This window comes from Mesoplodon mirus (genome assembly GCF_964341445.2).
Source record: "Mesoplodon mirus genome assembly, chromosome: 8".
NCBI lineage: Eukaryota > Metazoa > Chordata > Mammalia > Artiodactyla > Ziphiidae > Mesoplodon > Mesoplodon mirus.
In genome coordinates, this window is record NC_138984.1 from 19164208 (window position 1) to 19233693 (window position 69486).

Below are 69486 nucleotides of genomic sequence, written 5' to 3' on the forward strand. Positions count from 1 at the left end.
TGGCACAATGTGGCCTCCCAGGACCCAGCTCTGGCACTAAGACCTCCTGGTGTCCATTCTCATAGGTCAGTACCCATAACTTACAAATTTTTAAGTATTTTGAATGCCACCCCTGTTTGCCCCCATTTTACAGGTGGGGAAAGTGAGGCTCTGGAATGTTTAATGATTTACCTCAAATTGCTCAGCTCTGGGTTTTTCTGGTGGTGCAGTGGTTGAGAGTCCGCCTGTCGATGCAGGGGACATGGGTTCGTGCCCTGGTCCGGGAAGATCCCACATGCCACGGAGCGGCTGGGCCCGTGAGCCATGGCCGCTGAGCCTGCGCGTCCGGAGCCTGTGCTCCGCAATGGGAGAGGCCACAACAGTGAGAGGCCCGCGTAACGAAAAAAAAAATTGCTCAGCTCTTTTTCTTTTTTAACCTTTTTTTTTTTTTTTTTTGGCCGCACCACGCAGCATGCAGGATCCCTGACCAGGGATCGAACCCATGCCCCCTGCAGTGGAAGCACAGAGTCTTAACCACTGGACCACCAGGGAAGTCCCAGCTCAGCTCTTAAATGGTAGAATCAGGACTTGAACTCGGTCTTCTGGGATTGAGCCTTACGTCATTTTCCATCCACCCCCCTACTGTTGGCCTGTGTGCCCATTCACCATTTGATGGGGACACTGAGTAGAGGAAGCAATTTGAAGAGGGGCTTTGGGTTGACACAAGAGAGTTAGAAAAACCTATAGGGGTCTCAGGCAGAATGGAACTCTTTCTTTTGAATTACCTTGCCATATGGCAGTCTTCCCCCAGCCCCTGCCAAATTTGTGCCCTGGCAGCCCTTTCAGGCTGGAGGTGCCATCAGTCTCCTGACACACCCTCTCCACACCAAGCAACCCAGGGGACCATGGCAGTCTAATGCAGAGAGTGCTCCATGCCTGCTCCTAGATCCAGCCTTGAACAACCCCAGTGGCCCTCTTAGCTATAGTCTCCTCTTCATCTATCAGGCTGGGCTTAGAAGATTTACCCTACTAATTTCGGAGGTCAGGAGCTTCTGTGGGAGTACCCACCTCCTCATTTCCCTCCCCTAACTTAAGTACATCTTCGATGCTGACCTGATTTCAGAAGCAACACTGGAAACTGAGTCAGAGTTTCAGGGGAAGGAAAGTGGGAGAGGGCTTTGCAAGTCCTGGAGCTGGGTGACTTGCCAACTGGACAGCAGATCACCCTGGCATCTCTTTTTGTCTTTCTCCACGCTGGAGCAGCAAGGCAGCCTCCTTCTTGGAGAAACAAAAGAGGAGGTTGTGGAGAGGAGAAAAACTTTCCACTTCTCCAGTGTGCAGCAGAGACGCTAGGAGGTGGTAGGAGGTGAGGGTGAACAGAGAGCCGAGAGGCAAAATTCTAGGGCCTCCCACATAGTGAGTGACCCTCCTCTGTGTGTATGTGTGTGTGTGTCTGTGTGTAACTTTGTTGATTATCTACCATGTGTCAAATACTTTACATAACTGATCACTCAGTCCCTACATAGGCCTTTTGATAATTATCCCCAGGTAAAAGATGAGGCTCAGAGAGGTCATGGGACTTGCCCAAGGTCATACAGCCAGTAAGTGGCAGTCAGGATCAATCTCAGGTCTGCCTGATTTCCCAGCCCAGAGTCTTCTCTATTTCATGGGTCGGGGGGATGGCTATGGGAAAAAGGCTTAGAAAAGATATTTTTGTGTGTGCTGAAGCCCAGATCATGGAGTGTGCTTTATCTTTATTATCTTCCAGCCAGGAGGATCAGAGTCCTCCTACTCATCCTCTTTCCCCCCTTTCTTTCACATCCTGGTCTTCATCAGTATACTGAATCATCACCCACACTTGTTCATAGCCTTGAACAAAATAGCACCACCCTGTTGTCTTCCTTGGGTCCATGGAGGAGACGGTCACCAGGACCCAGCACCCATTATTTCCCACACGTTCCGGGATCCTGAAAGGAGGGACTTCTGTGGCAAACCCAACTTCCTCTCCCTTCCTCGGGTTCAACCCCTTGCCACACCCCTTTCCATGCTGTTTGCTTCCTGGGGCAAAGTCCAGCTTGGGCCTCTCCCTGGGAGTCCACCATACCAGTCAAGGTCACTCACCAGCAGAACTCCCAGGAGGCAGCTAGAAACTTGCAGAAGTAGAGCCCACAGAGGACCAAGTACGAATCCCTTCTCACCGTCCCAAGCCCAGAATCCACCAAGGTTTGAGCAGGCCAGCTCTGGAGGGACACTCCTTCAGTGAAGAGGCACAAGGATGTGTGGCTCCTAGAATAAGCTTTTTTTCTTTAAAATCTTTATTTATTTGGTTGCACTAGGTCCTATTTGTGCCACTCAGGATCTTCGTTGTGGCATGCAGAATCTTTAGTTGCAGCATGCAAGCTCTTAGTTACAGCATGTGGGATCTAGTTCCTTGACCAGGGATCGAACCTGGGCCCCCTGCATTGGGAGCATGGAGTCTTAACTACTGGACCACCAGGGAAATCCCTAGAATAAGCTTTTCTAACCCTAACCCCCTTAGGGTTTTCTCGCTGGGATTCCTGAGGCTACCACCAAGCCTTGCCCCCAGAGTCACTGCTCCCTATTTGGCCTAAGAATGGACAAACAGGTCCCTTACCCTGTTCCTAAGGTCCAGCTGAGTCAGGCTGACCATTTCAAAAAGAGCTTAGAGGAAAACAAAAAAGAAATCATTATAGAAGCCACAAACAACATAAAAGTGGTAACGTCCAAAGTACAGGTTTCCTATTCTGAGAATAACGTTAAAACCAGTGAAAAGCTCACTGAGTTCCACATTCCTCGATCCCAAGAAAACTCCAGACCTAACTGTGCTGGCATAACTTAATGGGCCCCCTGGTCTGACCCTTCCCTCCAATCCAGCTGGCCTCTGGCCATGTGATCTCCCAGGCCAACTCAGGCAACACTGTCATCTTAGTCTATCTTTCACCTTTCACGTATATACTCCAACTTTCCCAAAATGAGAGTTTGTTTTCTGGGTTTACTCCTAGAGTCTCTAAGTTCTCTCCCCCAACACCCACCTCCATCACTGTCCTGGGTAGTGAAACCTCTTTAATTGCCCATGAATGAACTCTGAGATTTTCAGCTTCACCCACCTAAGGAGTCTTCACCAAATGAGACTCTTCCTCCCAAAGGACATACAAACAAATGAACCAATGGGCTTCCAAAAATCCATATTATGTGTAATAATGTCTTCTTCATACATTCACCTTCAGATCCCTTCAAAAGAGTTAGCTTTGTGCTGGGCAGGAGGAAATGCTAGGAGAAAATGCCTAGAACACATTCTCTTCCACCTGCAAAAGGAATTAATTTGCAAAGCAATATGCAAATAAGAAATAACTACCGGCTGCTTTTAAGTTAACAATTGCAATCACAGAATAAAGTTCCAGTTGAGATTCTGACCCTATGTCACCGAGGGGTATCGGAAAAGAACAGAAACAACTCCCACTGGTGTGACAAGTCCTTGTAGTAGCCTCCTTTGAATTTGGCCTTCCACTAAAGACAGGATTGCGGGGACGTCACGACAACTGTGTTGCGACTGGTAGAAGACAGTTACTGCTAGCAGGGAAAGTCGGAGAATAAAAAATGGTGGTGGGCTTCCCTGGTGGCGCAGTGGTTGAGAGTCCGCCTGCCGATGAAGGGGACACGGGTTCGTGCCCCGGTCCGGGAAGATCCCACATGCCGCGGAGCTGCTAAGCCCGTGAGCCACGGCCGCTGAGCAAAAAAGGTGGTGAGCGTTAAAGTTGGGCGGAGCTTTCGCCTTCTCTGATCCTTGACTCCTTCGGGTAGCCGTCGTTGCCCTGGGATACCAGGAGACGCCGTGTGCTGTGCGTCCTGTATCTATAGAGACGACAACATGGCGGCGGTGTGAGTTCTGAGCGTTGGTCCAAGCGACCAGGGGGAGCTGCGCGAGTGGCCAGGGAAGGTATCTGTCTTGGGAGACTGTCTCCTTTGGGAAGTCGTGACCAGGGGTCCCCTCAGTGTCCTTCAGAGAGCCCGGAGGGACTGAGACTTGGGCGAGATCAGCCTGGGGATCTCTTAGACGATGGTGGAACAGCTCTAAGTATAGTTTATTCCTTCTTTTTACCTCTTTCTTCCTCCCTCTACTCGGCGACCCGCCACTTTTTACACTGGTCATCTTAGGAATTTTTAGGTTGGAAATTAGGCAAATAAAGGAAGCTGATGATATTTTTTTAAGATCCTCAAGATTAGAAAAAGAGATTTAAAACAACACGTCCCTTGCCCAGTGTCCTCACAATGATTGCAGATGTGTGAATCTTTTGGAAGAGTAGCACGTGCTAGTGTGGAAGTTGTAATTGTTCATTATAGTAACATAGGTTTGTCTAGGGCTTTTTCACATCCCTATTTCTTTCAAGCTTCACATCAATTTTGTGAAATACGATAACCCTCATTTTACAGGTAAGGAGGCTGAGGCTTGAGGAGATGGAGAAACTTGCCCACCTTAAACGAATCTGAGCAGATACTGGAACCCAGCTTTTCTTGCTCCAGGACCAGTGCTCACTTCTAAGCCCTAAGACCTGGTCTGGACCAGCTTTCTATCCCATTGTCTCTCATTTTTCCTACAAGTGTTGATTGGAAATTTTTTCAGAGCCTTGAGGCAGGGGCTGTCTGTAGAATCCCCTAAGGTAACAGGCATTAATGAGCCGGGGAAGTACTACAAAGCCATCCAATAGCAGAGGAGTAATGGGACCTTCCTCCCTATCTCCTCAGCTTGCAATTCTTTGATTCCATCTGAACGTTCGCTTCACAACTGAAGGTAGGAGCCTTGCCTGTCCTGTCCCGTGCCTAACACTAGTACATAGCAGGCACTCAGTAAATGCCTTGTGAATGAATGAATGAGTGAATGTAAGATAGTCCCCTCCAGAGGGTTTGGACATATTGCCAATTAGGAAAAAGTGCATCAACAGAATCTTTTGTTCTGAATGGGTGGTGGGGAGGGGACGGGAGAGTGTCTGATGGAAACGTGGAACTTTCTAAAGGGCGACCATGAAATTGTTTACTAAAGCATAATATGTTGTAAAAGGGAGCTGAACCCCAGACTTGAAAAGAGATAATTTTAGGCCAAATAAAAGACAATTCCATCTAATCATAAATTGTTGTAAGAATTAAAATATATGTGAAGGACTTACAACACTGCTTGGCACATGATAAGTTCTTAGTAAATGTTCTTAGAAGTTGTTATTATTTTTGAGATTGCTATTCAAAGAGGTGGGCTAGGATCCTGAGTAGTCTTAAAAATGTATACATGTTCAAAAAAGGATTACATTGATGCTGTCCAATATAGTAGCCATACCTGGGTGTATGTGCTGAAGGAAGCCTGCTAAAGGAAGGGGGATTTGAGAGGGAGCCAGAGCCAGTTTGGGACACTTCTGTGTCCCCTAGAGCAGGGCCAAGCACCCTTTTGAGCATTTGGTGAAAGCTGTGGACACTCTCCCTGGAAAAGAGCACATGCCCAAACCCATGACATTTTGCATATAATTTGTCTATAACGTTTGCATGTATTTGCATATAACTTCCAGCCGCAGTCTATCAGTGGATCCCTCTGTTTTAGAGGTTGATTCATTTATCTTTGGACTGAGTCATTATTTTAGTGGATGCTTCCTTTAAACCTGGACTACATGTTGTGTACTGATAGAGGAAACCCAGAAGCCCAAGAATCCTCCAGTCTCATTTGCTTCTTCTTTGACTCTTACTCCTTTTCCCACAGGAGGTAAGCCACGTTCAGAGGAAACAAGTAGAGAGTAAAAGCCAAGTAAAGGTAATGCATATGCTTCAGTAACACTCACTGGGGGCTTGCTGAGAAATGCCAAGTGTGGCCATGGAGAGCAGGGCTGCCTGGGCCTCATCCCCAGTTCCCTTTTCCAAATGGCCTTTCCTGAATGGTGAGTCCCTAGGCTCCCAGGCAAAGCCCTGGATCTTGCATTCAGTCTTGTTCCTCACGGTGCTACTTCACACCTGTTGCCAGAGCAGGAAGCAGACTCCTCCATGAAAATGATGGCCGTGGTGAGTCTTCTTCATTGACCTCTCTTTTTCATGCCCCTCCTGCCTCCCCTCCGGTCTCTTCCCAGCTCCCAGCTGGCAAGAACTCCTGTCTTAGCCAGAGAGCTTCCCTTGGACTTGTGTTCCAGGCACCGGATGCTCATCAGGGCAGCCCTAGGCCTCCTCATGAGGACTAGGGACAGCGGGGACTACACCATGAACTCCAGATCATGCCTGAGTGCCAGCACAGTGGCCTTTCCCGCCATCACTGGCAGCAGTGTGGCCATGAGTGCCTAGAGCAGCGGCAATGCTAGTGTCTGTGTGAGGACACGTGTGGGGCGGGTGGAGTGGGTGGAGCAGGGCCGAGCAGGGTAGAAGGGCAGCAGGGCAGCGGGGGAAGGAATCTGAGATGACCCCACTCTCCTGTCTAAACTCCAGTACTAGACCCTACATACACTGAGCCCTATGCTAACTGGAGTGGTGGCAGCTGTGAGCGTGATGGTGGAGGGGGAGAACGCTGGGGAGATGCGAGTTGGGGGCTGATAGAGTAGCCAGTAGTTCTCTCTTCCTTCAAAAAGCTCTTCTGGTCTTGACCCCTAGGGCTTTGTGTTTGTCCAGTGGATGGATGTTCTCGCAGCTCTCGGGGGTCTCTCTCTGTGATAGCGCAGGACCAGGGTAGGGGGTACTTGTCTAGGGATGTAACTATGGGGTCTGACTGCATTTGTGCAGCATGTGTCTGTGTCGTTTGTGAATTCTCGTGTCTCCTTAGATGTGATGATGGTTGCATCTGCCTCTCTGTGGACCAGGGGTCATCTCACCCCTCCATCTGTGCCATTCTGGCCCAGTTTGCTCACAGATTCACTCACTGCCCTTTCCCACTCTGCTCTGAGCTGGCAGGAGATTGGAAGTTGGGAAGAAGGGAGAAGCCAGGCTATTTCTCTTCTTCCCTCTCTGCTTTTGACAGTGTCTCCCATCAGCAGCTGCATCTCCCTGTGACTCCAGTCCCCACCAGATGGGCCTCTGGGCTCTGAGAACCCCACCACTTCCCCTATAACCTATGTGTGGTGGTGGCAGCTTCTTGATGTCGTTAACTTTGGGGTTACTTCACTATCCCCTGGTTGTGCATTAAATTCCTTATTTTAAACACCCGGAGTGGCTTCCGTTTTCCTGGTTGGACCCTAACTGATGCACCAATTGATATTTATAATAAATGATCCTTGCTCACCCAAGTCACCTTTCCTCCACGGGCAGATCAGTCCATCCGATACTCTCTATAAATGTTGAAACTGAGATATAGTTCCAAGAAAGAAGGGATTTGCCAGTCCTGTTCGCTATTATAGTCCTGGCACCTAGTACAATGTCCAGTGCATCATAGGTAGTCAACAAATATCTGTCGAATAGATAAATATATCCTTATGTTATGTAATGACATAAAAACAATACTTGGTCGAAGATAAAGTTAAGTGGCAGTGAATTTACGTTTAGAGCAATGACTGGTAGGAAGAGGCACCTGTTTCATCCTCCTGCCATCTTGCTACCCCAGGGATTTTTCCATCTCCCTCCCTCCTCAGATAGATAGGGGCTAGGGATTCACCCATGAAAGGATTTCCATTACAGACAAGAAGCGTTGGCATAGCGAACCTCTAGGAGAGGTGCTTGGGGTGGTCTCGAAGTCAAGGCACGGGATGCGGGTTGGTCGCAGGCAAATTGGCTCTTCTGCTCTACCAGCTAGGCGAGGGATGGAAGAGGGTGTATCCCTGTGCTCTGGAAAAGTGCCGGGGATAGACCGCTCCAACTAAGAGAGGCTTCTGTAGCGAAGGGGTGGGATGGCAGGAAGAGGAGAGGAGGCAGCATCTGAACAGACCGGGCTCTGCGGGCACACTGAGGAGCACAACAGGCAAGCTAAGGCTGCTGAGTGTGCCAGGCGGAATGGCCGATGCGGTGGCCAGGGAAGGCTTCAGGGGCAGGGTCTCTGGGAATCTAGGTGGAAAACCATTCCAGTGACCTCAGAAGAGGTAATATCTGACTCGCCTGCCCGCCCCTCACCTTCTCTCTCCAGACCATCCCCCAGGGGTGAAGAGTGGTGTGATTCGTTACTTTCTGGAGGTGGGGAGATCTTTGCCCATTCTCTGGGTCTTTGAATCCTATCCCACTTGCTTCTCCCCTTTCTCCCTGCCGGCCAGACAGCCTGCCAGTTCCATGGATACTCAGAAGTGCTTCCCAAAGAAGCAGGACAAAGTGAAGAAGAGGGTCATCTGGGGCATTGAGGTGGCTGAGGAGCTTCAGTGGAAAGGCTGGGAGTTGGGGAAGGAGATCACCAAGAACCTGGTTCTGAAAAATCTATCCTTGAAAATCCAGAAGATAAAGTACAGGTACCAGTATGAGGGATCAGAGAATAAGTCCCTGAGCCTTCAAGCCCCCAAAGCAGCCACTTTAAAAAACACACTTTTAAAATGTCATATAAAACCAGAAGAGTATATAAAACATGTACAGCTTGAATAATTGTTGAGACTACAATTTGAATGATTGTTGAATAATTGTGACCAGATTAAATAATGGAATACTAACAGTGTCTGAAGCTCACCTTCTCCCACTATGTGTCCCCTGCATTGGAACACCTTCCCTACCCATAAAGGTAACCACTACCTTGTCTTTCATGATAATGATTTTCTTGTTTATCTCAAAAGGTTTTACCACTTATGTTTGTATCCCTAAATGTTATAGTTTAATTTTTCCTTCTTATGAACTTTATATAAGCGGGATAACATGATATATATATATATATATATATATATATATATATATATATATTTTTTTTTTTTTTTTTTTTTTGCCGTATACGGGCCTCTCACTGCTGTGGCCTCTCCCGTTGTGGAGGACAGGCTCCGGACGCACAGGCTCAGCGGCCGTGGCTCATGGGCCTAGAGCGGCATGTGGGATCTTCCTGGACTGGGGCACGAGCCCATGTCCCCTGCATCGGCAGGCGGACTCTCAACCACTGAGCCACCAGGGAAGCCCCCATTACACTTTTATTTTGCTCAGTTATGTTTGTAAGACTCATCCACATGCAGATATAGTTCATCCTTTTTCATCACAGTATAATAGTCCAATGTATGCTTATACGTATTCACCCATTCTTCTGTTAAGGGACGTTTGGGTTGTTTCCAGTTTGGGACTGTATACACCTCCTATTGCACAAGTTCAAGAGTTTTTCTAGGGTAGATACATAGGAGTACAGTTGCTGTGACTTAGAACATGTACATGTTTGCTTTTTTAGATTTTTGTACATGTTTGCCAAACTCTTTCCCAAAGGACTTGTATCCATTTATATTCACACGAGCCACATATGAGCATTCCCATTCCTCTGTGTCTTTATCAACAACTGATAATGTCAAGATTTAAATTTTTTGCCAATAATGGTAATTTGTTGTGGGTTTAATTTGCATTTCTCTGATTACTAATACAGTTGAGTGTCTTTTCAAATGTTATTGGCCATTTCATTTGTGAAATACGTGTTTAAGTCTGTGCACATTTTTCTAATAGATTATCCTTTTTCATTTTTTTAAAATATTGAAATATAGCTGATTTATAATATTATATTAGTTTAGATGTGTAGCATGGTGATTCAGTATTTTTATAGATTGTACTCCATTAAAAGCTATTACAAGATATATGGTTGCCAGGGGATGGGTGGGAGGTATAAATTGGGAGATTGGTATTGACATATACACACTACTATATATAAAATAGATACCTAAGCAGGACCTACTGTATAGCACAGGGAACTCTACTAAGTTCTTTGTAATGACCTATATGGGAAAAGAATCTTAAAAAGAACGGATATATGTGTATGTACAACTGATTCTCTTTCCTGTACAGCAGAAACTAACACAACATTGTAAATCAACTATACTCCAATAAAAATTAAAAGAAAAAAAGACAATCTACAAAGAAGACATACAGATAGCTAACAGGCACGTGAAAAGATGCTCAACATCACTAATTATTAGAGAAATGCAAATCAAAACGACAATGAGATAACACCTCACACCTGTCAGAATGGCTATCATCAAAAAGTCTACAAATAACAAATGTTGGTGAGGACGTGGAGAAAAGGGAACCTTAGTACACTGTTGGTGAGAATGTAAATTGGTCAGTCGTCATGGAAAACAGTGTGGAGGTTCCTCAAAAAACTAAAAAAAAAACCACCATATGATTCAGCAATTCCACTCCTGGGTATATGTCCAGAAAAAAACAAAAACACTAATTGGAAAAGATACATGCATCCCAATGTTCATAGCAATAGCCAGTCCAAGCATCCATCAGCAGACAAATGAGTATATATCAATATATACCACAATGGGATATTACTCAGCCAGAAAAAAAGAATGAAATTCTGCCATTTGCAGCAACATGGATGGACCTAGAGAATATTATGCTTAGCGAAATAAGTCAGACAGAGAAAGACAAATACTGTATGATATCACTTATATGTGCAATCTAAAAAATAAAACAAATGAATGTATATAGCAAAACAGAAACAAACTCACAGATATAGAAAACAAACCAGTGGTTACCAGTGGGGAGAGGGAAGTGGGGAGGGGCAAGATAGGGACATGGGATTAAGAAAAGGAAACTACTAAGTTTAAAGTAGATAAGCAACAAAGATATATTGCAGAGTACAGGGAATTATAGGCATTATCTTGTTAATAACTTTGTTTTAAATTTAAGTTCCCAGTAGGTCCTGCTTAGGTAACTATTTTATATATAGTAGTGTGTATATGTCAATCCCATTCTCCCATTTTATCCCTACCCCTTCCCTCCATGTTTGTTTTTTGCACCTGTGACTCTATTTCTATTTTGTAAGTAAGTTCATTTGTACCATTTTTTTAGATTCCACATATAAGCACTATCATGATATTTGTCTTTTTCTTTCTGACTTACTTCACTCGTATGACAATCTCTAGGTCCATTCATGTTGCTGCAAATGGCGTTATTTCATTCTTTTTTATGGCTGAGTAATATTCCATTGTATATATGTGTACCACATCTTCTTTATCCATTTCTCCGTCAATGGACATTTTAGGTTGCTTCCATGTCCTGGCTATTGTAAATAGTGCTGCAATGAACATTGGGGTGTATGTATCTTTTCACATTATGGTTTTCTCCGGATATATGCCCAGGAGTGGGATTGCTGGATCATACGGCAGCTCTATTTTTAGTTTTTTAAGGAACCTCCATACTGTTCTCCATAATGGTTGTACCAATTTACATTCCCACCAACAGTATAGGAAGGTTCCCCTTTCTCCACACCCTCCCCAGCATTTATTGTTTGCAGATTTTTTTTTTTTTTTTTTTTGCGGTACGCAGGCCTCTCACTGTTGTGGCCTCTCCTGTTGTGGAGCACAGGCTCCAGACATGCAGGCTCAGCGGCCATGGCTTACAGGCCCAGCCTCTCTGTGGCATGTGGGATCTTCCCGGACCGAGGCATGAACCCGTGTCCCCTGCATCGGCAGGTGGACTCCCAACCACTGCACCACCAGGGAAGACCCTGTTTGCAGATTTTTTGATGATGGCCATTCTGAATGGTGTGAGGTGATACTTCATTGTAGTTTTGATTTGCATTTCTCTAATAATTAGTGATGTTGAGCATCTTTTCATGTGCCTCTTGGCCATCTGTATGTCTTCTTTGGAGAAATGTCTTTTTTAGATCTTCCACCCATTTTTTGATTGGGTGTTTGCTTTTTCAATATTGAGCTGCATGAGCCTTTTGTATATTTGGGAGATTAATCCCTTGTCGGTCAGTTCATTTGCAAATATTTCCTCCCATTCTGAGGGTTGTCTTTTCGTCTTGTTTATGATTTCCTTGCTGTGCAAAAGCTTTGAAGTTTCATTAGGTCCCATTTGTTTATTTTTGTTTTTATTTCCATTACTCTAGGAGGTGGATCAAAAAAGATCTTGCTGTGATTTATGTCAAAGAGTGTTCTTCCTTTGTTTTCCTCTAAGAGTTTTATAGTGTCCAGTCTTACATTTAGGTCTCTAATCCATTTTGAGTATATTTTTGTGTATGGTGTTAGGGAGTGTTCTAATTTCATTCTTTTACATGTAGCTAGCTGTCCAGTTTTACCAGCACCACTTATTGAAGAGGCTGTCTTTTTCCATTGTATATCCTTGCCTCCTTTGTCATAAATTAGTTGACCATAGGTGCGTGGGTTTATCTCTGGGCTTTCTATCTTGTTCCTTTGATCTATGTTTTTGTTTTTGTTCCAGTACCATATTGTCTTGATTACTGTAGCTTTGTAGTATAGTCTGAAGTCAGGGAGTCTAATTCCTCCAGCTCCGTTTTTTTCCCTCAAGACTGCTTTGGCTATTCGGGGTCTTTTGTGTCTCCATACAAATTTTAAGATTTTTTGTTCTAGTTCTGTAAAAAATGCCATTGGTAATTTGATAGGGATTGCATTGAATCTGTAGATTGCTTTGGGTAGTATAGTCATTTTCACAATATTGATTCTTCCAGTCCAAGAACATGGTATATCTCTCTAACTGTTGGTATCGTCTTTAATTTTTTCATCAGTGTCTTATACTTTTCTGCATACAGGTCTTTTGTCTCCTTAGGTAGGTTTATTCCTAGGTATTTTATTCTTTTTGTTGCAGTAATAAATGGGAGTGTTTCCTTAGTTTATCTTTCAGGTTTTTCATCATTAGTATATAAGAATGCAAGATATTTCTGTGCATTAATTTTGTATCCTGCAACTTTACCATATTCATTGATTAGCTCTAGTAGTTTTCTGGTGGCATCTTTAGGATTCTCTATGTATAATATCATGTCATCTGCAAACAGTGACAGTTTTACTTCATCTTTTCCAATTTGTATTCATTTTATTTCTTTTTTTTCTCTGACTGCTGCAGCTAGGACTTCCAAGACTATGTTGAATAAGAGTGGTGAGAGTGGACATCCTTGTCTTTTTCCTGATCTTAGAGGAAGTGCTTTCAGTTTTTCCCCATTGAGAATGATGTTTGCTGTGGGTTTGTCATATATGACCTTTATTATGTTGAGGTAGATTCCCTCTATGCCCATGTTCTGGAGCGTTTTTATCATAAATGGGTGTTGAATTTTGTCAAAAGCTTTTCCTGCATCTATTGAGACGATCATATGGTTTTTCTTCTTCAATTTGTTAATATGGTGTATTGCATTGATTGATTTGCATATATTGAAGAATGCTTGCATCCCTGGGATAAATCCCACTTGATCATGGTGTATGATCCTTTTAAAGTGTTGTTAGATTCTGTTTGCTAGTATTTTGTTGAGGATTTTTGCATCTATATTCATCAGTGATATTGGTCTGTAATTTTCCTTTTTGGTAGTATCTTTGTCTGCTTTTGGTATCAGGGTGATGGTGACCTCATAGAATGTGTTTGGGAGTGTTCCTTCCCCTGCAATTTGTTGGAAGAGTTTGAGAAGGATGGGTGTTAGCTCTTCTCTAAATGTTTGATAGAATTCACCTGTGAAGCCATCTGGTCCTGGACTTTAGTTCGTTGAAAGATTTTTAATCACAGTTTCAATTTAATTACTTGTGATTGGTCTGTTCATATTTTCTATTTCTTCCTGGTTCAGTCTTGGAAGGTTATACATTTCTAAGAATTTGTCCATTTCTTCCAGGTTGTCCATTTTATTGGCATAGAGTTGCTTTTTGTAGTCTCTTAGGATGCTTTGTATTTCTGCGGTGTGTGTTGTAACTTCTCCTTTTTCATTTTTAATTTTATTGATTTGAGTCCTCTTTTTCTTAATGAGTCTGGCTAATGTTTTATCAACTTTGTTTATCTTCTCAAAGAACCAGCTTTTAGTTTTATTGATCTTGGCTATTGTTTTCTTTGTTTCTATTTCATTTATTTCTGCTCCGATCTTTATGATTTCTTTCTTCTGCTAACTTTGGGTTTTGTTTGTTCTTCTTTCTCTAGTTCCTTTAGGTGTAAGGTTAGATTGTTTATTTGAGGTTTTTCTTGTTTCTTGAGGTAGGCTTGTATAGCTATAAACTTCCCTCTTAGAACTGCTTTTGCTGCATCCCATAGGTCGTCATGTTTTCATTGTCATTTGTCTCTAGGTATTTTTTGATTTCCTCTTTGATTTCTTCAGTGATCTCTTGGTTACTTAGTAATGTGTTGTTTAGCCTCCATGTGTTTGTGTTTTTTACACTTTTTTCCCTGTAATTGATTTCTAATCTCATAGCGTTGTGGTCAGAAAAGATACTTGATACGATTTCAATTTTCTTAAATTTACTGAGGCTGATTTGTGACCCAAGATGTGATTTATCCTGGAGAATGTTCCGTGCCCACTTGAGAAGAAAGTGTAATTTGCTGTTTTTGGATGGAATGTCCTATAAATATCAGTTAAATCTATCTGGTCTATTGTGTCATTTAAAGCTTCTGTTTCCTTATTTATTTTCATTTTGGATGATCTGTCCATTGGTGTAAGTGAGGTGTTAAAGTCCCCCACTATTATTGTGTTCCTGTCAATTTCCTCTTTTATAGCTGTTAGCAGTTGCCTTATGTATTGAGATGCTCCTATGTTGGGTGCATATATATTTATAATTGTTATATCTTCTTCTTGGATTGATCCCTTAATCATTATGCAGTGTCCTTCCTTGTCTCTTGAAACATTCTTTATTTTAAAGTCTATTTTATCTGATATGAGTATTGCTACTCCAGCTTTCTTTTGATTTCCATTTGCACAGAATATCTTTCTCTCCATACCCTCACTTTCAGTGTGTATGTGTCCCTAGGTCTGAAGTGGGTCTCTTGTAGACAGCATATATATATGGGTCTGGTTTTTGTATCCATTCAGCAAGCCTGTGTCTTTTGGTTGGAGCAGTTAATCCATTCACGTTTAAGGTAATTATAGATATGTATGTTCCTGTGACCATTTTCTTAATTGTTTTGGGTTTTTTTAAAGTTCTTTTCTTCTCTTGTGTTTCCCACTTAGAGAAGTTCCTTTAGCATTTTTTGTAGAGCTCCTTTGGTGGTGCTGAATTCTCTTAGCTTTTGCTTGTCTGTAAAGCTTTTGATTTCTCCATCGAATCTGGATGAGATCCTTGCCGGGTAGAGTAATCTTGGTTGTATGTTCTTCCCTTTCATCACTTTAGGTATATCATGCCACTCCCTTCTGGCTTGCAGAGTTTCTGCTGAGAAATCAACTGTTAACCTTATGGGAGTTCCCTTGTATGTTATTTGTCGTTTTCCCCTTGCTGCTTTCAATACTTTTTCTTTGTCTTTAGTTTTTGCCAGTTTGATTACTATGTGTCTCAGAGTGTTTCTCCTTGGGTTTATCCCTTATGGGACTCTCTGCGCTTCCTGGACTTGGGTGGCTATTTCCTTTCCCATGTTAGGAAAGTTTTCGACTATAATCTCTTCAAATATTTTCTCAGGTCCTTTTTTTTTCTCTTCTCCTTCTGGGACCCCTATAATGTAAATGTTGTTGCGTTTAATGTTGTCCCAGAGGTCTCAGGCTGTCTTCATTTCTTTTCATTCTTTTTTCTTTATTCCGTTCCGCAGCAGTGAATTCCACCATTCTGTCTTCCAGGTCACTTATCCGTTCTTCTGCCTCAATTATTCTACTATTGATTCCTTCTAGTGTAGTTTTCATTTCAGTTATTGTATTGTTCATCTCTGTTTGTTTGTTCTTTAAATCTTCTAGGTCTTTGTTAAACATTTCTTGCATCTTCTTGATCTTTGCCTCCATTCTTTTTCCGAGGTCCTGGATCATCTTCACTATCATTATTCTGAATTCTTTTTCTGGAAGGTTGCCTATCTCCACTTCATTTAGTTGTTTTTCTGGGGTTTTATCTTGTTCCTTCATCTGGTACATAGCCCTCTGCCTTCTCATCTTGTCTATCTTTCTGTGAATGTGGTTTTTGTTCCACAGGCTGCAGGATTGTAGTTCTTCTTGCTTCTGCTGTCTGCCCTTATAATGTCTTTTTTAAATAGAAATTCTTATTGAGGATACTAATCCTTTGTCAGTTATGTGTTGTGAATATCTTCTCCCACTTTGTGACTTGTCTTTTACTCTATCATGTCTTTTGAAGAAAAGAAGTTCTTAATTTCAAAGGAATCAAATGTACCAATATTTTTCTTTTATGGTTGAGGCTTTTTTGTATCTTGTTTAAGAAGTTCTTCTCTACCCTTACCTAGGTCATGAAGATATTCTCTTTTAGTATCTTCTAAAGACTTTATAATTTTGCCTTTAATATTTGTCTTTTATTTATATGGAATTGATTTTTGTGAATGGTTTGAAGTAGGGATCCAATGACATTTTTTTCTCTCAACCAAATGTCCAATTGTCCCAACACCACTTATTGAAAAGTTCATACCTTCCCTGATGATCTCCCCCACCACTGATGTATATCAAGTGTCCATATATGTATGGATCCATTTCTGAACTCTGTTTTGTTCCCTTGCTCTACTTGTCTTTCCCTGGGCCAATAAATATCATCCTGAATTAATTATTAGAGCTTATAATAAATCTTGAATATCTTGTAGTGTAAGTCTTACAACTTCATTCTTATTCAGGATTGTCTTGGCTATCCTTGGGCCGTTGAAGTTTCATATGTCTTCAAATCAGCTTATCACACATACAGGTAAACTACTTTTTGAGATTTTCATTGGGATTTAGTTGAAACTATAGATTAATTTGGGGAGACTTGATGTCATTACAAACTGAGTCTTTCATGGCAATTTTTATCTTTCATGACTCATGGTTTATCTTTATATTTCTTTAGGTCTCTTTCATGTCTCTCAATAAAATGTAAATTTTTCTCTGTAGATGTCTTACACATCTTTAGTTAGATTTATCCCTAACTGTTATATATATATATATATATATATATATTTTAATTTGCCTTGTTCTGAATTCTTTTGGCCATTACCTACACCAGGACATTTTTTTTTTTAAGAAGACGTTGGGGGTAGGAGTTTATTAATTAATTTATTTATTTTTGCTGTGTTGGTTCTTCATTTCTGTGTGAGGGCTTTCTCTAGTTGTGGCAAGTGGGGGCCACTCTTCATTGCGGTGCACGGGCTTCTCACTGTCGCGGCCTCTCTTGCTGCGGAGCACAGGCTCCAGACGCGCAGGCTTAGTAGTTGTGGGTCACGGGCCCAGTCGCTCCACGGCATGTGGGATCCTCCCAGACCAGGGCTCGAACCCGTGTCCCCTGCATTAGCAGGCAGATTCTCAACCACTGTGCCACCAGGGAAGCCCCCTAAGTGTTTTATATTTTTGATGATGCTGAGTATGATATCTTTTAAAGTTGTTTCATTTTCTGCTTGTTGCTGGCTTTATAGAAAGTCTTTTTTTTTAAAGGGCTTCAAATGCTTGGCTTTTTATTTATTTATTTTTGGCTGTGTTGGGTCTTCATTTCTGTGTGAGGGCTTTCTCTAGTTGTGGCAAGCAGGGGCCACTCTTCATCGTGGTGCATGGGCCTCTCACTATCGCGGCCTCTCTTGTTGCGGAGCACAGGCTCCAGAAGTGCAGGCTCAGTAGTTGTGGCTCACGGGCCCAGTTGCTCTGCGGCATGTGGGATCTTCCCAGCCCAGGGCTCGAACCCGTGTCCCCTGCATTAGCAGGCAGATTCTCAACCACTGCGCCACCAGGAAAGCCCTAGAAAGTCATTTTTTTAAAATATGGATGTTTTGTCCACAATCTTGTGCCCAGAAACCTTGGTAAGTTCTCTCATTAATTCTAATAATGTATTTGTTAATTCTTTTTTCCACATACACATTCATATCTTATATGAAAATGGCATTTTTCCTTCCTTTCCAACCCTATCTCCTTTCTTTCTTTGTCTTTCCTTACTGCACTGTTGAAAAGGAAAGTGCTGAACAGAAGCTGTTATAGCAGGCATCATTGTTTTGTTCATGATCTCAGCATGAAAGATTCCAGTGTTTCACCATTAATTTGGATGGTTCCTGTAGTTTTTTTCTTCTTTCTTTCTTTCTTTTTTTTTTTTTTTTAGACTTTATCAGGTTAAGGAAGTCCCCTTCTATTTCTAGGTTGCTGAGAGTTTTTGTCATAAACATATGTTGAAGTTTAATATTTTTCTTTATTGAGATGATCATTGATTTTTTTCTTTCTTTATTTGTTAATACGGTGAATTAACATTAACTGATTTTTGTAATGTTACACCAACTGTGTATTCGTAGAATAAGCCCAACTTGGTCATGATTGAGTATTCTTTTTATACAGATTGCTAAATTCTTTTTGCCAATATTTTGTTTATGGGTGATATTAGCCTGTAATTTTCCTTTCTTCTCATAACTGTCAGGTTTTGATAACAACGTTGTGATGGATTCATAGAATATGGTGGGGAGGGTTTCCTTGTTTTCTGCTGTTGGAAAGAGAAGACAAGGATTATCAGATGCTTGGTACTACTTGCTGGGAAGCCATCTGGCCTGGTGTTTTCTTTGTGGGAAGATTTTTGACTATTTCTTTAATTTTTTGGATACTTTTAGAAAGGGTGGCCATAAAATGTATAATTCTTGAGTCAGTTTTGGTCAATTATACATTCCTAGGAATATGTTTATTTTATCTGAACTTATTGCTATAGTTTTTTGATAATATTGGCCTCTTATTAATATATTTTTTAAAATAAATAAATTTATTTATTTATTTATTTATTTATTTATTTATTTATTTATTTTTGTCTGCATTAGGTCTTCGTTGCTGCACGTGGGCTTTCTCTAGTTGGGGCGATCGGGGGCTACTCTTGGTTGCGGTGCGCGTGCTTTTCATGGCTTCTCTTGTTGCAGAGCACAGGCTGTAGGCGTGTGGGCTTCAGTAGTTGTGGCACGTGGGCTTAGTAGCTGTGGCACACAGGCTCAGTAGTTGTGGCTTATGAGCTCTAGAGTGCAGGCACGTAGTTGTGGCACACGGGCTTAGTTGCTCCACGGCATGTAGGATCTTCCCAGACCAGCCTCATACCCATGTCCCCTGCATTGGCAGGCAGATTCTTAACCACTGCGCCACCAGGGAAGTCCCCTATTAGTATTTTTGAAGTCTGCAGAATCTATAGTTTTGACCCACTCTGGAACTCTACAGCTGTGCTGAGATCTCTGCTTGGAAATGCATCCCTGGCGCCTCTGTTCTCAGCTTTGGTTTCCCCCAGCTAAGTGCTCAGGGATTTTGTTGAATCAGGGCAGCCTTCCCCATCCCAGACCCCACTGACCACCATGTGCATCTGAGGTACAAGTGCAGCTCCCTTGGCCCTGTATCTTTTCATTTAGTGCTCTGACATCCTAGAGTGAAGGTCTGCAAGAGAAGTGGTAGGATGAGGGAGACAGTTCCTCCTATGCTAGAACACCTGTGTTTCTCCTTCCATGGTCCCACAGACTCAAGTCTGCTTGGCTTTCCAGAATCTTCCCTAATCTTTCTGCCTCTCCTAGTTTTCTGATCCTGAAGTGCTTATCCTCTGGCTCCTTCCCACAGGCCCCCCAAGACCAAATTCTTCTTCACGGTCATCCCCCAGCCCATCTTCCTGAGCCCAGGCATGACCCTCTCACTCCCAATCATCTTCCGGCCCCTGGAGGAGGTAAGGACTGCCATGGTGAGCGGAGGGCAGGGAGGGACACAGGCACAGTGACCTCAGAGCAGGATGTAGGGCAGAGCAACGAGGAGCTCTCCCACCACACCCACATCCCACCAGCTGGAGCCAAAACTCATTAGATAGAGGGGGCTTCCCAGTTGGATGTTGTTGGGGGAAAAGGCTGTGCTACTGTGTTGGCCATCAGAAAGCCCTATATTCCTTGGGCTCTTCCTGCTCTCAAAATGTTTCCCCAAATACTTTGTTCCTCACAAAAGAAGCCCTACATCTCTGAGACCAAGATGGTGCTAGAACACAAGTAACTGACCCTCTCTTCAGAGACTGAGATGGAGGGCCATGGTTTAGCCCAGCCCTCGGCAGTTGTGTTGAGGGGATGGCCAAGGGCTGGGGTCGGGTGAGTGGTCCTTGAGTACCACCCGGGTACCACTGATCAGCCAGGACCTCTGCCTCCCTGCCTCCACACTGCAGAAGGAGTGCGTGGACCAGCTGTGGTTTGAGAAAGCAGAGGGGATGTTCTGTGTGGACCTGAGAGCCACCCTGCCCTGCCACAATCTGATCTGCCCACCGTCCCTGCAATTGCCCATGTGCGCCATGGGGGACATGGCCGAGGCCTGGTTCTGCCTGGACAATGCGGGGTGAGGGCCGCGGCTGAGGCTCAGAGGTGGGAAGAGAGAACTGTGAGGAGGGTTCCTGGGAGCAGGAGAGACTCGCCTGTGTGATGGTGGAAGGGGATAAGGGGAGTAAAGGGGGCATCCCGGCCTTTCTAAAGCAGGGGCAGTGGTCAGTGAGCCCAGTGGCTCTAACCTGCCCACCCCCTCCAGGGACCTGCCCACCTTCTTCACCTGGGAGTCCCCCAGCCCATTCCAGATGTTGCCGACCACGGGGCTGCTGGAGCCAGGCCAGGCCTGCCGGATCAATGTGACCTTTCAACCCCTTATGGCTATCATCTACGACGTTCAGGCCACGTGCTGGTACGGGGAGGGAAGCAAGCAGAAGAGCAGCATCCAGCTGCAGGCTGTGGGTGAGGCCCGACCTCTCACCTGTCACCAGAGCCCCCTGCTGCACCTCTCTGGGGATCGAAGCCACAGTGTGCGCCCTTCCCCCCTCCCCCCACCCCGCCCTGGCCTGGCCTCCACCGGACCTCCTCCAGCCTCCTGCCCTCCCCTGAGCCCTGCAGGCTTTGCCTTTTCTTTGTCTTCCTTGGTGTCGCAGACCAGTGTTTCCCTGGGGACCCCCGTCTTCTTTGAAGGGCTGTTCAGCTGGGGCCACAGAGGCCCTGGTGGGTTTCTCCCCAAGGCTCTCCCCTCTCTGCCCAGCCAAATGTGCCCAGCTGCTGGTGAGCATAAAGCAGAAGCGCCCGGAGGACCAGGATGCCGAGGGCATCCAGAAAGTGTTGCACTTTGGCTCTGTTGCTGTGGGCTGCACCGCTGAGAGGCAGATCAAGCTGTATAACCCATCGGTGGTATGTGTCCTGTGCACATAGGGGGAGTGGGGGCAGGACTCAGGAACCACAGGGCCAGGTGCTCCTAATACTCAGCCCCTGTACAGAATGTTGCAACCTCACGTAACCATGTCTGTTGATACACTCATGTCAAAACGGGTCCCACTCTCCTCTCAGCTGGGGGCTGGGCTGGGGTATCCCTTGACCCCCCCCCCGCCAGAGCAACTCCAAGAGCAGCCCTAAGGTGTCCTGATGCCAGGACCACAGCTAGCCTTTGTGGTACCTTTGGGAAAAGGAAAAGGTGCCCCCTCTGGGTGGTCCGTGTAGGGCATACGGCTCGGCCCCTTCCTTCCTCCTGGCAGAGGCAGCCTTGCTCCACGATCAAAGCTGATGATTGAGGCACAGGTGGGGCTTCAGCTGCCCTCACCCTCTTGGCTGGGCACCTTGGTAATAACAGACGAACCACCCTGTGACCTGACCACCTCCTGTCCCCACCTGGCCCCGTAGGTGAGCGCCCCCTTCAGGATCGAAGTGGCCCCAGACATGCTGGCCAAAGACGAGGCCTTCTCGTGCCCCATGGCCCATGGCATCGTGCCCCCGGGAGAGAAGAAATGCGTGTCAGTGTTCTTCCACCCCAAGACCTTGGACGTCAGGACTATGGACTACTTGTCCGTCATGCCCTCTGGCTGTGCCTCCCAAACCCTGCTCAAAGTCGTTGGTTTCTGTAGAGGTACTGGCAGTCCCAAGTCACTGCACTCCCTCTGGAGACAGGAGCAACCCATGCTTACGATTGGCAAGTGCCTGCTCCTAGTCGCCCAGGGCCTCCTTGCCCTCAGCCTGGGTGTCTGCTGCCCCCTGGTGGACTCAGTGAGGAACCAGTTGAAGACACCTGGAGATATTGTTCCCATGCTCACCCCTGGTGACCTGGTGGTCCGCTCAGGCCTTTCCAACCCAACCTTCTGTCTCCAGGCAGCACCACCTCTCATCAGTGGTACCCTTTGACATATCCTCAGGGAGGCTGATACCCCAGCCCCACTCAGGTGGCAGGGCCCACTCACAGAGCCCCCATCTCTTCTGCCCAGGTCCTGATGTGTCCCTGCAGTACCACTGTGTCGACTTCAGCTGGGTCAACCTCGGGAAGCGCTCGGAGCAGTCCCTGTGGATTGAGAACAAGTCGGACTGCACGGCCCACTTCCAGTTTGACATCGACTGTCAGGAGAGCGTCTTCAGCATCAGACCTGCCTTTGGGACCCTGGTGGGCAAGGCCCGCGTGACCCTGCACTGTGCCTTCCAGCCCACTCACCCCATCATCTACTTTCGGAGGGTGGCCTGTTTCATCCACCACCAGGTGAGCTATGGGGGAGGGGGTGAGGAGGGGCTCCCCGGGCAGCTGGAGGGGCCAATCCGAGTCCTAGTAATGAAGACAGTGATTGGTACTCAGTCCCCTGTATTCTGGAACTTCCAGGGCTGTCTGCCTGGATCATCACCTCCAGAGCCCCAGCCTGGCTTTTGGAGCCAGAGTTTGGCCAAGGGCATGTGAATGCTCGCTCCGAGCCGGGTGGGTAGGCCAGTCTTTCTGTGACTGTTGCCAGGCCAAGGACTTTGCTGCTGATGCTGCTAATGCGCTGGTGTAGGGGGGACTGGATCTCGCCCCATGCAGCATGTGCAGAGCAGAGAGCCTTGACGACCCCAACCCAGGTCCCTGGACAAGGTGGTACAAATTGTGCCCTGACCACCTGGTCTCTGGCCAAGGTGGCGAGTGGAGGCTCAAATCTAGCCTCACACAGACAAATGTCGCAGGACCCACTGTTCCTCGACCTGATTGGGACATGCCACTCGGACAGCACCAAGCCAGCCATCCTCAGGCCTCAGCACCTCGCTTGGTACCGCACACACCTGGTGCGGGGCCTGACACTCTACCCGCCTGACATCCTGGGCATCATGCTGAGGGAGAAGAAGCTGGAGCAGGATAAGAACGGTGCCCTGATGATTCCCACTGAGGTTCGATGGACCCCTCTGGGGCCCCGGGGGCCATCTACCCTCCCCAGGTTTATGCCCCCTTCTCAATTCTTGGGCAGTCCTGGGCTCCATAGCCCTGTGGGTACCCTTAGTAGTCGGGGGTGACGTGTGTGGAGCTCTTGTAGCCTTTTCCAGAAAGGAGCATGCAGATGAGGGGCAGCGGCAGGAGGAATGGCAGCTGGGCCCCCACCAACTGGCTCTCCCCACACAGGACCTGGAGGACATACCAGCCCCGCAGTATCCCCTCATCCCCCCCATGACCGAATACTTCTTCGACGGCACCAACGACACGGCCATCTTTCCCCCGCCCGTCAGCATTGAGCCAGTCGAGGTGGATTTTGGTGCCTGCCCCAGATCCAAGGACCCCAACCCTGTCCCTCTGTGCCTGATGAACCACACCAAAGGCAAGATCACTGTGGCCTGGACACGCAGGGCTGATTGCCCGTTCTGGGTAACTCCAAACCCCTGTGATGTGCCCCCTCTCAAGTCCACGGCCATGCGCTTGCACTTCCAGCCGCCTCACCCCAACTGCCTGTACGCCATGGAGCTTGAAGCCTTTGCTGTCTATAAGGTGTGTGGGCAGATGAGAGGGGGAAGGTGGGTTCTCTGCCCTGGAGCCTGCACAGCAGAGTGTGGGGTCGGAGGGGGTGACGGGGTGATGTAGGATCCATCCTCTCCGTGCCAGGCTCTGTTCCTTCTTGTCTCCTTGGCTGGACTGCAGCCTTAGTGGTCTGTCTTTTCCTAGGCTCATGGCCTGCCTTGGCCGAGGGGCTTCTTGGCCCAGCTGATTATGTCTCACTCACATGTGCCTCCCACCCCCTCCAGAGGGAGAACTCAGTGGGGCTCAAGCCCTTTGGAAAATTTTGGTGCACATAGTTTCCTGGGGCTCCTGGCTGGTGTGGCGGGGTGGCTCCTGGCCTCCCTCTAGTCCTTAAAGTAGGAAGTGGTCCCTCTGAAAGAGCTGTGGGCAGGAACTAGGGCCTGGGGGGTGGAGTCAGGGCACCCGGTGATTAGGTGCGTGTAGGGAGGGGCTTCTAGTCCAACTTCCCTTGACTAGGCTGTCCCAGCCACGTCTCTTAGCCCCGGATGTGTCGCTTCCTCCTCATCTGCAGTCCATCCTGCCCTTTCCCTCCTTTCTCTGCTCTACCCACACTGCTGTTCTCTTCCAGTGGCTGGGTGCTGGGGCCCAGGGAAGAGGAGAGCTGTGCAGTCAAGGTCAGCATCCCTTACCAGCTCTGTGACCTTGGGCACGTCCCTTAATGTCTCTGAGCCCCGGTCTTTTCATCTATAAACTTGGGAGCATATCCAAACTTTTGAGAAGTTTCTCCAAAGCTGAGTCTTTAGTTGCCTCTGTTCTAGTATCTTGGCAGTGGCTGGACTCGCAAGTTTGTAGGAATAAGGCTGTGGACACCTGGCTTTGCTGAGCCTGTCAGACTTTTAGGCTACAGGCTATAACCCTGAGCTGTCCGATATGCCAATCACCAGCCACATGGGGCTGCTGAGTACTTGTACTGTGTCTAGTCCGAAGAGATATGCTGTAAGGGGAGGAGACGCACTGATTTCTAAGACTTAGCACAGAAGAATGCAAAATGCCTCCTGCATCACTTATATATCGATTATATGTTGAAATGAAAAGATTTTGGATCAACTGGGTTAAATAAAATGTAATGTTGAAATAAATTTTATGCGTTTCACCTTGTTGATATGGCTACTAGAACATTTACTTTTTATTTATTTATCTTTTAACATCTTTATTGGAGTATAATTGCTTTACAATGGTGTGTTTCTGCTGTATAACAAAGTGAATCAGCTATACGTATACATATATCCCCATATCTCCACCCTCTTGCGTCTCCCTCCCACCCTCCCTATCCCACCCCTCTACGTGGTCACAAAGCACTGAGCTGATCTCCCTGTGCCATGCGGCTGCTTCCCACTAGCTATCTATTTTACATTTGGGAGTGTATATATGTCCATGACACTCTCTCACTTCGTCCCAGCTTACCCTTCCCCCTCCCCGTGTCCTCAAGTCCATTCTCTACATCTGCGTCTTTATTCCTGTCCTGCCCCTAGGTTCTTCAGAACCATTTTTTTTTTGGATTCCATATATATGTGTTAACATACGGTATTTGTTTTTCTCTTTCTGACTTACTTCACTCTGTATGACAGACTCTAGGTCCATCCACCTCACTGCAAATAACTCAATTTCGTTTCTTTTTATGGCTGAGTAATATTCCATTGTATATATGTGCCACATCTTCTTTACCCATTCAACTGTCGATGGACAGTTAGGTTGCTTCCACGTCCTGGCTATTGTGAATAGAGCTGCGATGAACCTTGTGGTACATGACTCTTTTTGAATTCTGGTTTTCTCAGGGTATATGCCCAGTAGTGGGATTGCTGGGACTAGAACATTTAAAATGACGTTTGTGGCTCACACTTGTGGCGTGCATTATATTTCTGTTGGCCAGTGCTCTCTGGGCACATTCCTGCAGGATGAATGCTGCTTTCACATCCCAGCCCCACCCTCGTCTGGCTGGGAGGATCAAAGAGCACATTTGCTGAGTGCTGAGTGCTGAGTGCTGAGTGCTCCGGGCAGGGCCTGGTGCACAGTGGGAGGGGCTGCTATGACTGCTGTTCTCCACGCTGTCTTCCCAGAGGGCCCCTCCCTCCGGGCCCCATGTAGGGATCCTGCAGTACAGGGCAGGCAAGCTGGGGTGCCCCACAGGGTCAGACACAGGACTCAGCCTATCCATGGGTCCGGCCCTCCTGCAGGTCCTGCGGAGCTACAACAATATCGAAGAGGACTGCACTGTGTGCCCGTCCTGGTGCCTGAGGCTCCGGGCACGAGGCCACAGCTATTGTGCTGGCTTGGAGCACCACATCCCTCAGTATACGCTGGATGCCCCCAAGGTGAGCATGGCCCCAGCAGTGGCGGGAGGTGCAACAGGGGAGCCTGGCTTCTGCCGTGGTCTGCAGATCCCTCTCCTGTCTCTGATGGACTCAGAAGCATGTCGAGCACCCTCCCTGGTCGTCCCAACCTCCCCACTGCTAGCCCCTGGGGCTCTGCGCCCATCAAGGACTCTCTCCTGGACCACAGCACTGGGACCGGGAAGAGGCTGGGGCTTAGACCTATGGCTCCGGCCTGCCCCATCTGAAATACTCCCCCGGTCCCCTCGCTCAGGTTTAAAAGTCTCCAGCTCCCGTTCGCTATGTTTACTGAGTGCCTGCTAGGGATATGACCACCCACGTCATGAGCCCCTGCCCGTGGGGATCATCCAGCTCTGGAGGGGTCACAGAGTCCGCCCCTTGGTTTAACCCCATCCTCAGGGAGTCATCATTCCCAGGTCTCTCAGAAGGGCCCTTGGAGGCCCTGTCTGACCTGAGCCCCAGGATGCCACAAGGCTGAGAAACATAGATTCTAGAGCCAGGTGGCCAAGTTCTAATCCTGGTTTCTCCTTCGATGCCTCTTCCCAGCTTCCATTTCCATCCTCAGTCTTTTCATCCATCTGCACTTCCTCCACGCCTCATGTTGCTAGAAAGGTGCCACTTTGGGACAATGTGCTTGGGGTGATCTTGCCCCCCCCACTAGTTATACTTCTGCTCAAGGGCACCCCTTCCCAAAGCCCTTCTGACTGCACAGGGGCCCCCTCACTGACCCCGACCCCCACCCCTTTCCCTCGGCCAGTTCCTCGCAGCAGTTTGTGGCCTTTACTAAAACCCAGCAGATTCTGGGCCCATGTTGCCCCCTGCAGCTTCACTGCCTCACGCACGGTGCTCATTGCCCCAGCTGGATGGGGCACCCAGGGCAGCGATTTCAGCCTTGTGTTTGGTACCCGGCCCAGCTCTTTGCCTGGTGCTGGCCACACCCTAAATGCTTAAGGAATGTTTGGAAGCTGGGATTGCTGGGACTTTCCCTTTCCCAGAGTGGGGTTCCCCTCAGCTACCAGCATGAGAATCATCTAGAAGGGGCTGCTTACCCACAGAGCTTCTGGACCAAGATCTTGGAAACTGGGTTCTCCAAAAGATGATTTGAGGGCACCCTAAGGTGGAAGAAACTTGGGGTGGGGGGGTCTCAGGGGCCTGAATTTCCTGGAGCCTGTTCCTGTGGCCACCCCATCTCTCTGCCTGGAGGCCTCTGGAGGACAAAAGCATTTTTTGGTGCCAAGCTGTGTCCCTCCATTCCCCGCCCCCAGGGCACTGACTGGGTTGTGTAGAGGCATCTTGGATCTCCTGAGAGATGGCTCCACCCAAGCCCACACAGACTTCCCTGAGTGTGTGTGTGAGGTGGGGATGGGCAGGGCGTGTAGGTCTGAGCATCGGTCCCTCTTCTCTCGCGCCCCAGCTATTTCCTGCAGTGTCCCCCAGTGAACCCTCCTACCGCAGCCTGCTCCTGACCAACAAAGGCTCCATGCTGCTGGCCTTCAACCTGGCCCCCAGAAGCAGCTCGGACGTCTCCCTACGGCCCAGCTCGGGCCTCGTGCCCCCTGGGGCCCACCAGATCTTCCTGATCTCTACCTACCCCAAGGGCACCTCCTGGAAGCAGCATGTTTTCTACTTGCAGTTCAATTTCTGCCCCCAGTATCTCAAGGTAGGAGGCAGGGGTAAGGACTGGGTCCTCGGGAGGGGGTCATAGTCTGGGGCTTCCCTTTTCAAAGCCACATTCTGAGACTGGCCTCTAAAGCTCCCCTAAAGCAGTTCAGGGGCTATTCCTCCTCCAGGAAGTGGCACGGCAGGGAGAGGACCCCTCGGCCACATCTGGGAACAGCTATCCTCAGGACCCTGCCTGTCCACCTTATGGGGTTGGGACAAGAAAAGGGGTGCAGAGGTCCCCAAGGAAGGACTGGGGGCAACCCAAGACTCATATCTGCAGGTGGTAGAAGGGTGTTTGGAGCCAGGGCAGGGAAAGGGCCCAGGGTGTTGGACCCATGTCTGGCCCATGAAATGGTCTGTACATCCTCTTTCAGTCCCTGAGTTCTTTTCCTTATCTCCTGGGTCAGCCACTACATACTCTGCCTTTGACAGAAGCTGCCCTTGCACAGGCTGGTGGAGGGCCTTTTGCTGCCCTCTCCGAGGGGGAAATGCTGCCCGCCCGTGACTTTTGGGGGAGCCAGGGCTGCAGGGTGATGTCAGGGCACTGTCCTCCCTTCACTGGCCCCAGGAGGTAAGCATGCAGAGCCGGGAGGAGCCGCTGCAGCTGAAGCTGAACGCCTGTAAAAGCGTCTTCTTCAAGCCCACCTGGGTCGGTTGCTCCTCCACCAGCCTCTTCACCTTCCAAAACCCCTCGCGTCTACCTCTGGAGTTTGAGTGGAGGGTGTCCCAGCAGCACCGGAAGATGCTGGCCGTGCAGCCCACCAGGGGGATTATCCAGCCCAGTGAGCGCCTTGTGAGTGCCCTGCCACACTGCCGAGGGCCAGAGGGAAGGGGCCCGTCATCCTCACCTTCACCATCGTCTCTTACTCATGCCTATCAGGAGGCAGGCTTACCCTCCCATTCAATCCACAGTCATTTCTTCCAGCCTTATGGGTCGGTATGATGGTTACCACACCCCCATTTTACAAAAAAGAATTGAGACTGAGAGGGAAAAAATAGCCACTTACTGAGACTGTGAATTAGGAGGTGCAAAGCTGGGACTTGAAGGAGGGTTTCTGATGTCAGTGCCCAGAAACGAGTCCACTCTCCATCCCTGGTCCCCACAGTGGAGAGATCACTGGGTGAAGGTGTGCAGTCAAATGGGTGGCTATCATTAAGGAGTGAGGAAGAGGGCTCGTGGATGTCAAAGTGGCAGGTCCCTGGTGGTGGGGGGGCACGGGTGGGACCCAAACTAGCAGACTCCCATTCCTGGTCTAGGGCTTCCTAGTCGGGGAGGCCAAACTTAAGCCAAGAACCACCAACACACGGTGTCTGTTAGAAGCCGGGGGTAGTTACCTGCAAGGCGAGAGACCACACAGACTTTGGAGGCAACCTCAAGAGTTCACACCCCAGCTCCTACCAAGTGCCCTCGTCAGCTATGTGACCTTGGGCAAGTTACCGCACTTCTCTGAGTCTCCAGTTTCTCATCAGACAATGAGGCACTAAAATAATACCACTTACCTCGTGGGGCAAAGGGATCGAGGGGCTAAGGGAAATAACAGAGCACATGATGTGTGTAAGTGCCTGGCACAGGGAGACACTCAGAATGGGTTACCATAGCCTGATATCCTGCAGCGGGACCTTAGACGTCCAAGAGCCTGGGCAGGGGTTCCCAGAGACCCCCAGGCAGGGCTAATCTCTGTGACCCCAGACGCTGACGTGGACCTTCAGCCCTCTGGAGGAGACCAAGTACCTGTTCCGAGTGGGGATGTGGGTCTGGGAAGCTGGCCTGCCCCCAAACACCAAGCCCTCCGCCACCACCCACTACATGCTCCGGCTGGTGGGCATGGGCATCTCCAGCAGCCTCTCCGTGAGTGGGAGGACCCCAGCGGGGTGGGGAGGGGGCAGGGGACGAGGGCATATGCGGGAGGGAAGGCCCCAGGGTGCCTGAACGCAGGGGCTGAGAGTCTTCTGGCCCCCCGGCTCTCACCCCGGACCTGCCCCTCCTTGGGGATTCTCTGAGGCCAGGGTTGGGAAAGACGGGGCCGTGGACCTGGGGGAGCCCCCCACCCCGGCCTGGCTGACTCTGGCCCCCAGGCAAAGGAAAAGGAGCTGGACTTTGGGAACGTGCTGGTGGACAGCAAGCAGACCAGGATGCTGGTGCTCCTGAATGATGGCAACTGCACCCTCTATTACCGCCTGTTCCTGGAGCAGTGCAGCCCTGAGGCTGTCGGCAATGGCCCCCTCGGTACTCAGACCTGGGCAGGACTGGGCTGGGAGGCAGGCAGTGAGAGGTGCTGGTTAAGACTGGGTAACCAGACCATGGCCCCGGGGGCAGGCAGAGCAGGGCTTAAAACTTGGTGCTTCCACTTCCTAGTGGCGTTGTGGCGTAGCCAGGTGATTGTCTTCTCTGAGTCTCAGCTTCCTCATCTGTAAAATGGGGCTCCTGGTGGAGCCTGCCTCACCGGGCAGCTAGGTGGTGCAAAGTGCTTAGCAGACACCAGTGACACCAAGACACGTCCTCACACTGTCTTGATCTGGAGGAAGCACTCTGCTCCCCATTTCCTGGCTCAGGGGCTGTTCTCTCACCAGAGCAAAGTTGGTCCAGGGGAGAGTATCTGGGGCGGAGCAAGAGGAAAGGCTGGACCTCCCTGGGCTGCACGGAGGGCCTCCTCTGCCCTTGACCCCACCCGGTCATTCCTGAGCAGCTCTGCAGATGGACCGCACAGAGGGGAGCATGCCGCCCCGGTCCCAGGACACCATCTGCCTGACCGCCTGTCCCAAACACCGCTCCCAGTACTCCTGGACCATCAGCTACTCTCTCCTCTCCCACAGAGGTACCTGGGCCATCTGGCACGGCGAGTCAGGACCAGGGAGGAAAGGGGGAGGACTGTGTGAGCAGGACTTGGGGTGGGAGGATACCGAGGGTTCAGACAGAGCTGGCAGAGTGGGTGTGAGTGTGCCAGGGTGTGCCTTTGGGTGTCTGGTGTATATGCCTCATACCAACCACATCTGTATGTGTGGGTGTCCGTTTGTGTGTGCCTGAGCTGTGGAGGACTCAACGTGAAGAGCTGGGCGCTGTGCTGATTTACTGTGGGATCTTAAGCAAATCCTCAGCTGCCCTGGGCCTCAGTTTCCTCCTTCATAAAATGAGGTTGTTACCATCCTGCCCCGGGGCTGCCTGATAGGAGTCCAGCATAGGAGAGGGCTAAGAGTGTGGACTCCCTGGAATTGGATCCTGGCCTCAGCACTTATTAGCCATGTAATCTTAGCAACTTGTTTAACCTCCCTATGCCTCAGTTTCCACATCTGTAAAATGGGGATAATAATGGTGCACAGGCAAAAAAATAAAGTATGTGTTACCACACGGGCAAACCTTGAAAACATTATGCCAAGTGAAAGGAGCCAGTCACAAAAAGCTACACATTGTATGATTCCATTTATGTGAAACACCCAGAATAGGCAAATCTACAGAGACAGAAAGTAGATTAGTGGTTGCCAGGGGTGAACGGAGAGTGACAGCTACTTGGTACTGGGTTTCTTTGGGAAAGCCTGAAAATGTTCTAAAATTTGTGGTGATGGTTGCACAACTCTGAATATACAAAAAACACCACTGAACTGTATGTGTTAAAAGGGTTAATTTTATGGCATATAGATTATATCTCAATAAAGCCATTAGTAAGTATTATCAATCGTTTGAAAACAGTGCACAGTGGTGTTTGCAAAGCTCTTAGGACAGTGCCTGGTCCATAGAAAGTATCAGATAAAGTTTGGCTGTTGTTGGAAGCATCCCAGAGTCTGCTCCTGACAAGGGTCCTGGGACAGGTTTCCCGGGACCCCTGCATCCTCAGCCTGTACGCCCCACCCCAGGGGAGCTGGGAGGTGAGCCCACCCCTCTCCCCTGCCCCGCTTTCCCCCAGATAACAAGGCTGGGGAGAAGCAGGAGCTGTGTCGCGTGTCCCTGATGGCCGTGTACCCCCTACTCTCCATCCTGGATATCTGCTCCATGGGCAGCGCCGAGGGCATCACCCGCAAGCACCTGTGGCGCCTCTTCTCCCTAGACCTGCTCAACAGTTACTTGGAGCGCGACCCCACCCCCTGGGAACTCACCTACAAAGTGCCCACCCGGCACAGGTGAGGTGGGCCTGGCGGGGAGGCGGGGCCTGTTTGGGGATGTTCTTGGAGCTTTCCATCCATGCCCTCAGCCCCAGGCCCTGTCCAAGAAGGGGCTCCCTATCTCCTCCCCAATTCCTACCCATCCCCGGAGGAGCATGGAGAAGGCAGGGATGGGCTTGAGGTCTAAAGTGCTGACCCACCCCTGCCCCTGAGTCCCAGATTCTCCAATTCCCACCTGTGGGGAGATGGGGGCCAAGCCAGCCACCCCTGGAAGGGCCCCATCCTGTCCCCAGCCCTGTTTCTGAGACCATTTCTCTGCTCCACACAGCACCAGCCAGATTCCCTCTGTCTTCACCCCTCTGAAGCTCAACTTCAATTTTGGGGCAGCACCAAGAGACGCCCCACCCTCTGTGGTGCTCCTGGCCCTGAAGAACAGTGGAGTGGTGCCCCTGGACTGGTACAGAGGGGGGGCCCGGGGGCCCGGGGGACAGGGGCTTGGAGGCCTTCTCTTGCTGGTGGTAGCCCTGGCTGCCTGGTGTCTGTGAAGTGTGCCCCCCGCCCCCACTGAAGGATGTAGAGGCCAGGGTGGGACTAGGGCCGCCCAGCAGGACACCAGACCTGTCACTGGCTGAGTCGGGTCCACAGGCTCAGACATGGTAGAATCACCCTATGCAGACTGGCAGGGTCATCTTCAGAGCTTAAGGAATGAGAAGTAACCGTCACGCGTCCGCTGCATGCTAGCCGCTGGGCTTTATGAGCCTCTTCTCCTCCGAGCCTCGCACCAACCCTGTGAAAAAAATCCCCCTCTGCTGACGCTTTCACAGATGGGAGGCTAAGGACTCAACCAAGCGCATTCAGCCATTAGAGGCAGAGCCAAGTTCAAGCCCAGATTCGTCCAACTCCAGAATCCCCGCCTACACTGCTTAGTCAGCAAGAAGCTGCGAGGTGCTCCTGCGTCCCAGGCATTGTGCTAGGCGCTGGGGCAGCCCCGACAGAGCCCCAGGCCAATGGGGGCCGGGCCTGCACGGTGGGGGGGGAGTTGAGGGTCTCGGGCAGGGAAGGACAGCGCGCTGCTGCTACAGCGCCGTCGTCAGGGAGATGACAGGGCTGAGCAAAGCCAGGTGAGCTGCAGGAAGGGTCGAGGCTGGCCACGGGGCAGGCTGCACATCCCCAGTCACAGGGGGCCCAGGCCTGGAGACCTGAGCCCGCCAAGCTGGGCTCTTCCTGTGCTTGGCTTTCCTCCCACTACGGCCCCAAACTGGTGCCCAGTAAGCATCCTGTTTCCATGCCAGCGCCATTTCTTGTTTTCCCTCCCTTCCTCTGCCACGCGTCTTGATTTCCTAGTAAACTTCCTTTTGATGACTTCCAAATTTGCTTGGCTAGATGGAGGTGAGAAAGAAGTGTCCCCATCTGGGTCAGGCTTGGGGGAGAGAGCCAGGGGCCCAGCCTGGGCATGGCAGTGAGTGGATAAGGGTGAACATATGCAGGGGGTGGGCATCTGTGATCTCAGGAACCTTCCTGCCTGAGCCGAGCCATGGGGTGAGTGTGGGTGAGGCTGGTGGGGGGCTGCATCATCCAGGGTGCAGTGGCCACCCTGTACTCTCCGGGTTGTCCTGCCCCTCCCTGTACTGGAGGATGCCGGGGGAGCTGATTTATTAGGCGGCTCCTGTCTGAGAAGGGCCGGGACTGTGAGTAACTCAGGGCTCCTGGCCCTGAGTGACTGGGAAGCTTGGCAGGCTGGTGGGGAAGGCCCAGGGCCCGCCTGGAGCTCTGGATCTGCCATTCCCTGGGTTGTTTGAGTGGCTGGGAGCCAGGCCCTGCAGGGCTCAGGGGTGGGGGCAGGAAAAGCAGCGCTGGCCCGTGTCCTGGTGTGGAGCAGGGTACTTTGGTGGATTGTGCATGCGTGTGTATTTGTGTAGGAGCAAGCCAGCTCACACTCTCTATGGAGAGGGTCCAGGTTGCTGGAGACTGGGGTGGGAGGAAAGCCGGGCAGAGTGCCCACCGAGCTGGGCCGTCCATTGGGAGATCACTGGAGGTTCAGGAAGGCAGTCCGTGCTTGTTCCCGGATTCCAAATGCAGGGAACCTTCCTTGGAAGGCTTGACTCTCCTAGGGTTTCTGTGTTGTTGTGTTTCCTTTCAATTTCTTAGAAGGCTATTTTTGAAAATTCTAGCCGGGTCTCTGCTAAACTCATAAGGAACAGACTGAAGGTTTTATTCCTGCCAAGACCAGTAAGAAATGGGGAGTGTGGACTTGGCCTGCAGGCAGCAGCAGGCAGGACAGAAAGCCTGCCGTGCATTTAAGGGGTGATCCCTCACAGTCATCAGATATATGGGTTAGCATCATCAGTTCCCTCATTCATTCATTAAGTCATTGGCTAAATGTTGACTGGGGCTTCCTAGGTGTAGGCTCCAGGCCCAGAGCTCAGAATAGCAATAAAGATGAGCCCAGGCCCTGCCCTCCAGGTGGGGCGGACCAGCCCTTTGGTGCAGGGTGACAGGTGCTGTGAAAGAGGCTTGTACAGCCACTTGCCTCTGTTTTGCAAGTGGTAGGTGGGGGTGGGCACATGAGAAAGGCTTCCTGGAGAAAGCTACAGCCAAGCTAGACTTGCAACCCAGGGAGCAGAGGCAGAGAGTCTGCGAAGAGCCTCCCAGACGGAGGGTGTAGCGCGGACATGGGTAAGAGAAGAGGGCACAGCGTGGCTGCAACGTTGATGGGGGGGCGGGCAGGGCCTTGGACTCCTTCTCCTTCTGAGAAGGATTCGTGGCTTGAGGCAGGGGGACAGGTTGGCAGGCTTCCACAGTCCCAAGATGGGGGCCCACACCAGAGGACTGGCAGGGAAAAGGGGGCTGCAATTATTTGGAGGGAGGCTGGGTGAGGGCCAAGAGGGAAACTATCCAGACAACCCCGAAGTATCAAGATCACCAGTTTTGCTGCTGATCAATATCCTGCAAATAAAATGACAAGACAGTTTATTCCCCTGTAGCAAGTCAAACAATACAAGGGTGATGGAAGAAAAGTAAGAAACACCCCAGCTCCCTCTCTAGTCAGCCCTGGAGGGTTTGGCATGTGCTTCTACTCTCAGCACTGGTACAAGGCACAGACACAGGGACACAGCTACTCTTTCATTTCTTTTACCATAATGGCATGATGTTCTACATATTACTCTCTGCTCAGCATTATAGCAATAACCTTTTCACTCAGCATTATGTCAATAACATTCCCTATAGATCAATAAAGATCAAGACATGTAGATCCCATTCTTTTTAATAGTTGCATAGTATTCCGTAAAATGAATGGCCCTTACGTTTTAAAACCACTCCTTTATTAGATGACATTAGTTGTTCCCAGTGCTTCTTTTTTCCCCAGTGCTTTTTAATATTTTTTGCCATCACTAACAAAGCTGTAATAAACATCCTTGTGTGAGTATGTGTGTCTCTGTGTGTGTGCGCATGCGTGCCTGCCTGCCTGCATGCACACTTATGTTTATTCCTGCAGCTTAGTTCCCTCAAATAGAATTTCTGAGTCAAAGGGCATTTTTTATTCTATGCACTTTTTATTCTAAAAGATGTTGTCATAATTCCTACAACAAAAGGTGGTAGCAATTTCTTCTCTCCCTACCTGTGTTCGAAGATGTCGTTCTTTCTCAACTTACCAGCATTGGATGTATCTATTTGTCACGATTCAGATGTGAAAATATTTAAGATTGATTCAAGGGAGTTTTGATTTGCATTTCCCAACTCCCCTTGAGCCTTTTCCGATGTGTTGGCTGTTTTCTTTTCCCCTTCTGGCTGTTCTCTCTTCATAACCTCTGCCCGTTTTGAGGACAGTTCTGTGCCATCCCTCTGAGAGCGCAGGGATCCTTCTTTTCAGATTGTGACCTTGGGACCCCTTTGTCACTTATTTGGTCACCATTTAGAGTGCAGTATCTGCTTTAGTACAGCGCCAGGCATTACAGGGGTACTAATTCTATGCCCAGCCTTGCTTTGGATTCAAGACTACCAGCCCTCTTGAGGACCCTTGGTTGGTGCTGCTGGCATTCCTAGGTGGCTCAAATGGCCCTTCCTAACAGCTTGTCACACAAACCCCTCCAGGGTCGGTGCCCAGCTGAAAGTGGCCCACATATACAAGCAGCACCCTGACCCCTGGCACCCACAATGGGAGCCCCAATCTCCGCTTTCCATTTAGTCACCAGGGCCCTGCTGTTCCTGGGTTTGGGGGCCATTATGAAATGAGGATCCACAACTGCCGCATTTGCCCAGCCATGCATGGGACAGCTTGCCTACTGGGGGATAAAGAAAAGGCCTCCATCCATCCTGCCTGGGGCTCAGAGCTCCTGCCTCTGTTCTGACTGAGAGGCTCCACCCCCTCTGCTTTGCACCCCTTTCCCAGGGCCTTCCTCTTCCCAAGTGACCAGCAGATCGACTTGGAGCCGTGGGCAGAGCAGGTGGAGTTTGACTGCACCGAGCTGCACCAAATGCGCGTGCAGGACAATTGCATATTCTCCATCAGCCCCAAGGCTGGGAGCCTGGGTCCTGGGCAAGAGCAGACGGTGGAGTTCAAATACAGGTGCTGCCCCCACCGCCCGCCCTGCACTTCCAGTCCTGGAGACCCCCTTCCCCCCGACTCCTGGAGGTCGCTGGCCTTGCACTGTGTGACTCCAGGGTACCCTGAGTGGCCACCACCCTGAGAAGGCCCTGCCTTCCCACCTGCAGGGGAAGTTTAATTTTCCTCTTGCCCCATCCCAGCTCAGGGGTTTCCACGTAGCTGCCCCAAAGCCATAAGTGTGCCATGACATCTTGTTCTTCCACTTGTACCAGGGTTCAGTAACTCATCCCAGACTCTCTCCTCCCTTCCAGCCACCTGTTCATTGGCACTGATCGCCTCCCGGTGCTCTTCAAGGTGTCCCATGGCCGGGAGATCCTGGTGAGGCCCAGCCCTGGTCCTGTCCTGGAAAACCAAGAGAGAGGCACAGGGAGCCGTGCTCCCCAGAGAGATGGGGTCCAGATCTCTCTGCTGGGTACTTCAGTTCCTCCCAGGGAAGGATGCTACTCACAGGCTTTCTATTTCCAGCTAAATTTCATAGGTGTGACAGTGAAGCTGGAGCAGAAGTACGTGCACTTCACCTCCACCAGCCATCAGTTCATCCCTGTCCCCATCGGCGACACACTGCCCCCGAGGCAGGTCAGTGGTCTACATTGTCCTGGTCACCAGGAGGCTTAAGTATTGATCTCTGTGTATCTGTATCAGCCCTTGACAGGATGACAAGGACTCTGCCCTCACTCTAAGAGGTGGGGTGGCAGGTTGAACCCCAAGACTGGGCAACTGGGAGAGACCCAAGGCAAGAGGCTTCAGCTTCTTGGCACTGGTGCTAAACCTTTTGCCAGCCCTCATTCCCATGCAAAAGCAGGGAGTTCCTTCCTCTAACACAGGGTTCTTCAAACTTCTTTGACCATGAGCCACACTATTTTGGAAAACCCAATACATACACATACAACTGAAACAAAACAAATCAATACGTGCACCACTACATGCTAAGTACTCTGATGTTTTCTTTTTTATTTTATTCTGTTCCATTTTTTTAAATGTTTTATTTATTTTATTTGACTTATTTTTATTTTTGCCTGTGTTGGGTCTTCGTTGCTGTGCGCGGGCTTTCTTCTAGTTGTGGCGAGCGGAGGCTGCTCTTCGTTGCGGTGCGCGGGCTTCTCATTGCGGTGGCTTCTCTTGTTGCGGGGCACAGGCTCTAGGCGCAGGGGTTTCAGTAGTTGTGGCGCGTGGGCTCGTTAGTTGTGGCTCACGGGCTCTAGAGCGCAGGCTCAGTAGTTGTGGCGCACGAGCTTAGTTGCTCCGTGGCATGTGGGATCTTCCCGGACCAGGGCTTGAACCCATGTCCCCTGCATTGGCAGGCGTGTTCTTAACTACTGCACCACCAGGGAAGCCCTGTTCCATTTTTTAAATGCTGGACATAACCTGATAAATTGGTTTCATGTCCTGCTTACTAATGGGTCTCAGTCACAGTTTGAAAATCACTGCCCCAAAAAGGGCATCTTTCTGGCTGGAGCGTGAAAAGCTAGAATGTAAATCCTCAAAGCTATAGAATTTTCTTTATTAATTGGAGGGAATCAGGTTCCTTTGTTCTGAAAATGTACATTGGAAATCTCCAAGAGAGGATGTAGTATTTTCACAAACATTTCACCACTCTGAAATTTCTAACAATTGAGAAGCCCTTGTGTTTCTGGGCAGGGGCCTCTAGCCACTCAGACTAGAGGCAGAGGAATGGGCTTCCTAGACCTGAGAGGGGGTCTCATAGTCCTGAGCTCTGCTCACTGCCTTACATCACCCTTTACACCACTGGCTTCCCAGAAGCCCCACCCAGAAGCCCAGACCCTCAAAAGAGAAGGCAAAGACTCACATGCCTCCTGGAAAGCTTTCCAGAGAGATCAGACCACTCCCCCATGGCCCTGAACATAGACAATGGAAAAGGCCCCCAGATCTGGAGAAGACCCAGTTGTACCTCCAGCCAAACTCCACAACTGCAGCCAAGCTTCCTTTTTCGTTCATAAGATGATGACAGATGGTGGCCTGGACCTGCAAGAGGGCAGAGGAAACAGAGAGAAGTGAACAGATTTAATTTACATTTTGAAGACAGAATCACTGGGACTTGCTGGGGATTGGATCTGGGAAGTAAGAGAAAGGGATGGATGAAAAATGTATCGGATTCCTAGTTTGAGCCACTGGAAATATGTAGTGCCATTTGCTGAAACAAGTTACACTAGGGGGAGGAATAGGTTTTAGAGTGAAGAGTTTGGTTCGGGCTGAATTTAAGAGGCCTATGAGACAACCAGGAGGAGTTGCTTAGTAGTAGTTGGACACCAGGTCTGAAGCTCAGAGGGTGGTCCAAACTGGAGAAGGAACATCAGCACATTCAGGGGTGGGTACTGAGAAAGTTGAGGGGCTGGACCTAAATCCAGACAAACTCTTGATTCTCACTGTCTTCCGTTTTCTCATCTCTAACATGGAGGCTTGGACCAGAAGATCTCTGGTTTCAGGCAGGCCGTTCTTTGATTCCCCAACTTTGGAGTTAGTCTTGGGGGACCTCATATCTACCTTCTGCTCCCTTACCTGCCTGTAAGCACAACTACCTCTAACGGCAGACGTGGAAAGTGGCAGCCTCACAGGTAATTAGAATGAGAGCTTAGAAAACGATGAAGGGTCTGGATGGTGCATGCATGGACATTTCCCTAAATTCCAACACTAGGGACACAAGCATTAGTGTCCCCTTATACCTTGACTAAGGTAAGTTGAGAGCAAATAAAATAAGAATTACAGATTATACTAAAATGTCACAGGTTGAAAATATAGTTATATACGTCTTGGGCGATCAAGCCATACGGGAAATCAGAGGTATTTAAGGGAGCTCTGGGACTGTCAGTGTGACATCACGGGGATCAACCTGCCCTCCCACAGTGGACACAGACTCCCAGGCTCTCTGCATTGCAGCCCCGAGCTGGTGTGGAGATTTCCCTGTTCCTTCCCCCTGCAGATTTACGAGCTGTATAACGGTGGCTCGGTGCCCGTGACATATGAGATCCAGACCAGCGTCCTGTCGCAGGTTCAGGAAAACAATTTTGATCACCCCACCTTCTGCTGCCTCAACCCCAAAGGGGAGATCCCACCAGGTACAACTGCTCTTGTCTTCTGGATCTTCTCACCTATTGAGGCCAAGACCTACACGGTGAGCAGCAGCCTGGGCTAACACGGGCTTGGGGCAGGGGTTAGAGGTGGCCTCCCCAGCAGGCCTTGCTCTGACCAGTGCCTTCCCCCACCTTCCTAACTTCCCAGGTGGATGTGCCCATACACATCCTGGGATGGAACTCAGCCATCATCCGCTTCCAGGGAGTGGGCTATGACCCTCACAGCATGGGCGACACAGCCCCATTCCACAACATCTCCTCATGGGACAATAGCTCCATCCACTCGAGGCTGATGGTTCCTGGACAGGTAGGGGGACGGGAGCTGGGAAGGCCTGAGGCCTAGGAGGAGACTGAGGGTCCAGGGTGTCCACTGCGGAGGGATGGGGAGGCTGAGAAAGAAGAGACGGAGTTGAGAAGGGAGGGATGCAGAGGTGAACCTGGAACCAGCCCTCCTCCAGATTTAGGAGGCATCACCAGCTCCATGAGAGGCTTACCCTGCCACCTAGTGCCCACAGGTGTTCCTGCTCCAGCCACTCCACCTGCTGCAGGGCCCTCCACCCGCCCTTGCCTCTGGGCATTGGGATGGAGGTATTGAAAGGAGTAGAAAGAAGCTCTGCCATTCTAGGGCTCTGAGATATTATCTTCATATAGAACAGTCTCTCCCCTGGACCTAGATGGATTTTGCTGAAATATCTAGGGTCAGTAACATTACCTTTAGTTCACACAGTCCTCACTGTTGGGAGGTCTGACACATCCATCCATTTCCCCACTGATCCACATGCCTGTTGATTCATCCATGTATCTCTCCATCCATCCATCCATGCACTCTTCCAGTTACTATCCGCCAATACATCTGCCTGTCCACTCTTCCACTCCTACCCTCTTTGGACTCTTACTGAAGGATGAGTACTGTGGGGTCACAGAGAAGAGCCAGACAAAGTCTCAGCTCTGGAGGCACTCAGGGTCTACACAGAGAGAAAGTGCCCCTTCCATGGCCTCAATCTTTCCAGATACCCCTACAACACAGCTCCTGCTGTGTGCCCAGTGAAGATGCCAACAGCTGATCACCTACTAATTTACAACCATCCTTCAGAGACTCAAATTTTGTTGGCTTTACTTCTGCCTTCTCTAAGCGAATTCTAATTTCTCAGCCCTTCCAAGCCTATTTTAATGGTCAAAATCATAGGCTTTAGAGTGAGACTGTCAGGGTTTATCCCAGCTGTGCCTGTGAGAGACCTTTGGAAAATTATCTATGCTCTCTGAACCTTAGCAGTACATCTATAGAGTGAAGATGATTAGTAGTACCTATATATAGTAGTGGCCTATATAGTGGGCCACTGTGAGGATCAAATGCATGTCAGTTGCCTACAGTGGTACCTGGCCTGTTGAAAGCACTCAGTGACTGGTAGTGGTTGCTATGCTTAGTATGTCTTCACCTCCCAAAGTTGCTGTTGTGTTGTCTCCACCAACAGAACGTCTTCCTGTCCCAATCTCATATCTCCCTGGGAAACATTCCTGTGCAGAGCAAGTGCAGCCGCCTGCTGTTCCTCAACAACATCTCCAAGAATGAGACAATTGTCTTTGTCTGGCAGTGGAAGGCTCTAGACTTTGGAGAGGTGAGAGTTCCCTGTGTTTGCAGAATCAGAACCTCCAGAGGGGCTCTAGACTCACCCCATCCCATCCCACCCCATTCCACTCTATCCCATCCCATCCCCTATCCCATCTTGTCCCATCCAATCCCTGTGAAGCTCCAGAGACTCCTTCCCAAAATAAATAGGTGTCTGTGAGTCCTATGAGAGGAAAGGTGGCTCCCGAAGAGACGATCCCATTTGTGGTGACCCTGAAGGCCTCAGTGCATGCCAGCTTCTATAGCATGGACCTGGTATGCAAGGTAGGATCAGCCTTAGCGAGAAGCTGGGATGGTGAACAGCTCCCAGTCTTGAGGTGTGGGGTGGTCTGTGAGATCCCCAGACCCCCAGAGAGAGGCAAAGGCCAACCTCTGGAAGAGTGGGGGGCCCACAGCACAGGCCCAGGCCAAGGCCCTCCAGACCTTGGTCTTTTCTCTCCTTGTCCTGAGCTGCAGGTGTACCGGCAGAAACTCCTGATGCAGTACCGTAAGGAACTGCAGGAGTGGGAGGACGAGAAGCTGCGGCAGGAAGTGGAGTTCACCATCACAGATAGGAAAGCAAAGGTGAGGAGGGCAGGGTGGGCTTTGAACACCACAGAGCTTTCTGATTGGCCTTGCCAGAGGGGACAGAGGTGGTGATCAGAGGTGGTCCTAAAAAACTGGTCAGCCTGACTTAAGAGATTAGATTTCTTTCATTAGGCTAAGCATAGCACATCCCCAAGAGACTCTCTGGATACTGAAAGCTGGCTGACCATTCCCTGCTTCATGTAGCCTGTATTTAATGAATACCCACCCAGTGCTGGGCACTGGGGACCCAGGGGAAACCAGGCAGAGCTCACCTTCTGATGGAAGAGAGTGTGGCGTAGTGGTTTCAGGTACAGGCTCTGGAAACAAATTGCCTGGGTTTGTTTCCTGACTTTGATGATTTCTAGCTCTGTGATCTTAGTCAAGTTATTTAACCTCTTAGTTCCCTCAACTGTATTATGGGGGGTAATATGACATCTGAGACTGGCTTCAAGATAATCCAGAGATGGGGTATAGATGAGACAAAATTGGCCATGAACTGCTAATTGTTGAAGCTGGGTGGGGGGTAATGGAAGATTCTTTGTAGCACTCTCTCCACTTTTGTATACTTTTGAAATTTTCCATATTAAGAAGGTTAAAAAGGGAGTTCCCTGGTGGCCTAGTGGTTAGGATTCTGGGCTTCCACTGCCATGGCCCGGATTCAGTCCCTGGTCAGGGAACTGAGATCCCACAAGCTGTGCAGCATGGCCAAAAAATAAAAAGGTTAAAAAGAAAAATTGTTAAAATATTTTATTTTATTCTTTTTAAAATTTATTTTATTTATTTATTTTTGGCTGCATTGGGTTTTCATTGCTGCGTGCGGGCTTTCTCTAGTTGAGGCGAGTGGGGGCTACTCTTCATTGCGGTACGTGGGCTTCTCATTATGGTGGCTTCTCTTGTTGCGGAGCATGGGCTGTAGGCGAGAGGGCTTCAGTAGTTGTGGTTCACAGGTTCTAGAGCGCAGGTTCAGTAGCTGTGGCGTACGGGCTTAGTTGCTACGTGGCATGTGGGATCTTCCCAGACCAGGGCTCAAACCCATGTCCCCTTCATTGGCAGGTGGATTCTTAACCACTGCACCACCAGGGAAGCCCCAAAATATTTTAAAATGTGAATAAATTATTATCTGCTTTGTGGCACTGCTGTGAGGATTAAATGAGTTAATGCATGTGAAGTGCCTACAACAGTGCCTGGCACCCAGTAAGCACTCACTAAACATGAGCTATTACTATTTGTGCAGGGGAGACTGATAATAAATGATACAAAATATCCACCTTGGATCCTCCTCCCCACGGTTGCATTCTTTTTTTTTTTTTTTTTTTTTTTGGTCTGTGTTGGGTCTTCATTGCTACACGCGGGCTTTCTCTAGTTTCAGTGAGCAGGGGCTACTCTGCGTTGTGTTGCTTCTTACTGCAGTGGCTTTTCTTGTTGCGGAGCATGGGCTCTAGGCACGCTGGCCTCAGTAGCTGTGGCGCACAGGCTCAGTAGTTGTGGCGCACAGGCTTAGTTGCTCTCCAGCACGTGGCATCTTCCCTGACCAGAGCTCAAACCCGTGACCCCTGCATTGGCAGGCGTATTCTTAACCACTGCGCCACCAGGGAAGTCCCCACGGTTGCATTCTTGCACCTCGATCACCCCTGTGTACTCCACACTGAACCCCCAGGGAGACACTACTCCCCTCTGAACCTCTGGCCCAACTGTGAAGGCAAATCATGTCTTGAAGGCTATGGGAGAAGGGATTTCTGAATTAAGGCTTAATAAGGGAGGCTGTTTCCTTATCAAACCAAACCACAAAGCTCCAGGGCACCAGACAAGTACCCTTGGGGCAGCCTGCATTGTTTGGTGGCATCTCCATTTCTTTCCTTTAGTTAGGTAACCAGATTTTCTAAGTCTGCAGGCAGCACTTCCCTAGGGAAGGTTCTGGAGGAGGGTGTGGCTGAGAGTTGGGCAGAACCAAGAAGGCAGCAGGTGCTGACATTGACTTCAGGCCCTCCGTGGGTCAGCAGGAAGGGGAGGAAGAGGGGAGTCCCTCTAGGCCTCTTGCATCCTAAGCAGGGGTCTCTTTGCTTCCACAGAGAAGGGCGTATTGTACAGCTTGTGAACCCGTGAGGAAGTACAGGGTGAGGACGTGAGCCCAGGCCTATCTCCTTGGGAGAACTTGAGAGGATCCTTGCTTCCTCTCCAGAGATACGTCCAACCTCTGGTCTAGTCTCCTGGAAGGGAGGGATGAAAGTGCCAATGGGTGGGGATGAAATGCCAAGGGTGTCACAAAAGACCTGGTTGGGGGGCTAGGGACACATCAGTGATGGGAGTGCAGTCCCTAAGCCCCTGTCATCCATGCCTCCCCTTTCCCAAAGACGCTGCCCCCCATCAAGAACCAGTGGTGTCTCAAGCGGCCAACCAGCTGGAACCTTAAGATCGCAAAGGAGGAGACACGCTGGCCATGCCCCCAGCCGCCCTCGCCAAGGATGCTCAGCTTAAGCCTCACTGCCCGCGCCCATGCCACCGACTACTTCCTGGCCAACTTCTTCTCTGACTTTCCCCGCCACTTCTTGCACCGGTGAACTCTCAGGGAGGGAGGGGTCTGCTTTCTCTGCTCTCTGCCACCCTCCCGCTCTAGAACAGGACTGCCCAGACCTAACCCTTGCTGAGGGCTTGGAGCACGTGTAGCATCACTGGGACTTCTGGGGCACTGCTGGGCCCAGAATGCCCCCATTACTGTTAGGCCCTTATGAGGAGGGGGCAAAGAGCCAGAGCCCCTGGGGAACCCACTTAGGCCTCCCTGCCTCCCCTCCTTCCTTCCCTTTCCAACTTGGAGCCTCTCCAGTTCCTGTGCCAACTCTGAGAGTTGGGCTTGGTTCCCCAAATGCAGCAGCACTATGTTGGGTTAAGGCTGGGGGCTGCCCCAGACTCACCTATGTCCTCATGACTGGGCAGCCACCACCACTGCTCATACCCCCAACCCCAGCATGGTGGCTTGCCCAGGCCACTCAGAATGCTACGGCCTTCCCCAGGGAGCTGCCAAAGAGGAAGTACCCCAGGGAGGAGTCGGAGGCTGGTGAGGAAGAATCCCCGGACAAGTGGGCCCCTGTCTCCAAGCAGGAGAAGCAGCTCCTGACTGACTGTCTCACCACCATAATCAGGTGACCACCCACCCCCTAAACTCTCACCCCTCCATCTCCCTAGTTCATTCGTCAATTCTGGGTCCACCCAGAGCCCCTGAAATCCCAGCCCTTCCTTTCCTGAAAGGTAGAACTTCCTCACAAGATCCTTCCACTGGTGGTCCCAGGCCCTCCAGGATGGTACAGCTCTAATGGAGCTGGCTGGAGGGATCCTCAGGGCTGGGTCCCGAGTTCTGCCTTGTCATGGCTGGTAGATGTGGTCTGGAGCCAGTTCACTGTCTCTCCAGGGCTCCGGCCCTCATCTGTGTAACTCTGACATCCTGGCTCTTCCTCTACCATATAATGTTCACCTTTAAGAATCCACGGGGCCCAGAGATGCCTTTTTCTAAAGAAGGAATGGGAGGAAGCAACTGATCAGGGGCTCCCCTCCCCGCACCTAGCACCCGTTTGTGGACACAGTAGTCAAGAACCACCCCTTGGGGAACCCTGAAGCCAGAGCCCCCCACAGGGGGCTGCAAGGCCTCTCAGTGAGGACCTCCTCCTCCTCCCTGCCACCCAGGGGTCTGCTGGAGGACAAGATCTTCCATGAGGCTGTGGACCGAAACCTGGTGGAGCAAATGCCTTACTTCCGCCAGTTCTGGAATGAGCAGTCGGCAAGGTTCATGGCCCAGAACAGCAGCCTGCACTTAGTGCCAGCCATGGCTCAGTCCTCCAACAGCTCTGAGGTCAGCAAAGACAAAGAGGAGGAGGAAGACAAGCGGAGGCTGAGGAAGAAGGAAGAGGGGGAAGAGGAGAAGGAGGATGAAGAGGAAGAGGAGGAGCTGGAGGAGGAGGAAGAGAAGTTGCCCTGGACGGAGATGAAGCCCACGCCACAGCCCACGTCCCAGGAGTCCCCGAAATGGCAGTGGCAGCAACAGCTGAAGGTCTTACTGAAGGAGAAGCAAGAGCAGGATGAGAAGGAGGCCATCAGCCGGTAAGCAGCCAGACCAAGTTGAGGGTTTGGTGGGGCGGGGGGGGGGGGGGTCAGGTGCAGAAGGATCCTAGGAGGCAACGGTGTGCTGGGGCTCTACCTGTGTGAGCTTCTCTTTCCAACTCAGTGTTCATTGACGTCACTGTTGGACGCTTAAGGCCTCACTGGGAGTATTTACGAAATGGCGATCCAAGCTTTAATTTTCTTCTCCAAGAGCAGACTATTAACGTTTACCATCACACCACTTCCAGGAGGGTGATTATAGCCGTCAGAGTCTCTTAAATGAGTTTTTAGAGCCAGGAGAAAAGTACCACCTCTTCTTGCACCACCTTTCCCTGGGGCTGCTCTGGCGCTTTCTGTCCGTGGTGAGATTCCCCAGGAGTCCCTTCTGCACCGTCTCATCGCTCGATGCCTTTCCCCAGCCCTGGCCCTGGGATGGGGACTCCGATTCCCTGGGTTCGAATCCCACCACGTTTACCAGCAGCGTGACGTTTGGCAACTTGGTCTGTTTAAGCCGTAGTTTGAACGTCTGTAAAACTGGAACAAGGATGCTTCATAGTGTTGGGAGGGCGGGGAGTTAAAATGAGAATCCACGTAGAGCACGCGGCAAACGATACAGCACAGAGGAGGCCAGCGGAGAACGAGAGCGCGGTCGGTGGCGGCGCTGACCCCGGCGCCCCCGCCTCCCGCCCCGTAGGCTCCCGGCTTTCGTTAGCCTGCAGGAGGCGCTGCTGGAGAACATGATCCAGAACGTCCTGGTGGAGGCGAGCCGCGGGGAGGTGGTGCTCACTTCGCGGCCACGCGTCATCGCCCTGCCGCCGCTCAGCGTTCCCAGGTGGGGGGGCCCGGGCCAGCGGCCGCTGGAGGGGCGCGAGGGGCTGCAGGGGCGGGCAGCCTCGGCGGGAAGCCTCTCCCCGACCCCCCCTACCTGGGGCTTTCTGTCATCCAGGATTCTGACTCCCGACTCGCTGCCGGCGGCGTCCCCGGGGCCGCAGCAAGCGGAGATGCCGGGCTCGACTAAGCCGCCCCCCACCAACTGTTTGCAGACGCCAGCGCCCACCCGCTCCGACCTGCAGCTCTAGGTTCCTCCCGCCCCCCCTCCATCACCCCTCAGTAAAGCATCTAGCTTTTCCCCCCTATATCTGCCTTGACTTTATTTCCCCGACGCGACAAGAACTCGCGCGCGCGGTCTGAGAGGGACAGATGGTGGAAGCGGCCAAGGTGGACCGCCTCGACTCATTGGAGACTTAGGGGCTGGGAGGTTGCGCCTCTCCACTCCACTCGGCAGCTGGGCAAGAGTTCTCGCTGCTCGCTGCCAGGAGCTGGACCTGGTCTGGCCAGTGGAGGGCGCTTCGGGCGGGGCCTGGCTGGCCTTTGACCCAGCAGAGCCGGGTGGACAGGAGCCGAGCGCCAGGCCCGGTCTGCGCAGCAGGTGGCCGCGGAGCAAGATCGCCACCCCTACCCTTTCTCCTCCGCGCTTGCTCTAAGGCTCGGCCCTTCCACCTCTAGCTTTTTCTCAGCATCTGCCGGGCTCCCGGGACTCTGCTGAGGTTGGGAAATCGAGGCACTTCGCGGAGGGCCAAGAACTAGATGCTGCGGTGCGGGTGGAGATCATCGCTAGACAGCGGGCCACAGACCCTACTAAACGACTCCCATCGTGAATCTGAATCCCCAGACCAGGGGATGTCCCACTTTCCCTAGGATACCCACCTCCGGTTCCCCCTAACCTCCGCCTGGCAGCCGCTGTCCTCGGCTCCTCCCCCCCTCTCCCCGAGGCAGGTGGGTGGAAAAGTGACATCTGGTGTTGTTCCAGAGGCGCCCAGGTCCCCGACACCCCCCCTCCACCGCCACCGCCAAGGCCTCGGAGGAGCTCCGGCCCCAAAGCCTAGGCGGGGGCGGGGAGAGGGGCGCTCCGCCTCCTCTGAGTCAATATTTGCCTCGAGCAAACGGGCGCCCGGACAGGTGTGAGTGTGTGTGTGCGTGCGTGCGTGTGTGTGTGTGTGTGTCTAGGGGCGGGGTCTGAGTAGGCCGTATAAAGCGCGCTGAGCCGGGGCTCCGGCACAAGCTCGGGGCGTGCGCTGGGGACCAAGCCAGGCAGGGCCCGGCCGGGTGGAGGGTGGCCAGGAAGGGAGGGGCGGGCCAGGTGCGCACCTGTAGTGGCCACTGAGGCCGCCGACGTGTCAGCCGCCGACGCGCGCAGGGGAGAGCGGCAGCTAGCGGAGTGCTGTGCCGCACGGCGCTCGCCGAAGACCAGGACCAGGAGACCACCGAGGGCCACAGCCTGGCCCCGGGCCCTCCGCTCCCGCCCCGCGACGAGCCCCTCGCACAAACCGGACCTGAGCGTTTTGTTCGTTCGGCTCGCGTGAGGCAGGGGCGGCCTCTCAGCAACCGCCCGGGGGCCCGGCCCGATCGCCACGCAAGCACCTGTCACCGCCGCCGCCGCCATAAGGGTCGGAGAGGCTGTGCGCCGCTCCCCGGGGAGATCCGGCTCCCATCCGGCCCCGCCCGCCCTGCCTGGTCCTGCCCGCAACTCCTGGGCTGCCCGGCTCGATTCCGGATAATACGGGCCGGCCGAGCAGGCTCCACCGGGTGGCATGGGGGGCTGTGGGCCTGCTCAGGAGCCCTTCCGGAGGTGAAAACCCGGCTTCTAGTTCGGCTCTGTCCCAGCGACTTCTGTGGCCTTGGGCAAGTCATTTCATGGCCTCTCCTCGGGCTTTCCTCCAACCCCCATCCCCCATTTGCGCAATGAGGGGGGTTGGTCTGGCCTCCCGCGTGGGCCCCACCAGTCCCCATATCCTAGTTTCTGGGCTTTTAGCAGTACTTTTGAGGCCCCTGACCTGGGAAGTTTGAGGCTCTCAAGGGGTTGGACCAACAGCTATGAGGTGTGGGAAATCTGGACGGGGGGAGCTAGAATCACAGTGGATCAAGTCCCGCTCCTCCACATACCTTTGACGCTGACATCCTGAGGGTTCACTCCCTGCCATCTCCTTGACCCATCCTTCAGTCTTCCCATGTTCAAGACAGACAGACTGATCGCAAAGGACAAACACGGGGTCCGGTAGCCCTTTTGCCTGATGGGGTTCCCAGGCACTGCAGCTCACTGCCTTTCCCAAACTTCATAATCCCAAGGCCTCTTGTTTCAGTCAGCTGGAGGTGGGGTAGGTCTGAGTGGCCCTCAGATTAGGTGGGAGTCCATGGGTCATTAGCCACAACCCAAACCTAGGACAGACCACCCCCCTTTTCAGTGACTCAAAGTGTTAAGATCCGACATGGGGGAGGAGGATGAAGACTGCCGTAGACCCCTGGCCTCCTGCTTGGAGAGCCTAGAACTGAGGCCTGGGGTCAGTCTGAGCTCCCAGGCAAGTCGCTGCCCTGCAATTCCAGGTGTACTCCATTCCACCTCCCAGAACTGATGGTGGTGCTGAGCCAGCCCCAGGGGGAAGGGCCAGTTGGAGGTCAGGGGTGGAAGGAAGGCTCCTTGGACAACAGTAAGGAGCCCAGTTTCCCCTAAGGGCGAGGAAGCATTATGGGGAGGGACAAGACCCCACACACCCAGGCCGAGGCAGTCCCCAGGGAGATGGGAATGAGGGTCAGGAGTCACTGGTCCCTTCTGACTCCAATTTGGATGTTCCTGGGGGTGCTGGCTTTCCCCCTCCAATTTCCCCCCCACTTCACTGCCACCCCTCACCCAACTACCCGCAGGCTCCACAGGATCTGCTGAGTCCTTGGCACAGAGAAAGGGAGGGGGAGGGGATGAGATGGCTCTGACAGATCCCAGGCAGGTCTGGGGAGAGGGTGGACTGCAGGCTGGATCTCCGTGCAGCAGCCTGGGCCATGAGGGCGAGGGGAAGTCCATGGGTCCCAGGCTGGGTGTGTGCAGCCCCTATCCTGGCCTCCCTGACCAGGCTTCTGTCCTGGGCCCAGCCTGGCACTGATTGATTTGCCTGGCCCTGGTGCTGGCACATCTTCCCTGTGTCTTTGAGGGCTTCCTCTCCCCTCCCCCAAACATGGAAGGTGGCTAGAGCAATCCCCCTCTGGCTAGGATTCCAGATTCTGGGGCTGCACAACAAAAAGGTCTCCCCTTGGAATGACCGCCCCCCAACACACACACACACACACACACACACACAGAGCAGTCCTGCGGGTGGGGGTGAGAAGAATGAGGCCACCAGTGAGCTGGGGTCTGCCCTTGTGACAGAGAGCCAGTGCCTCTTCCCCCGCTGCGGGGGCCGGCAATTTCCCCAGACCTCCACCACCACCCCCATCCCCTAGACCCGCATTTCCTGGACCTGGCCGGGGATCTGGCCTCTCCTCCAGGTCCATCCCCCCTTGCCTGGCCAGGGGCGGAGTCTCCAGGCGCCAGGCAGCCCTGCAGGTGCAGGGCTTGGGAGGGGGGTGCTCAGCAGCTGGTGTTCGAGGCGGCCCCCACCTCCTCCCCCTTCCCGCTCAAAGCCGGAGCCTGCTTCCTGTCATCCCTGTCAGCACCCTGAGCGGGGGAAGGGACAGGTAATGGAGGAAGCGGAAAAAGGGAAAGAGCAGTTGGAGTGTGGCTGGCCTTAGGGGGACCAGGGAACTGCCCATGAGAAATGGAGAGGGGAGAAGGATGAGCAAGAGAGTGGAGAATCCACGCAGAAGCACAGAGGGACAGACAGAGGGTGCAGCCCGGAGGGTGTGGAAGATTTCAGGGTCCAGAGAGGCTGCAGACACCGCCCCCCCAACCCCAGATTGTGAAAGTGAGAGCTAGAGAGAGACCACAGATACACAGAGGCAATGTGAGATAACACGGGATGTACACTCCAGAGAGATGGGATTTGAAGATGCTGGGTCAGAGGTCAGGGTAACCAGGGATGGAAGAGACAGCGTGTGAGGGGGAAGGGGGAGGCTATGTTAAAACAGCCTCCATCCCACCCCACGTCGGGATGGGGAAATTACCCACAACAAAGAAGAAAGAGGTGGCTTCTATGTGACCTGCAAACGTGAGCCAGGGCTGGAAGTAGAGGTGATACCCCTATCTTGGGAGACCCATCTCTCCCCACTAAAGGGCAGAAGGTGAGGAGGGACAAAGCTCAGGCCACGTGAGTAGTGAGGGGCGTGGATCTGACTCCATCTCTCCCACTTTCTCTCTTGGCCACAGCTGGACAGACAGCTGTGGCAGCTGCCTTGGCCCCACTACCCACCTGCTGATTCTGGCCCAGCCGTGGAACTTCTGGGTGTGGAGGCTGCCCAGGGTCTATGTAAGAGTGTGGAGACCTGGGAGTGGAGGCACCGGGGGACGGGAGGGCTTGCACACAGGCGCTAATCCCCAATCCAGCCAAGGCAGAAGCAGAGCCTCACTGACCTTCTCGGAGATTAGTCCCCATGACGACAGTGGCAACTCACCCCCTCATTCGGGCTAGGTCAGGTGTGTGTGAGAAAAGTGGGGAGTGGGGAGTCGGGGTGCAGGCAGAGGCTTGGTGGGGAGGGAAGGGAGCCTTCCCTTCCCGAGGCATCACAGGATCACAGGAGTCAGGGCTGGGAGGCCCTTCCAGGATCAGCAATTAGCTTAGTTTTCAGGTACAAAACTGTGGCCCCAAGATGGGGAATGACCTGCCCAAGGCCACATATGGAGCCAGGAAAAGCACCGGGACCAGAAGTCAGGTCTCCAGTTCCACCCAGACAGCAGAGATTTGAACAAAAACAAAGGAAATTGGGATACCCCCCCAACCCTCCCCAACTGAGCTCATCAGTAGAGCGGCTCTAATGGAGCGAAGCAGAAAGGCTCCCCATCCTGAGTGCTAGGCTGGCTTCTCGGGACAGGGGATGCCGCTATGCCTGCTACCCGGCTCCTCCCTACAACCCAGCCCAGGCCCAGGGGGATAGGAAGAACAAGGCAGCAAAGTCAGTTATAACCAGAACAGTAACAGCGAACATTTATTTGATGCCTACTGCAGGCTAGTTCTGGGTTTTACATGCATGTAAATCTTTACAACAGTTTTAAAGACTATCATTCCCATTTTTTCAGGGGGAAAATCTGAGTAGTAGAGTACAAGTTCATCCAATTTATAAGCAGTGGAGCTTGGATTTGAACCCAGGCAGCAGGTGACTCCAGAACCCACACTCTCAACCCTTCAGTGTCTGTATGATCTTGAGTGGGTGACTGAGATGATCTTATCTAGGCAACCGTGGAGTGGGTTGTGTGCATATGAAAGTACACAAGGCACCCACCACGGTGCCTGGCACATAGTACATTTTATTAAATATTTAAGGAATAAGTGAGTGAACAAATGTCTGCCCATAAATGAGTTTGACCACTGAGGTGTCTACTGAATCCTAGAAGGAGACTGTTCACATGTGATGCATGTGGGTTCCATCCATGTGAACCTGTGCACGTGTGTGCCCTCTCCCTGCCGCCCTGTGCAAGCCCTGTGGCTTTGTGCCTGGGTGAGTGGGTGGTGGTGAAAGCTGCCTCCCATCTCCCTGGATGGGGGCCAGTTCTCCATCCCCACTGAGGGGCAGAGAAGAGGGGCTCTGTTGATAGAGGGACACGACAATGAGTCTGTGTGGGTGGGGCTCTCACCCTGTCAGGACCCACCTCTTTCAGGCCCAGCTGTCGGACCCAGCCTGAGCTGAGCTAGTCTCTCACCCGCGTTATCTCTGTCTCCCAGGAGACCAGACCTCACAGCCCCAGGGAAGGTGCTCACTGCTGTTCCTGGCTCCCAGGAGCTGGGGTGGGGGTGGGGAACGGAGGAGCAGGGCTGCAAAGGAGGGGCTGGTGATGGTACAGGGTGGGGGAAGGCACCACATTCACAGAATTTGCATCTTCAGTCACCAAAGCCCTGGCTGACTTCCCAGTGAAATGAGGGAAAGGGGTGGGAGCAGGCCGACTTGAGAAGACTTTGGCCACCGGGACCCTCTAAGCTGTCCATCAGTACTGTGAAGTCGGGCTGTTCGAGGGATGGGGTCCTATACGAGGGAGACATCACTTCTCTGGGGATTCTACCTGGGATGGAGACCTGAATGAGAGTCCAGGATTGGGTTTAAGGGTTTCTTTGTCAGATCTACATTTCCCCATATGGGATGGAGATCTGAGTGGGATACAGGGCCTCACTGAGAACACAGGACTGAGTCTGAGGGCTTCTCTGTGGGATCTTAGTGTGCCTTATGGGATGGGTGCTTTGGCAGAATCATGGGGGGTGGGTCCTGAGGATTCTTAAGTGCGACCAAAGGTCCCTATATGAGTTGAAGCACTGGACAGGGTGGAGGTGGGGAGTTCTCTTCGGGTAATGAGATTCCCTACGAGATCTTGAGTGAGGTCTCTTGGATGTGTAGACCTGGGGACACTTGTTTTTTTTTGTCTAACTCCTCCCCCTTCCCCACGCCCAGAGGCTGAGGCTGTGGATGTGGAGAAGGAAGGGGTGAGGGTGCTGAGCGGGCAAACAAAGCCACCTGTGCATCCATCCTTCAGGAAGCTCTGAGCACAACTGATCTGGGAAAACAAACAGGACCAGCTGCTGGGGGATGGAAGGGGGGCTGGAGGTGGACCAGCCTGGTAGAGAAAGGAGGCCAGAAGGGGGTCCATAGTACAGAAAAGGGACAGGGATCCCAGAGCCCCATTCTAGCACACCAGTAAGGGCTGCCTGACAGCCCCTTCCCCTCAGTGGCTCATTCTTCTCTTTCTTGATGATTATGAGGCCCAGAGCCAGGGAGGGGTCTGGAGGGATGTGGGGAGCCTGAGAGAGTCTAGAGATCTGGGTAACTGGCTATTGGCAGTGTCGGTGGGTGTGCCCATTTCTGAGAGAGCTGGTGAAGACAGAACTGAAAGCCATGGACTATCCTGTGTTGGCAGTGGGACCTACACACCATTTTCCCGATGAGGGAACTGAGTCAGAGGAGGGGAGAAGCTAGCTAGCGCCACACAGCTACTTAGTGCAGAGCCAAGATCAGAATATAGGACTAGGAGAGGAGCGATGGCTGTTCTAATTCACACACACACACACACACACACACTCTCTCTCTCTCTCTCTCTCTCTCTCTCTCTCTCTCTCTCTCTCTCTCCTCCTGTGGCATACGGTGGTCCCACCAACACGGAAACTGCCCTCCCAGCCCTAGCTCCCGAAAACACAGCGTCCACCCTCTGACAGCCACCCCCACACCCTCGGGACTAGACTGGGTGACCGCGTCACTGACCAGCGCAGACGCACAGCCTGACGCACTCGCCACCGGCGCCCCTCCCGACCTCAGCCTCAGATCAACTCCCCCTTCCTTTCCCCGCCCCCCGTCCCCACCGCTCCGGCGCTCTACCCAGAGCGGCCCCGCGCCCCCCCTGGTGGCCGAATCCAGAATTGCTGGATAGAGATGGGGGAGGAAGAGAGAAGGAAGGGAAGAGATTCGGTCCCTCACTTCTCACCGCTGCGATAGCCCTAACTAGTGAAACCGAGACAAACTGCCGGGTCACGAACAGCCCAGGACTGTTTCTTGCCTCCCTCGATAGCTTGTATTTCCCCTTTTTGGGTTTGGGGAAAATTATACCCTATTTGTCCAAACCCCCTCTAGCATAGGGAGTCAGGGGGCTGCGCATGGTTCTGACCACATCTGCAGTCAAACCTGGTTGTGGCTGTCCCTGCTCTGACTTAAAACCGCCAAACTGGGCTTTACTCTCTATGTTATAGGGCCTTGTACTTTTGGCATTCACCTTCACACACGTTGTGATCCTTGACAGCAATTACTCACCAGTGAAAAGTGAGACTCAAGGGAGACTCCAATTTCCCCCAGTGCCTGTTCAGGGGTGGGGAGGTCGGTGGGATGGGCAAACCGTCACCCCCCACTGTCACTGGAGAATTTCCTCTACACCCCTTCCCCCATGGACATTTGGCCCAACCTGACCACCCTGTTCACTCACTCATTCGAGAATTTTATTGAGCACCTACTATGTGTCCAGCACTGTGCTAGGTTGGAGGATAACAACTGAAAATGAGACTGACACAGCCCCTGTCCCTTTATTTTTATTTTTTATTTTATTTTATTATTATTTTTTTTTTTTGCGGTACGCGGGCCTCTCACTGTTGTGGCCTCTCCCATTGCGGAGCACAGGCTCCAGACGCGCAGGCTCAGCGGCCATGGCTCACGGGCCCAGCTGCTCCGCAGCATGTGGGATCTTCCCGGACCGGGGCATGAACCCACGTCCCCTGCATCGGCAGGCGGACTCTGAACCACTGCGCCACCAGGGAGGCTCCCCCCTGCCCCTTTAAATGGAGCTTACAGTCTAGTACAAAAGGAAACACTCAGTACAGCCATACACAAAAGATGAAAAAGACAACTTTATAGAGTAATAAATGCTAAAAAGAAAATAGGGTGATGTGATGGACAGTAAATACCAGGAACAGCATCACCCAGGTGGTATAAAAGGAGCCAGAATGCCAAGATCTTGTGACTAAGATGCTCCAGGTAACAGGAGCAACAAATGCAAAGGCTCTGAGGCTGGAGTGAGCTTGGCAGTTGGGAGAAAGCATAGAAGCCAGCATAACTAGACTTCCGGATTTGGGGCAGCTGCATCTGGCCTGTGAGCCCTTTTAGTCACAGGAGGTTGGGTGGCAAGAGCACTGGCTTTGGAGTCAAAAGGTCTAAATTCTAATCTTGCTCTGACACTAGCTAGCCATGTGGACTTGGAAAAGGCCCTGTACCTCCCAAGCCTCAATTTCCACATTTGTTCACCGAAACCTACCACTTTGGACTGTTGAGTCTAAAAGAGAAGCACTTGGTTCATGGGAACAACAAAATATTAGTTTCCTTCTTCCTCACCCCTCTGCTTCTGCTGGAATACCCCCTCCATTAAGGAACACTCTCAATTTTACCAGAAGCCTTTGTGTCTCCTTGACAGCCATGATGGTTAGGAAATTCTGTTGCAAGTTGTGAGGAAATTTCCTCCCTAGAACTTTCCTGGGGCCCCAAGCCTTTCCCCCTAAATTTCTCCCTCCCCACACCCTACCTTCCCCCTCCCCCCACCGTACAAGGCAGTGGGATTGGGGGTAAGAGCCTAAGATCTATAGTCAAAACGGAAACCCAGGTTCACACCTCAGCTGGGCCGCTTCTCAGCTGTGACACCTCCCCGACTGCGTTCCGGTATCCTTCTGGGCCGCAGGATCATCTGTGAAACGCAAGGCAATAACACCGCCTGCCTCAACTGGTCGGTGCTACAATTAGCTGAGATCACGCACGTAAAAGCTCTGAGTAGAGGGTCTGGCCCGAACTAGGCGCTCAATAATCAGCTGCTAGATCTCAGGCTGACGTCGTGGCCGGAGGCCCCAAAACTGGGAGCTCTGTCTGGTGGCTGGGAACGCCACGGTTCCGGCCGCGCTGAAGTTGAGATGTTCTTCCTATGTGCGGTAGCGAGCCACTCCCTGAACGCTTTGCAAATCCGTGCCTTCCCTTGGGCGGTTTATGTTTCCTGCACTCAGCGCCGCCTTGCGGCGAGTCCTGGTCATCGCCTCTTCTCAGCACCTCTGCGCGAGAAAACTTCGGGAGCTCGGCACCGGGTCCGGGGACACGATCTTGGGAGGAAACGGGCCGCGATGGCCTACCCTCCAGGGAAAAGAGGGCTGAGGGTCGTGAGGAAAGTCTCTTATGGGGAACCTTGTCTACTTCCTCCCTAGCGTCGCCCCAAAGAGAGGCCTCGACCTCTAAAGAAAAGGAGTTTAGACGCTGGGAAGAACTTCCGCATCTCGAGCCAGGAAAGCGCGGTTTTAGCGGGGTGGCCACCGGGGGGCCTGGTACCTCTATCCCTGAAGGTCTCGGCCTGGCTCAGGCCCCCCAAAAAGAAAAAGCGGAGTCAGCCTCGGCTGTGGCGAGCGCCGGACATGTGTCTCAGCACTTTCTATTGTAATCCCCGAGGGCTGGGGCCAGGTCAGCGGTTGCGGGAGAGGCCGCGGCTCCCCTGGGGACACCAGAGCTGACCGCAGCTTGCCCGCTGACTCAGCTCCCCCCACCCCAGCGGGAGAGGGTGCGGAGAGGGGGCGAGGCCTGGTATAAAGCCCCTCACGCCCAGCTCGCGCGCAGCCTCTCCGCTTCCGTCAGTACCGCGCTCACCCACCCGGTGAATACTCGGTGCTGGGGCGCGGTCTCTTCGGGCGGGGGAGGGCGAGATGGGGAAAAGCCGCTGGCAGCCAGGGTCCAGCCCGCGGTCCTTCACCTCCCATCGGGGTTGGGCGGGGTTGGGCGGGCCTGGGAGGGGAGTGGGCTCTCGGGACGCTGAGCGCTTGGTCCCGTCCCTGTCTGCAGCGGCATGAGCAGCGCCCCCGCGCAGGGCCCAGCGCCCGCCAGCCTCACGCTTTGGGATGAGGAGGACTTTCAGGGCCGCCGCTGCCGCCTGCTGAGTGACTGCACCAACATCGGCGAGCGCGTAGGCCTGCGCCGGGTGCGCTCGGTCAAGGTGGAAAATGGCGCGTGAGTGATGCCTCGGCGCGGTTGGGCTGGGTTGGGGGGCGCCAGGTTCCCCTGGCGCAAGCTCCGAGACTGGGTCCCAGTCCTCCATTCCCCAGACTGTATGTAAGCCCTGACTGAGAGGGACCCAGCAATATGGAACATATCTAGGCTTCCTCAAAACTCCCCACCTGCCCCAAAACAAATCATGAGAAAGATTGTATCCGCGTGTGAGCTAAAGGGATAAAGGCGAGAAGCGACCCTTTGCGGGACTCCGTGGGGCCAGCCTGAACCCTGAAGGGGTTCCCAGTGTAATGCTGTCCCTTCCAAAGTTAGATGGCTCTAAGCTTCGTTTAGCAAAAGAAGCCAAATCCCTTCCGCCCGCCCCTCCCTGGTCTCCTAGATACTGGGGCCCTCAAGAAAGCTGAGGCCCCTGAGCTATTGCAGTTTGTTGCTATCACAGGTTGCTACCGCAGGTTAGGGGGGGTTCCTACACCTACCTTTGCAGGGGCCAAAATCCTTGCGGTAGGAGTTCTTGGTCGGGTGATCTTCGTAGACTGGAAAATTCCTTCCAGCCTGGGGGCCCTGAGCTGGAAGCCTGGACCCCTCAAACCCCAGATAGCAGCCAGATTAGGGTCTTTAGCCTCTAGAGGGGAGGGGTTGTCTTGTGATGGGTGTGTTAAGGGAAAGGCCTTGGGTGGAGACAAAGATCGGTTCTGTAGCAAGCAAGGGGGAGGGGAGGAATGAATGAGGCTGAGGCAGATGCCTCGCAGCTTCCATTATCTTTCCCCAGGTGGGTGGCCTTCGAGTACCCCGACTTCCAGGGACAGCAGTTCATTCTGGAGAAAGGTGACTATCCTCGCTGGAGTGCCTGGAGCGGCAGTGGCGGCCACCACAGCGACCAGCTGCTGTCCTTCAGGCCAGTGATCTGCGCGGTGAGCACAGCCCTCCCCCTCCTCCTCTGCATCCTAGCTCCTAGCTCCAGGCCCTGACCCCACCACAGCACCTGGAAAGACCGTCCACTCACTGTACGGGGGGTGTAAACACAACTCCTAGATGGGTAGGAGGGGCATTACTTCCCAGAACCAGAGAGGTCTCAGAAATTTTGGAACAGGGCCTAAGCCAGGCATCGGAAATCAGCACCACGGACAGCCCCCCGATACCGTGCCCCTGTCTTGAGCCCCGTTCCTCACCCCCATTCGTCCACATGTCCGCACGTGTCAGCGAGCGCTTCTGTTGTCGCACAGCACTGTGAGGTGGGGTGACTGCTCTTACCCTCACACATAGGTGTGGAAATGGGGCTCAGAGGGCAAAGTGATCTGACCCTGGTCACACAGGTTAACGTGAGAACTCAATCAGGGATCAAGGCTGACAAGGGGTTAGTCTCTGTGTGTATGTTTGGGGGGAAGGGGTTGGTAATGAATCAAATACACTGGAGGGGAGGATCTCAATTCCCATTTCTGCTGATTTATCTACCTTACTGGTGAGGCTGGGGCTGTGTGGTGGAGGACAGAAAGCAGGTGCTGACTCAGCCCAGTTTCTCCATCCCAGGAGGCCAAGGAGCCCTGCAGGGGGAAGGCCCTGGGACAATGGGAGCCCAGACTCAACAAACGCTGATGCCCCGGCCTTACGTTCTGACTTTGCTCTCCACCCTTCTCTGGGTCTTACCCTATGAGAGGCTATGCCCAGGGTGCTGGGCAGGGGATTGATAGTCAATGCTTCCTTAGGGAAACTGTCTTGCTTAGTGGACCAGATTTCCCTCAGGACCTCTGATTTTCCTCCTGCAAAACATGTCCATGTCAAAAGATGCTCTCTGGGCTTCCCTGGTGGCGCAGTGGTTGAGGGTCTGCCTGCTGATGCAGGGGACGCGGGTTCGTGCCCCGGTCCAGGAAGATCCCACATGCCGCGGAGCGGCTGGGCCCGTGAGCCATGGCCGCTGAGCCTGTGTGTCCGGAGCCTGTGCACCGCAACGGGAGAGGCCACAACAGTGAGAGGCCCGCGTACCGCAAAAAAAAAAAAAAAAAAAAAAAAGATGCTCTCTATCCCTCACCTCGAAGTGTCTCTGGGAACACCCCCCTCAGTCTCACCACCTCAATCCAAAGCCATAGAAGGGACCAGGCTGGGGACCTCTGAGCATCCCAACTTCCCAGACTGATATGGAGCTGATGGAGTGAACTCTGGGTGTGTTTATGGACCCTGTGTCTTTACAGCTTATGCTGGGCAGAGTGTTGGGGGAGTCGGGCTGAGAATGTATCCTCTTTGGAGGGCCTGACCTGTCCACCCCTACCTTCTTGTGCCTCAGAACCACAGTGACAGCCGCGTGACACTGTTTGAGGGGGAAAACTTCCAGGGCTGCAAGTTTGAACTCAATGATGACTACCCATCCCTGCCTTCCATGGGCTGGGCCAGCAAGGATGTGGGTTCCCTCAAAGTCAGCTCTGGAGCGTGAGTCCTGGGACTGGAACAAGGAAGAAGAGCAGGGAGGCAATGGGGACCAGGGAGGAGGGTGGGGAAAAGTGATGGGGGTGCTAAGAGACACAATAAAGAGAGACACTGGGGGCTAGGGGACAGGGGGAGTGAGGTCATGGGAGACTGAGAGGCAAGGGGAAGTGAGATGATGGAGACAGACTGGGAGGGATGGGGCAGGTAATAGGAGAATGAGTCGGGGGAAATGTGGGGTAGAGGAAGGGATTGAAAACATGGGTGAGGGGGCAATGGAGGGTGGGAATAGGAGACAAGATGAAGGTGTTAGGAAGACCTGGAGCAGTGGACAGGGCAGGGAGAGATCCATGTAGGGAAAACAGAAGCCATGGTTTTGGAGCTGGGGATTGGGAGCTGAGAAAGGAGGACCAGCCATGGAGGACATCAGTGGGGGTGGGGGCAGAGCCTACTTACCACCCCTGTGCCTTCACTCGCCTAGGTGGGTGGCCTACCAGTACCCAGGCTACCGGGGCTACCAGTATGTACTGGAGCAGGACCGCCACAGTGGGGAGTTCCGTAACTACAGTGAATTCGGCACGCAGGCCCACACTGGGCAGCTGCAGTCCATTCGGAGAGTCCAGCACTAAGCTCCACAGCCCCGGCGCCTCCCCTGAAGACCCTCAATAAAGGCTCCTGAACCTGCCTGCCCCTCTTGCCTCCTTTTTGGTGTCTTGTTTTGCAATTTCCATCCTTATCCTTCTGAGGGTCCCTCTCTGCCAACCCTCCCCTCCCCTCTGGCTCCAGGACCCTTGACTATGGAGAATACACTGGCTTAGGATGTATGTGGCTGATGGGTCTAAGATGGAAATGCTGGTAAGAATCCTGGGGATCCTGTTAAATGCAACCAGCCCCACACCTCTCCTTGGTAAAGGCCTATCAGCTTGAACCAGGGGTACCGCTAGCCCATATAGTTCCTTTGCCATCCTCTCGTTTGGGCGCACATAGCTCCACGGCAGGGCTCATAGCTGAATTTCAACCTTCACGCACCCCCTGGGCCAGGCACCAGCATTCAGGGCAGGACCTCCTTAACTCTGTGCAGGAGCCCTGCTGGGTTCCTCTCTGACCCCCACCCCTACCTTTTCGAGCCTTTATCTTCACCCTGGCTCCCTATCCAGCCTAAGGGAAGCTTGCACCCATTTCCCAGCTTTGTAGAATCTCCGCCTTATAGAGGAGCAAGGGTGTGAGAGGGGTAATTGCTGGGAGGTCCCACTGCCTCCTAGAGGAGATGTCCCCTCTCTGAGCCAAGCCCTAGACCCTTTGAATAACAATCCCTCGTGGTATTGAGCTCCAGCATTTATTGTACAAAGCATTTGCATACCTTGCCTCTCAGCTGTCTCAAACAACTCCCTCTTCATTCTTCCTCTTCCTCCCCGCTCTTCAGAGGACTAGTGAGCTGGAGAGGCCACCCCTGAGCCACTGACCACAGTGAGCCTGGGTTCTGGGGCAGGTGGTAGAAGCCCACAGCCATGGTGGGGTTGAATGTGGCTGCAGCCATCAGAGTCCGTGGCACCAATGTGGCTTCTTTCCAGCCCCCTCTTTGGCTCAGTTTATGATAATCTCACCCACATAGGCAGGGCCTTCAAGGTCCTTGGGAGGCCCTTCATCCTGTCTCTTAGGGATGCTTGAGTTTTCAAGCCCCTGGTGGACCTATGCATGGGGAGGGGTGGCCCAGATCATTGCCCCAGCCCAGGGGAGTCAAAGCAATGTTGGAGAAAAGTCAGATTTGGACCTGGGCATTTCCCAGGGGCCCAGCTGTGCACAGTCAGGCATCTGCTCCCTTGGGAAGAGTCCTGGACCAGAAGTCAGAACACCCGGGACCCAGTCACATAGCATCCCCCAGCCTCAATTCCCTCACCTGTAAACCGGGGCTATTGAGTCCTGCCTTGTCTCTCTCACAGGGTTGTTGTGAGGATTCAAGGAGAACTGCCTGAAAATGCTTGTGGTTCAGAAAAGAACTAGGGCACTTACCATAGGACCTCCCTTCCCTGCCTCTCCCCATGGATCTCCGGGTTGGGTCAGGGGACCAAGGACAGAGTTCTAGGTGGGGTATGAATTCTGCTTTATACCTAGATGGGTTCTGAAGTCCATCGCCCCTGTCACATTTGATCCTCCTAATAGCTTCCATTCTTCATCCATTTCACCAATGAAGAAACTGGAGCTCCTCTGAGAGGGAGAAGCCTTGAGGTCATCCACTTAATTGGTGACAAAGCCAGGACCTGAACACAGGGCTCCAGACCCCAAATCCAGGCTGTTAACCGGAGGCTGACCTGAGCTGTGGCCGAAAGCCTCAGGCCTCAGCAGAGCCCCAAACCTTTGTGGGCTCCAGAGGAGCCTGGGGTTCCTGTGTGGTCACAGGCTCCTAACTGTCCCCTTGGGGGCATGGTAATAGTAACAACAGCTAAATATATGGAGCTTTGTCTGAGCACTCAGCATGTGTTATATAAGCCTAATAATTCTGTATGGTTGGTACTATAATCCCCATTTTACAGATGAAGAGACTAAGGTACAGAGGTTATGTAACTTCCCCAAAAGCCACGCAACTAGGAAATGGGGGATCTGGAGTTGAGCCCAGACCCAGACAAACTGGCCTCAGAGCCCAGCAGCCCATCTCCGCACTGCCTGTATTGGGGGCAGGCAGTGGGCAAAGGGAGATCTGGTAACTACCATCAGCTGAGCTGCCCTCCCTCCAGGAAGGTCCATGGTTACTAGGACCACCCAGCGAGATGCTTTCAGGAACTGGCAGTGTGACCCTGACCAGGGCACGCTCTGTCTCTAGGTCTCAGTGTCCCCACCTGTACAATGAAGGAGTTGGGGGAGCTGATATTTGTTGCAGCCTTTGCCAGCATCGACCTTCTAGGTTTTCTTAGACCCACGGGTCCAACACTGCTCCCCACATCAGCAAATAAGGAGGGGGTGCGCAGAGGCCAGGCTGGGCCTGAGTGTTTTCACCTTCCTACCGTCCTTCTATTCTGGGCAGGCTGATGGTCTGCAGAGCACGGTGGGGCTCACACCCAGCCAGGCGGGAGGAGGATGGCAGGGAAGCTGCCTGGACTCGCTCATTGGCTGCACTCAGCCAAAGGCCAACGGGGACAGAGGAGGTCATCTCCTTTCCATTGGTGCAGCCAAGATCCAGGTGAGGTAGGCATATGCCCCTCACTCCCTCACAAACTCTTCCCAGAGCCCACCTACCCCTCAGTCCCTGAGTCCTCAGTGAGGTGGGGGTGAGGGCAGAGCCTGAGCTGTTGATCCTTCATCAGCTTGGAGCTGGGATGTCCAGATAGACGCCCACTCTAAGCGCCTCTCCCTTCTGCCTCAGCCTTCCACTCAGAGCATTAGTGGGTGAAACTTGCTGCCTCCCGTTCCTCATTTTCTATCTGGGGAAGTGATAAGAAAGCAGGAAGGAGCGGGAGTGAGACCTCGGCTGGACCCCCAAGACCCTCTGCTCCCTCAAAGCCCTGAGTTTTGTCCCTAGGGAGCATCCCAACCACTCATCTTTCCCCCACCAGATTCCACCTCCACATCCTGAAGCCTCCACCCCTGTCCCTTTAGGATCCTCTAGGGTCCTGGGACACCCCCCATTTTCCCCTAGACTCACCTCCCACACTCCTCCTTGGTTCCTTCTGATTTTTATACCCTCCCCCAGCAAGGAGGAACACCCCAGGAGTTACAGCAAGTGAAGAATGCAAGAGGCCCCACAGAAACCCCTCCCCCAGCTGGACTTCCCAGCCATCCTCAGTCAGGCAACCCAGGACCAGGGATCCTGCAGAAAACCTGCCCACTTCCATCCAAGTGCCCTGAAGGCCCAGGCCTCCTCACTTCCTGAAGTCAAGCAGTGGGAGAGAAAGGCCTTGAGATTACCAGTTCTGACCGGAGTCACCAGGTGCTGCATGGCCGCAGGTGGGCTCCTGTCCCAGAGACTCATCTTCAGCCAGCATCCATCCTTAGTGTGCCCCTCCAGAGCCAGGAAGCCCCACAGGTACCCAGAGACTCCAGGCCACCTGGGGACCACATCAGCTTTGCTAATACCCCCCTTTGCCCCTTTCTCAGAGTGTATTTACTTCCACTCCCCCTGGGTCGGGGGACCTTGTACGGTGCACGTGTTTTAACTCCTGCTAGAGCAAGGTGCCAACTGCAGCCTAGTTCTGGGGTAATCAGGATGGGAAGAGTTGTGAGGGTAGATGGTAGGCTGGGACGACAAGGGGTGGGGAAAGATAGAAGAGAAATGGTTGGGGGGGATGGAAGGGGGATCACGAGTCTACCATTTGCCACAAATTAGTGAGAACAAACGAATGAGAAAAGGAAGGGAAAGAGAGAGATGGGATGGAGAGGTAGAGAGGAGACAGAAGGGAGATGGGAGGAGGAGGGACTAGATGGAAGAAGAAGGAGAGACCTAGAAAGGGGGAGGAAGGACAAGCCACTAAAAGTTGTGCGGGAGACGCCCCAGCGCTGGCCCAGAGGCCTGGGAGCCCCGGAAAGGCAGGAAACCGGGGAAAAAAACAGGGAGACAGGGAAGGAGATTGGGTCTCCAGGGAAGAGCAGAGAGTGGGAGAGGAGAGGAGGGAGGAGTAGCGGGGATGGAGGAAGGGGGGTAGATAAAGGGAGCAACGGCTGCCGACCCGGAGCGCAGCGACAGGAGAGAGGGAGGGAAGCGGAAATTTAAAAGTGAAGATGCAGATAACGCAGCCTGGAGACGGGAACCCGGGTGGGGGTGGGGTGGGGGGAGGAGAGGAGAGTGGAGCGGTGAGGTGGGGGGGATGGGTGAGAAGGAGGGAGCCCCCCACCCCGTTGTGGCCCTGGGGGTCCGAGGTGGGGCCGGGTACCCCGCCCCAATCCTGTTTGCTCAGAGTCCGGGAGGCAGAAAAGAAATGGGCTCCTGACCCCTGCCAGAGCGCGAGGCCCAGGCCCATCCCCCGCGCGTCTCCCGGGTTGCGGGGTGCGGGGGGCTGCCGGGTGCGCTTGGCTGCCGCGCTGCAAGTCGGAGACTTTATTGCGATGGGGCGATAAGAGGGGCGGGGGCGGGGTCTGGGGGGCCGAGGCTGCAGCTCTTTAATTAAAACGGAAATTGCGGCCCCTGCCCGCGCGGGGGCCCGGAGGGTTCCGAGCAGCCTGGTAGCTGGAAGCATCGCTCCAGGACCCCTCCATCCCCCGCCACACCCGGGCAGCCCCCTCCCGCCAGGCCTTGCTGGACCCAGCGCCTTCTCCCTGTCACCCGCTGTCGCCTCGGGCGGGGATCGGTGCCCCGGAGCGCAAAGCCTGACGCGATCCCCCTCTCCCACCCCCACCCCCCACCTCCCACCGCCCAGGCCCTGGCGGCGATGAGACAGAGCGGCGCCTCCCAGCCCCTGCTGATCAACATGTACCTGCCAGGTACCAGGGACCAGCCGGGGGCTGGAGGCACCACGACCCGGGGCGGGAAGTCTGGGCTGGGGCTTGGGAAGGGGATACTGCGGTCCAAGGGAAGGGGGCGCGGTCCAGAGAATCGGATCTCTGGGAGAACTGAGCAGTCTAGGGCACTGGGAAACCTTAAAGGCAGATGGAGCTCTTTGGGGTTTTAGTGTGAGGTTTAGAGGACCTGAAGTGAGCAGATTGGGAGCCTGGGAAGCCAAGAGTGCCAGCTCAGCAGCTGAAAGAGCCTGGCAGGGGGAGCAGAGGTCTACAGTGTGGTAGGGGGCTCAGTGCGCGTGCAGTGTTGGGAGGTTGTGGTCAGCCGGGAGTCTCCCGTGCACCCTCGTGGCCCCTCACCTCCGTGCTCCGAGCGTTCCCACCAGCCCAGCTTTCCAGGCGCCCTCTCCTCTCCGGTGGGTTCTGCGCGCTCCGGCTCGCTGGCGCAAACCCCGCTCGGCTTTATAAGGCTCCCGCCGGCCCGTTCAGAAAGCGGATTTCCTTTTTCCTGGACGCGTTTCCTGACTTGGGCGTTATGGAGGGGCTCCGCGCGGCGCGCGCCCGGGCCAGGCTCCGGGAGGAGGAGCCGGACGGATCGGGCCCCCAGCCTCGCGCCGGGGAGCCAAGGCACCCCCCAGTTCCCCCTTGAGCCTTGGCCCGGGGCCCGTTCGGCCAAGTCGGCAACCTCCGCCTGGATCTGCCTGACTGTTTTCTCCTGCTGCCACAGATCCCGTCGGAGACGGTCTCTTCAAGGAAGGAAAGAGCCCGGGGTGGGGGCCGCTGAGCCCCGCGGTACAAAAAGGTGAGCTGGCCGGCGGGGTGGACGGGCGGAGGCGAAGACAGTGGATCGGGTACGGGGTACCCACCGTATACGGACAGGCGCCACTGCCACCAGAACAGAGGGTGGGAGCGATATGCAATGCAGGGCTTTGGGAAACAGAGGGTCGGGGCATGATTGTGGGGAGGCTGGGGGTGGGGGGAACATTCATTTGGCCTTTGGCTCCTGCACCTGCTGAGTCCCAGGGTTGAACTCGAAGGCCAGGGCAGACGAAGATCCTCTCCCCACCCCCTTTTCAGCTGGGAATGTTTTTCCTGCTGTGGGGCTGGGGCTGAGGTGCTTGGTGTCATTTCCCTACTGGCAGCGGGAGCCCAAGGCATCGGCACCGCCCAGCAAGGTGACCCGGAGAATTATTCCCTGGCCACTGCAGGCCGAGTCACCATTAGCACCAGGGCCAGCACCCACCTGCCCCACTGGCCCATGCCAGGCTCTGTGAGCCAAGTCCTCTGGGCCGTTGCAGTTGTTTCCCAGGTTGGCCACCCACTCTCTGCCGGTGGCTAAATTATCCTCGGTTTTGCCATGTTGGCAGCCAAACCTGGCCGGCCTTCCAGGCCAAGCCTCCCCACAGGTCCCCACCCAGTCGGTACCCTAGATCTCACCAAGTTACCGTAACCAGAAAAACAAGGTTGGCAACTGCTTTATCCAAAAGGGAACACAACACCCAACAGGAATGAGCTTCCAAGCCTCTACGTCCCTCAGTACCAGATGCACATTTTTACCCAAATCTTCCCTTGCTTCTGACCCTAAAATTCAACGCTCCTGACCTGGAGCCAGGCAGCTCCTCACCGGGCTGGTGTGGAGGGACTGGGATCAAAATGATGTTGGAGGGCAGCATCTGGGTCCTGAGGGAGTTGTTGAAAAAAGCAGAGTTTCAGCAGGCTCAACTTGAAACAATCAGACAGTTCTGAGGAAAATCCCTTTTATTCTGAAAGAGTGTGTGGTGGCGGGGGGGGGGGGAGGGCGGGTAATGCTATCAAGATTTTTCTCCAACTGTCTGATTAAGGCTCCAAGACAGAGAAGCAGGAGTTCTCTCTCACTACCCACTTACCCGGGAAAGCCTCCTGGCCGTTTTTAGCAACCCCCCAAATCCAGACGGGGCAGAAGAGTCTAGAGATTGGCCAAAGATGGGAGGAGGCAGGGAGCCAAGCAGAGAGGCTTCCCAGTCTCCTCTCCTCTTCTCAGAGCGGCGCATCACGCCCTCAGGGAACTACGACACCTTGGTACCCTGGGAATCCCGCCTGTTTCGAAAAAAGAGGCCGAACCGGAGTAGCCCCAGCACCAGACGCTGGCAAGGATGGGGAGACTTCAGAGGCTGCCATTCCTCTCACGCTTAGGGAGCCACTGTGCCCATTCTTGTCTGATGTGGTACCTCGAGGAAGCCAGCCACACCTCGTCTCCACCTCGGGCAGGGGGTCCAACTGTATGCCTTGTCCGGTGGCTGGGGTGATCATGCTGCAGGCCTGCTTCTTCCCTCTGGATCTCTGGACGTGGTCCAGCTGGGATGTGGCAGTCTAACCACCCATGTAGGCTACCCTGTGCGGTTGTGCAGGCTCTGCACCGAGTAAGGGCCCTCAGCCGAAGGGCTGATATCCCGCCTTTGCTCACCTCTGAGAGCCCTGTGCCTTGGAGCGCCTCTACCTCTATAAAGAGGAGGTGATGCTTCTCCTTCTCACCCCAATTCTCACAAAGCTGTGCGCCCGCGGGGTTGCGTCCTCCTTAGTGGGAGACTCGTTTCCATTGTGCAAAAGCGCGGTACTGGCTAGGGACGGCTTTGCTGATCAGCCTCTCCCTGGCCAGCCGCTCCAGCTATGCCCAGTTACACAGCTGGACGTGCCATTTTCCTCCCTGATATCGGTCCCCACCCCCGACTCGGGGGGGAGGGAGGTCGTCTCCCACCTCACCTCTTCCCCCGCCGCTAGCCTCACTCATCCCCCCGGTGGCTGACTGCCCCCCTTGCCCACAGGCAGCGGCCAGATCCAGCTGTGGCAGTTTCTGCTGGAGCTGCTGGCTGACCGCGCGAACGCCGGCTGCATCGCGTGGGAGGGTGGCCACGGCGAGTTCAAGCTCACGGACCCAGACGAGGTGGCGCGGCGCTGGGGCGAGCGCAAGAGCAAGCCCAACATGAACTACGACAAGCTGAGCCGCGCGCTGCGCTACTACTACGACAAGAACATCATGAGCAAGGTGCACGGCAAGCGCTACGCCTACCGCTTCGACTTCCAGGGCCTGGCGCAGGCCTGCCAGCCGCCCCCCGCGCACGCTCACGCCGCCGCCGCCGCCGCCGCCGCCGCGGCCGCCGCTGCCCAGGACGGTGCGCTCTACAAGCTGCCACCCAGCCTGGCTCCACTGCCCTTCCCCGGCCTCTCCAAACTCAACCTCATGGCCGCCTCGGCCGGCGTCGCGCCCGCCGGCTTCTCCTACTGGCCGGGCCCGGGCCCCGCCGCCGCCACCGCCGCGCTCTACCCCAGCCCCGGCTTGCAGCCCCCGTCCGGGCCCTTCGGCGCGGTGGCCGCCGCCTCGCACCTGGGGGGCCATTACCACTAGACGGGGCGGCCGGATGCCCCGTGGCCTCTCCCAGGCGCCCAGAGCCTCGCTCAATCCCATCCACATCCCGGTGAGGGGCCGGCGCCTCCGCCGCCGTTTCTTCAACCTCAGATTTTACTCCGCCCGCTGCACCCAGCCCCGGGGGAAGGGGCCTGAAGTCGCCTCAATCTTCCTTTAACACCGGATTTGCCCCCCGCCTCATCCCGCAACCCCCGAGGGAGGGTGACTGTGCCTGCATTTCCTCTAACCTTCTTCTAGACCTCAGATCCCTGAAAGGGGTTCTCGGGTCTCCCCTGATTTTTCCTCCCCTCCATCTGTACTTCCCTCTGGCTCCTGGAAGCCCCTCCATTATGACCCCTCTCTTATTCCAAATTTTCTCTCTCTCTCTCTCTTTTTTTGTCCCCCACGGAGCTGCCCCGATTCCAGTATGGCCGAGGCCCAGCAGAGTCCACCTTCTCCTCCCCTGGCACCTCAGCGGGCTTGGTAAGGGCCGCGTCTCCCTTGACACTTCTAGGTAGCTTCCGGGCCCCCTTCCTCCCGTCCCCAACCTCCCACAGGACTGCCTTGTGTTTCTGTTCCCTTCCAGACCTATTAAAGCTCCCCAGCTCCCCACTGCCTCTTCTCTCTGTTCTAAGCTGCACCAAAACCTTGGCGGGGGGGTGGGGTGGTGGTGGTGGTGGTGGTGGAAAAGGTAGTGAGACGCCCAGCTTAGGCCTGAGCAGAAAGGCTTGCCAAGGAAAATCTCGAGAGAATGGGGGCAGGCAGGCTTGGGTGCTACTGGAGGGGGGCGCGGAGCCTCTAGTGCGTGGGCTCCTGCTGCAGCGCCCCTCCTACCTGGCAGTCGAGCCCAGCCTGCCTCATCCGGCCTTCCACTTGCCCCTTCACCCTACCCCATCCCAACTTCCCTCCCAACGCGCAGCGGCATGCCACCTTCCCCCATCTCACCCATCCTTACGCAAGTTCCTCACCTCCTCCCAACCTCCACCCCGCCTTGTCTCATCTTCACACCATCTCAATCTTTCCCCAGTCCCTCCATTTCATCCCCTTCCCCACCTCTCCTCTCCTCCCCATCCTACCTTCACTCAGACTTTCTCTCTCACTCCCACTCACAAACGCTCCCCCC

General features: G+C 52.8%; 3 protein-coding genes across 3 annotated transcripts; all 3 read left to right on the top strand.

Moving 5' to 3' along the window:
- Nucleotides 1-8196: 8196 nt before the first annotated feature.
- On the top strand, nt 8197-46852 carry CFAP65 (cilia and flagella associated protein 65). Its single transcript, XM_082631264.1, has 31 exons — nt 8197-8384; nt 19487-19589; nt 20070-20236; nt 20423-20622; nt 20918-21063; nt 21550-21772; nt 22125-22390; nt 22843-23043; nt 23273-23632; nt 25837-25974; nt 27407-27652; nt 28223-28447; nt 29345-29503; nt 29731-29881; nt 30342-30470; nt 31554-31767; nt 32078-32206; nt 36140-36316; nt 36607-36673; nt 36821-36931; nt 39294-39485; nt 39593-39751; nt 40917-41060; nt 41222-41335; nt 41528-41635; nt 43708-43752; nt 43990-44192; nt 44647-44775; nt 45314-45727; nt 46422-46559; nt 46674-46852. The coding sequence occupies exons 1-31, from the start codon at nt 8212-8214 to the stop codon at nt 46804-46806; spliced, it is 5364 nt and encodes a 1787-aa protein (XP_082487390.1). The 5' UTR covers nt 8197-8211; the 3' UTR covers nt 46807-46852.
- A 10129-nt stretch (nt 46853-56981) lies between these two features.
- Nucleotides 56982-60186, top strand: CRYBA2 (crystallin beta A2; the record flags this gene model as incomplete). The annotated part of the gene is made up of 4 exons (XM_082630852.1): nt 56982-57142; nt 57912-58053; nt 59421-59563; nt 60039-60186. 4 exons carry the CDS (start codon nt 56982-56984, stop codon nt 60184-60186), a joined length of 594 nt encoding a protein of 197 aa, XP_082486978.1.
- A 4728-nt stretch (nt 60187-64914) lies between these two features.
- Nucleotides 64915-68363, top strand: FEV (FEV transcription factor, ETS family member; the record flags this gene model as incomplete). The annotated part of the gene is made up of 3 exons (XM_082631223.1): nt 64915-64966; nt 65709-65783; nt 67783-68363. 3 exons carry the CDS (start codon nt 64915-64917, stop codon nt 68361-68363), a joined length of 708 nt encoding a protein of 235 aa, XP_082487349.1.
- Nucleotides 68364-69486: the final 1123 nt, after the last annotated feature.

What these genes read in the sequence shown, in the direction of transcription:
- CFAP65 (XM_082631264.1), top strand. Translation starts at nt 8,212, where the DNA reads ATGGATACTCAGAAGTGCTTCCCAAAGAAGCAGGACAAAGTGAAGAAG. An exon ending in AGTCGTTGGTTTCTGTAGAG is followed by an intron (nt 21,773 to 22,124) that starts GTACTGGCAGTC and finishes TCTTCTGCCCAG; the next exon opens with GTCCTGATGTGTCCCTGCAG. An exon ending in GAGAAGGAGGCCATCAGCCG is followed by an intron (nt 45,728 to 46,421) that starts GTAAGCAGCCAG and finishes CCCGCCCCGTAG; the next exon opens with GCTCCCGGCTTTCGTTAGCC.